The 72,089-nt window shown below is 33.9% G+C and overlaps 1 protein-coding gene across 1 annotated transcript; it reads left to right on the forward strand.

The window, feature by feature from the left end:
• The first annotated feature begins 23,396 nt into the window (after nt 1-23,396).
• LOC128557206 (C1q-related factor-like) lies at nt 23,397-27,878 on the forward strand. Its single transcript, XM_053544252.1, has 2 exons — nt 23,397-23,845; nt 25,435-27,878. The coding sequence occupies exons 1-2, from the start codon at nt 23,569-23,571 to the stop codon at nt 25,839-25,841; spliced, it is 684 nt and encodes a 227-aa protein (XP_053400227.1). The 5' UTR covers nt 23,397-23,568; the 3' UTR covers nt 25,842-27,878.
• The last annotated feature ends 44,211 nt before the right edge of the window (nt 27,879-72,089 follow it).

Consider the following 72,089-nt stretch of genomic DNA (forward strand, 5'->3'; position numbering starts at 1 on the left):
TCGGAAAATAGGCATAATTTTGTAAAAAGCAAAATATAGTTATGGAACCTGTGCAATGTGAGTCAGTTCATCGCAGTGAATAAGTTTCTGAAGTATCAATTCATTCCCATAAGTGGTTACTGAGATACTAGCTTACATACTAAAACTTAACCAAAGTGGGTCGACGACGCCGACGAATGGGCGAATACAACAGTTTTTTCTATTCTTCGAATAGACGAGTTAAAAAGACATGCAGGCACTATAAACTGTCGGAATTATCTTTTTATTTGCATATGACAAAAGCATTCTGAAAAAGAAGTAACTTGTATAATTGCAGTGTTTGTAGGTCTGTGTGTTGAAATCGCTACCGCTGATTGATAGATGGGATCAGCTCCCCAGATTGTGCTACTGGCCGACCTATAGTGAAGTGAAGCTATTCCGGTCTAAAGATGAACTTTTGAAATTATCTTCTCCTCACTGTTCGCTTGCTCAGAAAAAAAAGAAGCAAAAGAAGATACAGTTTATATATTATAACCAAAGCTAGGTTGGGGAAATTATGGCAATAATGCATTTACCGAATCCATTGCTAAAATATATTTTCAGAACATTTTAAGGAAATTGTGTTTTTATCTTATTTTATTTGTTATACGTATACCCACTCAATAGTTTATTTCTCGTAAAATATTGCTCGAGGAAATTACCTATACATTTTTGATAAAACGTTTTCGAGATAACATAATTTGACATTTTTATAAGCGGCGGCAGTAAAGTTCAAGGATTGGTTATTATCAAGTTCATATTGTTGAATAACTGAGTATTTTGATACATTAAAAATATCTAACGGTTATAATCAGTCTGCTTAACGGCTTTAAACGGATTACAGCTATAAGTATGAATAAAAAGTTTAGCTGATTCCTTTTGATCCAGTACCGTGAATCTTAGATTGTGTCAGTGATCATTGTTAATACTTATTGTGTGGGTGTGGTGGGACATGTGGCAAATTTATGCAATCGACTGGGACTTCGCTGTTTTGATATTTGCCTTTTATCTTGTTTCACCGGGTATTCACTACATGCACAGTAGTATATGGTTCATTGGATTAAATATTGCAAGAACTTTAAGATATGTCCCAAGGGTATTTTGCATCAATGATTCCATCAATAACTAATCTCAATTGAAAAAATAAATAGTTTATACTAATTATATTCATGTAATAGCGCACGGTTATGGTCATGTTTTAACTTTCCATCTTTAATAAAAAGTATAAACGTTCGCTGTCACACCATGCATCTCTCAGACACGATGTACAGCCGAGTAGCACCACTGATCTTTACGGGCGAGCTTGTTGATCACGCCAAAACGTTTTCCAATCCTAAGAGAGTTCTGATTCCACAGAAGTGCGAGGTGTCTGATTCAAAGTCATCAAACCAGTTAGGCGCAGAGGACCGCCTCCACCCCTGTCCCCAACTCGACCTTTATGATGTCTAACGATAGAAGTGCTTTTTAGATTAGATAAAACATTCAGAACGCATATTCTATTCTTGCTGTCCTTAGATTTATAAGGTGAACGTGAAAAGTAAAAGTGTGTGTATCTTAGTTAATTATAATCGCTACTGTTTACTGTTCCAATTCCAGAAGATTTCGCTGACATGCAAAGTATATTACTGTCGCAAACGAGTTCACTTCCATCGGGGGGGGGCGGGGGGGGGTAGGTGGTCTACGAATGTGCACATCGCAAACTATATATCAAAATGTTTGTAAGAGTCTTAAGTTTCCAAAACCAGTTGATGCCAGAATGCAAGTGGTTGGCAAAGTGCTCAAATTCAAGATGGCCGCCAATATGGCCGCCGAAAATTAAAAATCATTCTGTACATATTGACTGGACAATATATTTCAAATTAAAGCCATCGTCCTAGTCTTATACTAGTTTCCGTTGCAGAATAGATTAAAACATAGTATATTTCACCTTAAACTAAATTGAAATAAATTCTTACAAAATATGATGGATTTTGCGTGCAAAATGATCAGAAAAATTGTTGTTTTACACATTCTTTTAATAATTCTACCACTTTTAATTACTTGATTACTTGATTATATTTTACAAGTTTTATGCTTTATAATGTTCAGAATTTCATAAACTATATCATAAGTATTTGACATGACAACTTTTAATTAAATTATTATCTGTTAATCCAGCAATCAAGGGCTAAGTAAACAGCTTAGTAGGTGGGGTAAATCTATGTACACTTACATAAAATATGTGTAATACTTTAAGATTCATATTAAGTAATGGTGCAGGTTTTTATGCCCCCGGCTTCTACTGATGCGGGAGACATATAGTGATTGTCCTGTCCGTCCGTCCGTTTGTTCGTCCGTCAGTCCGTACGAGGTTAACCAGATGGGACCGTTTCGTCTAGCATCAGTACCCTAACTAGAATGACTTGATACTAATGCAGATAGAACCTGTGACCATTCCTCATCTTCAGACCTCACCTGACCTCAGTTTGACCTTGACCTTGAACTTGACCTCGTTTTGGTTTTAGGTTGCTTTGTATCGACAAGGATGCCACCGGGGGCATCAAGCGTTTATCGAACGCAGCTCCTAGTTTAATGTGCAAATTGTTTTTTTTCTTGACGGAACAAATACGTGAAAAAGAACTATTACATGAATAAAACGTGTCCTATATACCAACATTAGTAAAACTAAGTTACCTAATTGGTGTGGGTAATCAGTAAATGATGAAAATATATCATTTTCACATTATGACACGGTTCGATCTTTAAGTAAACGTATGTTTGCTAAAAGTAACTAAAACAGGCTGAAATGTAAATTCGAAGATTAAAACAGCATTTATTAGAATATTTCTTTAGCAAATACATAAGATACTGATTTAAACTCATTAACTGTTTGCTAGTCGTTTTCTTGTAAAAAGAGAGTGTAAAAATGATTAATATACAACATACGTAATAATGTCTTCACATTTTATGTTCAGTTGTAAGCTTGTGAGATATGATAATATCAGTAAAATATGGAATACTGCTCTGCAATGACATCTTTTTAATATTTGAATAAATAACCTTTAGAATGTTATTAAATTCTAAAAAAAAAACCAACATACATTGAAGACATATTGATTGATACAAACTGACACAATATGATTTAAGTAATCTACATGTAAGTCATGGTTTTGAAACAGCAACATTTTAATTTTATTTAGTTGTTATTTAAGAAAGCATATGTTTTCTCATACTTTGTAGTATGAGGTAATTATAGCAGAATAAAATGTAAAAAAGCCTTAAACTGAATAAGGTCTTTGAGAACATATGCAGGAAGCTATCTAGGCACTTTTTAATGGGGTATCTTTGTATACGTTAAATACGCACAACTCATACATAAACTGTATTTGCGATTTAAAGTTTACTTGTAAGACGTAAATAGTTTCTGTAAAAATAAAATGCTTACTTATATCTATAGAAATGAGTTCATCTTTGGGATCGCATCACGCGAATATTCAGAGGGGCCAAGCCCCCGTCTCCCGTATGTCTGATCCAGCAATGCATACATCTTCGAACCTTATGGGTGGCACGAGGGATCATACCCCTTACCGGAATACAAATGAAATTAATTCATCTTTGATATCGCATCACGCGAATATTCAGAGGGGCCGAGGCCCCGCCTCCCGTATATCTGAACCGACGGGTCAAGCAGCATCGAACCTCTATGCTGGCAAAGTGTGCCAGACTCCTGCTGCATATAGACCAGTTCTGACTATGGCATCAAGAGGTACTGGGAGACAAGTACCTCCGCTGGTACAAATGCGCCCACATCGGTTTCCGTGCCAAGTATTATTAGTAGTGGCACCGGAGGACAAGTACCTCAACATAGTACAAATACGCCCGCATCCGTGTCTTAATAGTGGTACAGGGGAGGGGGGGGGGCAAGTACCTCCGCTTGGTACGAATACGCCCTCATCAGCTTTTGTGTCAAATTATCTTTTGGGTGGTTCCGGGGAATGTGCCCAGCAGCAGGGTACAATTCGAGGGCTCGGCGCAAGACTATTCTAACTTGATATTTTACAGAAAATGGTTATTTCACATTTTCTCTTGTAAAATCTGGAATTACATAATTTTGTGAATTATTGCAGTTATATTCCAAGATTTTTTCATTTTTTTTCAAATTTCAAAAATATATTCCATCTCCAGTTATAAATTACTTTGTGCAAAACTATTCTAACTCAAGTTAGATTAGTTTTGCAATACAGTTTTATATTATTACTGACTACACATTAATGCAAAACTATTCTAACTCGAGTTAGAATAGTTTTGCAAACAAAGATAATGTAACTTAACTGTGATATGTTTCATGTAAGACTATTCTAACTAAACTTGATGATGTCATTACATGAGTTTATGATGTCATAGCTCTTTTGGCACTTGTGATTCCATTGTATTGTCTGAAAATGTCTGCCAGATTATGATTTTTTTGGGTTACCAATCTTTTATAAAAAGCAGAATAGAAGACTATTTTCTAAGACTTTAAGTTTTGTAAGTATCACAGTTTTCTTTTTAAAAAGGTCATAGTGTATATGAATCATGAAATTTTATATTATTCATTGGCACTTTATAAGAGGCGTAATTATTTTAGAAACAATATCACTCCTAGAGCGACACTAGTGATGGACAGCTTTTTATAGCTTACTTTGTATTGTGTCGTCTCAACATTTTCGCACAGTTCTCGTAACTGACCATAATTTGAATCTGAACTCACTCATCACATTCTTTTTTTTGTGACCTGTTTCAATGACAATTGTGTTTTATGCTTAGTTTGATGTTGTTTGATGAAGTACCTTGACAATGTGACAAATTCAATATATCGTAAATGAAATCATGTGCAAACAAACATTATGCAGTGGGACCAATCATGAAAGTCGGAGTGAGTACAATTGTTACAGGCCCATAGGACTTTGCTCTTGGTACAGATTTATAATAAGTTCCAAGATAGGCATCAGTGTTTGATTTTGCATTCCCCTTGTCACTTAATTGTGCATATATTTGAAATCCAGATGAGTGCTAAATAACTTTATTGGACTTGACGACCTGATTGTAGCTCAAAATCATTCATCAACTGTGCAGCTGATCAGAGTCTGTAGTGTTTGCTACATGGACATTTTAATCAAACCTAATGGTTTGAACAGCAAACCATGATACAGCATTGATAGTGATGTCTGATCTGGGTTTGCACTTAGACTTGATACTATATAAGTGGTTACCATTAAGTTACAATGGTACTGGAAACGTCCATATTTTTTTCAATAAACTGACGCCTGTAATTCATATCGGGTGCATAACATAATTTAATGTGTCATTGCATTAATACTTTTATTTATATCAGTATTTTCAATCTTATTCAGGCTACTGAACAAATTCATAATATTAAAATATTACCTTTATACGTGTAGATAGGTATGTAATACAAGGGTCATTATCTTTGCATTGGGAAAATATGCACTTGTTCTTCAGCAGAGAATATTACGCTTCTATCGCCGCGCAGTATTTCCATTGCAGAACTTGTGCATATGTCCAGATACAAAGCTAATTACATATATATACAGTGTATCTTTAATATATTAGCAGGTTGGACTACAACACCAGCGGACCGGGTTCGATTCCTGGTCACGGCTGATATCCCAACTAGTGTTCAGGGCTGGGTGATTTACTTAAATTGGTACTGTTTCCAGCAGTATCGGCCTAGACTGGATGCTGGGGAGGTAAATATGACACCTGCCGTGGGCTCGGCTGGAAACAAGGTGTTCCATCCATTCCAGGTGGGGACTTTCGTCGACTACCCACATTAAACAAGAAACTTTACCTTTACTTTTATCTCGTTTCGTCACTTTAGAAGTTAATAAACATAAAACTGTGTCACTACTGTTAGAATTGAAAAATGGTATGACACTGTTTCACTTACTTTACTTCAAAGAGCTTAAATAAATAACATTTTCAGGTTATTATGTTGTCTGTACAAGGTTCATATCATCAAGGACATACAAGGTACCATGGGGCTGGATGCAAGGGCATAGCCAAAAGGGTTACAGCAGTTATGCTTCTTGCAACTGCACAGTCTCCTATGTTATGGAAATCAGATGACTTAGACCACATTCTTGAAGCTGGCGATATATACAGTAAAATAGTCCTAGACAAATATCTACTAACATCTGACTCATCAAAAGTATTGATAGAAAGTTGTATACTCTATCAAAGTAGTCAATACATTATATAATATATATGCGTTATATTTTTTAAGATGTTTGCAACACAAATTTAAGACCTTTATGTGAATTTTTCACTTAGTGAAGGGCCAAAACTCTGGCCTAGCCAAGTAAAATCCCAAAATGAACACCTGATGCAATGTTTCATAGGCTATAAAACAATCCTCTAATGTTTTATGACTCTAGGTAAAGTACATTTTGACAAACATGTAGAAAAAAACTTTTATTTTTTTACTTAGTCAAGGACCATAACTCTGGCCAAACAAAGCGGAAAAAAAAAATAATAATTCAGGTGCACAAATTCACATACCAGATAATATTCCTGAATGATTTCATGAATCTAGGAGAATTTTTTAAGATAAAAATATATGCAACACATTTAGCACTTTATTTGTATCACTAAGTCAAGGACCATAAATCCAGTCTGGCTGAGTAAAATCCCAAACAGAACTCCAGGTGTGCAACTTCAGATGCTATTTAACAATCCCCAAATGTTTTACTACTCTTAAGTCAAATACTCTTTGAGATTCAAGTGACACAAACTTGTATCCCACTTATGCATATTTTTGACAATCAAGGGCCATAACACTAGTCTGACTGACAAAAATCCAGAACAAAATCCCATGTGCATAACTTCACATGCCAAACAATATTCCGATGATGTTTCATGACCCTATGATATATATACTTTTTAGACATATGCAACACAACTTTGCATGATAAATTATCTTTTTACTAAGTCAAGGGCCATAACTTTAGTCTGACTGAGTGATGTCACTAACAAAACCCCAAATGAGCAACTTTATATGCTAAATAATATTCCTGTTTTTTTCCATAATACTGGGTCAGATACTTTCTGAGATACATGCGACTTGGGCCCTTTTTATGCCTATTTTAGACTAGAAGTCAAGGGCCATAAATCTTGTCTGTGTGAGATCCAAATTAAAACCCCTGGTGCTCTGCTTCCCTTGCTGAATAACAATCTTGTGAGGTTTGATGATTTTGGCTGAAATACTTTTTTAGATAATTTATGAATGATACACATTGGGACGGACAGATGGAGGGACAAGGGTAACTCCTAAGACCAGAGCTTGTGAAATGCTTTTATGGGTTTTCATGTTTTGACTTTGAGTGCAATTAGCACTGGGAGCTTGATTTCTGTTTTGCTGATCAATATGGAATTGACTTTTTTAAATTGTTTTCATATTTAAAGGGTTTTTTTGGTTTGGGCAATTATTAGACAAGAGTGAAACAAAAATACCTTAATTTGCAATTTAATCATATTAGATTCACAAAGATAAGAGGTTGGATTTACATGGATAAGAAAACAGAATCACTGATATTTTCAGTGAAGTTGTTATTTACTTTACAAAGACAGGAAATCATATAAAAACAGATATAAGTATATTTATTCCTTTTTCAACTTGCATGTCATGCAGACTTCTGGAAATTCATCGGTCCGACGGACATGACCGGACAATTTTGAACAGGTCTGTGGTTTCTCAATCCGGATTTGGTCTGACTGACTGGCATTTATCGTACCCCGAGAACTGCAATATCTCGGACAACATATCAAAATGGCATCACTTACATATTATGCCGGGGCAGGATCGGGAAAGAAACATAAATTAACGCCCAACATAAGTGAAAGGAAACAAATGTATGAAAATAAAAGGGTTGACCAACATATTTAACGACTAAAAATGATCACACCTGGCTTGAATATGAATTATAATAAAGAAAAGCAACATATACGTGGTACACTGACATTTTCTTCGGTCCGGCATATTTTTTTTGGTCCGGCAGATTTTTAGGCATTGCTGGACCAAATGTCCGGCCATTTTTTCCAACTTTCCTTAAGTCTGGTCATGGTGCTAAAATGTTTCCACATTTCCCTAAAATCTCACTCTCCCTAATCCTAGCCGAGGGAGAAGTGACTTCTCCCTAAAATCTTAGCCTAGCTTAATCCCTGCTTAAAACAACATAAACATAGCTTCAGACAGGTTGAATGCAGATCAGCCAAATATTTCTTAGCAGAAATTTCAAGATCCGCTACTCCTTTGCTGGAGTGGTATTATATCAAAAGTCCATCATTTGTTTTATCTGCTTCTTCCGCATGACAAAACTGTTCAAACTGTTTCTAGACAGTGTTTTTGATAGATCTCTGCAATGAATGTTACTTTTCAGTGCACTTAACATTTCAGAGGGTCTTTTTCCTCTTAACACGCTTAACAGTTATTGTTACAGTTTTAAAGTTTCATTTGAAAAGGTCAATACATGATGTATTTGTATTAAAGGACACCCAGTTTTCTGTGTCTTAGATATTTTTGTGGAATCTCTTTATCATGCTTGATTTTACCAGCTGCTGAATGAAATGCAATGTAAGTCTAAATTATGCTAAAAAATGTAAGAAAATCCACATTTTGCTAGTAATTATAGTACAACTTTTACTGTAATAGCTTGGTACTTCAATTTCTATTGTACATGGGGATATATTTGCAAGAATTTCATTTTAATGATTTCAGTTATTTATGAAATCTTAACACTTGTGAATAACATTCTGTTGTATTTATTGCTAGAATGCTCTAAGAGAAAAAACTTGATTAGAAGTAAGAAATAAGCATAATTTGTTACTAAAGTCATTTATTTATAAAGATTTTTTATTTTATTGAAAAATATTGGGGTAGGGGCTTCAGGTTCCATTTTTCCTATGGGACTACTCATATATACCATTTTTCTTCATACAACATGAGTCTGCATGACTTAAGATATATTGCAGAAGTATTCAAACTGGAGTTAGAATTATTCTGCACTAAAAAATAATTTGGATTCAACATCTTTTTTTATGCAAAACTATTCCAACTTGAGATAGAATAGTCTTGCATAAAAAAATAGTTTTAAGTAGTGTGTGTTTCTGGTGCAAAACTATGCTAAGTTTAAAGATGTGTATAAAATCAAAATAAATGATTTTATTGAAAAACTGAAAGTGTTTAGTATCAGTTTAGCCTTTTAAGATGTACTGATGATGAGAAACAATTTATAAGGCCATATCCAAAACTACAACGCAATTTTTTTCACTTCCTGACTAATTTCTGAAAATCAAGTTAGAATAGTCTTGCGCTGAGCCCTCGAATTGTACCAGCATCCAAGTATATGCCGCTTTATCCTATGAGTGGGAGTGGGGTACTTGACCTTTATCATGTCAGTTGTACCAGTTTTGGGTACGGTACAACAATCTAAGGCTGAAATATGGAACAGGTTGTGTCCGCCCGACATAAAACAGTCCACTTTGGTACAACCACCCAATTATAGGGGAGGAGCAGGGCTGCAGGGCCCTACAACTGGTTCAAATGTGCCAGAAACTGTGCCCGCAATACATCCTACAGGTGGCACTTGGGATCAATCCCGTTCACTTGACGGGGGCCAGAATGCTATTGCTAGACCACCCTACCATATGGATAGCACAGGCGATCACCTCCTTCCTATTGACACAGATGTACTCGCAACAGTTTCTGCACCAAAACCCACAAGTTGCATTTGGAATAATATCCGTCCACCTGATCAAAACGCTGTGGTTTGACCAGCCTACCCTATGATTGACACCGGAGTTCAGGCCCCTAGAATTAGTACAAATGTACCTGCTATGGCTCCTGTACCACATCTCACCGGTGGAACAAACGGTGGTTCGATCCTTTCCACATGGAGCTAGTGACCATGTTGTTGCACAAACACCCTACTGTATGAGTGGCACACTTAGTACAAATATACAAGCTCCCTCTCGTGTAGCGCAACCCAGGGGTAGTCATTTGTGTCAACCCCTGGCACCCGGAATGTGTATCGTTGGGGTTCAATCCATTCCAACCAGTGTAGCTGGGTCCGGTCTGGCCTCAATCCCAAATACTACAGTTGCTGCACTGCCATCTTACCATACGACTGCGGACTTTGCGCAAATGCCCGCTAATGTATCTTTAGTGGCCTCGACACCATAAACTATGGTTGCTTCAATGCCACCTGATGCCGTGGCTAATCCTATGATCCACACCCCAGATTATGCAAATATGCATGCTAGGGCACCGTTCCAAGTGCCTGTCACAAGGGCACATATCTTACCTAGGATAAATGAGTCGATTGCGGCTCAGATCTTGTACCCTTGGGGAGGTTCAATTTATGTCATGCGTCCGAAATATTTCAGCGCACGAGATTATAAGTCGATGGCTCGAGATAAAATTCGAGCGCTTGAGATACTATATCATGCGTTTGAGATGATATGTTGAATGTTCGAGATACTTTGAGACTAAAACAAGGTACCTATGGTGGCTTTAGATCGGTCACATCGGGTTTTAAGGCTAAACGATGTTAAAAAAAAACATACGAAAGGAAGGACGACCACTAGCGACTTTGTTGTATACAAACAAAAGAAGTTGTACTTTCCCCAGTGATAACATGATTCCCGCCGAAACGCGAGGACGAGTCCATTTTATGATAACTGATGAAATAACGATTCATTATGCTTGCACATTTCTTGACAAGTTAATATTAGTATTGGTTTCAGTTAGTATACTGCAACATAGCTCAGTAGGTTTCTATTTAAAAGAGTGATTAAGGTGCACTACCTAATATATTCTACATTATCATATACCTTGCTAAGAATATAACATATACAAGAGAGAATATAAAGTTATACAGGAATATTGATTATGCAATCCTTTCTGTCGCTTAAGAAAAGATAATTGTATAAACTGAAAACAAAAGTTGGCAATATGAATGCTCACCAAAGCATACAGTTTCAGTATATTGCGATTTTCTCCATATTGTGTAAATTATCCGCTTAAACCGGTTATTTATTTCTTGTCAGATATTGATATGATAACCCAGGCAAGGGCAATGAGCAATACATGTAATATAATATACATTGAAGTGTAACACATTTATACCATGCACACAATAAACTAGGTAGTAAATATCAGCGATTAGTAACAATACATTTCCTTTTATTAAATAATTAATAGCATTGATATATTAAGAATCATTAAATGACAACTGCCAACCATACTTAGCAATTAGAGTAATTAAAATCCATAAGGAGGAATTTGACATCATGTGTTTGGCCTATTTTTACTTCAAATTAATATAGTGAGTCGCAAGTTGTGTATTGGTGTCCATAGTAATGTTCTGTACTAATTAAGTTTGTTTGATGTAATATGGGGTTAACACTATGATAAGCAGTTCTGAAAACTCACTGGGGGCTGTCCTTTCTCCTGTGTTATAAGACCTTTGTGTTTCGGTGTTTGCTTGGTAAGTAAAACTAGTTTCCACCGTGTGAATGCTTTGCATTCGCATTTTGCAATGTTAACCTAATATTGTTTTTAAAATATATTCCACTGCAAGACTTCTTAATAGGAATGTAATTCAGGGCTAACATAAGCAGTGAATCAAAACATTACAGCGGGAAGAATGACATATTATTTAAAGACGGGTCCATATTTTCATTATACGCCTATTTTTCGTTAATAGTTTTTCCAAGACATTTTCAATACCGTAAGTTATTTTCAAGATCAACGACCATGTTCTCCTCGAGGGTGTAGCTCGAATATTCGAATCCATGTTCAGCAAACCCAGCGACTTATACTTTGTTTGTATTGCATACCCTCAACTCCATTTCAAATACATTGATGTTATATTATATTTAATTTCGTCTTTGAATGGCAAGCTAAAAGCAGTATAATTAAGCAATAAATATTAGAGACGATTGCAAAATGGAATTAAAACGTTACATTAAGTTTTGCACAAATGCAGATTAAGGTATTGGAGCTGTAATGACAATCGGTAATTTCCGTGTGATTCCGTGCGATTACGAATTCTTGTATAGTGTTTCGGGATTCTTCGGGCAATAATGTAGCCCATACGAGCACCTGCTTTTCCATTTATACAGGAGAATTCCGATATCGCTAGAAACAATACGTAAACGCACGGATATTATCGATTTTTATTTCGTGTCCACTTAATTAAACCACAAATCAATATCAGTTTATTATATATCAAATCATTCACACAATACATTTACACGTAGTAGATAAAAACATATGCATTACATCATAATATGAATTTAGGTGTTACCTAAAAGGCAGAGCTCCCTTGAAAAACCACCAGTGCCCTTTATAAATTTAAAGGAGTGGTGTTATTGCAGTGGCTGCAAATATCTGGAATTATGGATCCGTTTTAGGACGTTTATGTTCTATTAGATCTATTACAATTATTTCTATTATTGACAATTCATGATTTCTGAATGCATATAAGTTTGTTATGTCTTAGACTGCATTAAGATTAAATCTCGACATGTGAAAAGTCGACAAATATTCTAAACAAAATAAAGTTCGGTATAGATTTACATCTGCACCAATTGCAAGATGAAGAGAAAAACTTATTTGAATAATTTCTGTTATTCATATTAAAACGTGCTGCATCAACAATATTACATAAAATATTATCATAGAAACCAGTCACAAATGATAATTGCTTCACATTGAAAAGCTTGGACTGTGAAATTTTTAAACCTAACAGAATTTCATTAGGCCTATAGCCTTAAAACTTGTGTCTCTTTTCATGTGAATGTTTGGAAATGAGGACTTAATGTCCAATTCTAAAGTTTATAGAGATCAGAATTTACGTAATCCTGGGATCGTAGACAGTGACTATTGTAATTCTTTTTAATGTCATTATTGTCAAATTACGGGGGGTTTTTTTGGATTGAAGAATGGGTCCAACTTTCGGGCAAAAATACTGCTATGATAGACGTCTGGTATGGGAGAATGACGAACAATCATTTACATGTACAAAGCTTGCTTAAATTCAAAAGAGATAAGCCATTTTTAAAAGTTAATGATCAGAATTTTACTCAGAGAAAAACACTACCGAATTTCTCGACAACCCCTGTTTAATTTACTGAACTGCTAAGTTAACAGTCTTTTGGGTTTTTTTTAAGGTTTATCTTTTAGCTCTATAGAGTAGGGATGGTAGTAGGAACCTTTTTGATGTTTATTGATAATTCTCATCATTTTGTATTAGCCAATAGTTTATTTCCTAGTGATTTTAAAGATATTGGATGAAATATATGTGAAAGTAGAGAAGAGCAATATGTGCTTTTCAGAGCACAACGCCTGTTAATTTTGACCCCAAAACATTTTTAAGTTATATCTACTGTACAGGCAACCTGACATCAAAACAAAACGCTTGTTAAATTTTCACATGAATTACTTTTGTTACAATATTTTCAAAATTCATGATAAATACAAAAAAAATAGTGAAATAAAAAAAAAGAGAAATTAAAAAAAAAGAATGTCTTTTTCTGGTGGGGAACAAGCACCCGACCTCTGGATTTCAAAGCGAACGCGCCAGTGGAACTATGACGTCATACCTCACAAACATATGTATTTATAATAAATTTAAGCAGCGTGAGGAAAATCATTCCACATTAAAAATATTGTTGTTGTTTTTTTCTACGTAGGAAATATATTTAGTGCTTATTTCTTATTATCAAACGCTCTTTTACATTTTTTATTCAATGCTCAAAGCAGTAAACGAGACGCTTTTGACATCCGTAAACAGCAAGCGTCTACTGACTCCGATAATTACTATGCGCATACTTTACTGGAAGAAACCCGAACAGCACCGCTTCCAAAAAGTAGAATCTACCACGAGTTTTCAACTCAATAGTATAAACGATATTCATTTTCCTTTTCACACGTCTAACCGTAATGCGACGCTGTCGGCGCCTTTTCGCCGGTAGCTCTGCTAATAAGTGTCCAGTAAGTACAATGAAGATCAGAGATCAAAGCTTGTTCAAGGCTTTTCTTTTATGAAGAAATAACATCAAGAAAAGATAAAAGGTAAGGGTAGATTTTCCGGAAGCATAGAGCACCCAAAACAAAGCCATAGAGCAAATATATTTCAGGGCTGAGGATTTTGTTTATACTTCAATAGTTTGCATTTGAATGGGTTATATTCATTACAAATGTAACATTTCTACGAATGCGAACATAGAAACCATGTATAAATGAATAGTTTTCCATTGCTGACCATTCAACCTGATAGTAAACCTAAATCGTCAATATTTTCCATATAGACGTTTTAATTTTCATATCTGATGCGTGATGTCATCTGTAAAGTCATGTTCATGTTTGTTGTTAAAAACGACGATATTTTCAAATTTACTCAGATTTAAGAACAAAATATATATTACATGATATTAATAGGAATAGATGCGTATGTAATAAAAATATTATCAACATCGAGAAGTATACGGAACTCGTGCATAGTTCTTGATACATAACTAATTACCTAAAAATAGTGGTTAAATTCAAAAACGACCCAAAGTTATAGATGTTCTAGTGATTTGGAACAGCGGGTAGTATTACTATCATATATATCTTTAGCCGGATAAATCTAAAAATCACACAATTTTCCACACCAATTAAGGATGTTCGGTAAGTGAAGCGTGTAGATAATTGTCACAATCGTGAATAAATATGTTAAGATATAAATTAGTGTATGTAAAAATGCCGCGACGAGGTCTTTAATAACAGGATGTGAAGGTTAGGATTGGCGGTGCAGCATACAACACCTTTATTTGAAAATTATTTTCTGAAAAGCAATCATAATGCATGTTCATATGTCCATTGCCGTGTATATCCGAACGTAATTATATTAGGGGAACCTTTGAGGCCAACGTCTTTCGTTATAATAATTATTCATGAAAAATTGCCAAATATTGTGATTGGTTTGGCTACAACTAGCATTTCTCATAAACGGAGAGAGCGACGCGTGCAACCTTTAAAATCGGACAAAGACATGAAGATAATGCATTTCAGAACAGTTTTCACACATGAAGTGTTTAAAGACAGGGTACGTGCTGCAGATGGCATATATATATATATATATAATAATGTTTTGCTCATACCAAGGCCACCGCACGCTGATTGCTCAATATCCGTGTGATTTTACGTGTACTGCGCGGGCAACCTTGCGGCAGCTATGCGATGGCCGCGCGAAGGTCCCACGTCTCTACAATCTCCGTACGATGCCCGTGCGGAGATTGTGCAATGCCGCCTACGACAAGTCTACGGGCTACGGGCTTACGATTTTTTTTAACATTTCGCTAAACAAAATCGTAGAGGCTGTGTAGTCCATGAATCCGTACGAAAATCGAACTACCTCTTCCTGCCTTCGCATGGAGGCTGCCACTCGGAAAGGAGGATACGGGCAGTCTACGGGCTCCGCAGATGCATCGCAGGCCAAATTTGCATTAGGTATAGTATTGTATACATACATAGTGAGTAAATGCGATATTTAAATTGTCGTCATTACGAACATTCAAGGGAATTTTCATCGATTACCAGAAACGTCATTGAACAGGATATTGTGTTAACTAGACAGTTTTGAAAGGTGAATGGGTTTTATGTTTCGCCGAGCACTTAATGGTGTTGTTTACGCTGTTTCTTTTGCAAAAGTATATAAATAAATGTTAACGTTATTTAGAGTTGCTTTTTATGTTAATTTACATGTCTTTGGGTAGTTTTGAGTTTTACATGTGACGGCTTCTCTTACCATTGCGTTTGTTAGGGTTACTTTAATTTATACTGTGCTGTGACTCTGGAACAAGTAGGAGGATCATGAAGATTGTGTTTTGGTGCGCACAATAAACTGGTTTAAGCTCCGTGGTGGTGTTTTTGCCACGGTTCCAGAACGGTTTCCCCATTGCGCTCCTTTAATTGTTCGTTTCGTCTCCGCTGTCTGTGTTTTGTTTTGCTCATGTCTTTGCGTGCACGTATACCTACGTGTGTGCGTGATGGTCGTGCGTGTGTATATGCCTGCAATGCCGTTGATTGCACTTTAAAGAAGCTGCGGTATAGGGACGTATTTTTTCCTTTTGAAAAATTTTAGTTGTTTTCTAACGCAACACTGCGTGTCACGCCGATATCTTGTTGCGTTCTGAAATTTGGAATTCGTTTACTAATTGACAAATATAATTTTGACATGCTATTGTCTGTGGATCAAGTATTTAAAGCTATATAGACAAAATCTCAGTGTTGCGTAATAGGTGTAAATTCACTGAATACCTGAATTATTGATGACTGAGGGAAGATATATACTGTACATATGACTAATCTAATATTTTTACAGACGTTGTGTTTTAATGATGTCAGTGTGCAATAAAGCAAATACATATTAAAACATTTTATTGGCGAGCATGATACATGTACAAGTCCAACATCTAAATACAGGGTTTGCACAGTTGTCATTGCGTAATCGGAGAACGTTTATTACGTAAGCTTTTCTCATTACATTTTTATTTATTATACAAAAGTTTTACGAAGACCAACATATTCTGAAGTCCCTGCTCAATTATTTTTAAAATCTTTATGTCATTTCAGTAAATATTTTTAAATACTTCTACAATCAGAGTTATTTCTAAATATAACAAGAGCTGCCGGAGGATAGCAACACTCGATTATTCAACAGCCTTTTCAACTGAATGAAAATAAAAGTTGAAAAAGGGGCATAATGTTGTAAAAATGTAAATCAGAGTTATGTAACCTGTACAATGCATGTATGATCGTCACGTTGAACAAGTGTTGGTAGTTTCAATACATTTCCATTTCCATTTAGTCGGTAACGAGCTACCAACTTACATACAACACCTTAACCAAAAATTACTGAGTCGGAAAATTGGCATAATTTTGTAAAAAGCAAAATATAGTTATTGAACCTGTGCAGTGTGAGTCAGTTCATCACAGTGAATAAGTTTGTGAAGTGTCAATTCATTCCCATAAGTGGTTATTGAGATACCAGCTTACATATTAAAACTTAACCAAAGTGGGTCGACGACGCCGACGAATGGGCGAATACAACAGTTCTGTCTATTCTTCGAATAGTCGAGTTAAAAAGACAAGCAGGGACTATAAACTGTCGGAATTATCTTTTTATTTGCATGTGACAAAAGCATTCTGAAAAAGTAGTAACTTGTATTATTGTAGTGTTTGTAGGTCTGTGTGTTGAAATCGCTATCGCTGATTGATAGATGGGATCAGCTCCGTAGATTGTGCTACTGGCCGACCTATAGTGAAGTGAAGCTATTCCGGTCTAAAGATGAACTTTTGAAATTATTGTCTCCTCACTGTTCGCTTGCTCAATAGTTTATTTCTTGTAAAATATTGCTCGAGGAAATTAGCTATACATATTTGATAAAACGTTTTCGAGATAACATAATTTGACATTTTTATAAGCGGAGGCTGTAAAGTTCAGGGATTGGTTATTTATCAAGTTCATATTGTTGAATAATTGACTATTTTGATACATTAAGAAATATCTAACGGTTATAATCAGCCTGTTTAACGACTTTAAACGGAATACAGAAATAAGTATGAATAAAAATATTAGCTGATTCCTTTTTGCTCCAGTACCGTGAATCTTAGACTGTGTCAGTGATCATTGTCAATACTTATTGTGTGGGTCTGGTGGGACAAGTGGCAAATTTATGCAATCGACTGGGACTTCGCTGTTTTGATATTTGCCTTTTATTTTGTTTCACCGGGTATTCACTACATGCACAGTAGTATATGGTTCATTGGATTAAATATTGCAAGAACTTTTAGATATGTCCTAAGGGTATTTTACATCAGTGATTCCATCAATAACTAATCTCAGTTGAAAAAAAAAGTTGATACTAATTATATTCATGTAATACCGCACGGTTATGGTCATATTTTAACTTTCCATTTTTAATAAAAAGTATAAACGTTCACTGTCACCCCGTGCATCTCTCAGACACGATGTACAGCCGAGTAGCACCACTGATCTTTACGGGCCAGCTTTTTGATCACGCCAAAATGTTTTCCGATCCTAAGAGAGTTCTGATTCCACAGCAGTGCGAGGTGTCTGATTCAAAGTCATCAGACCAGTTAGGCGCAGAGGACCGTCCCCACCCCCTGTCCCCAACTCGACCTTTATGATGTCTAACGATAGAAGTGCTTTTTAGATTAGATAAAACATTCAGAACGCATATTCTATCCTTGCTGTCCTTAGACTTATTAGGTGAAAGTGAAAAGTAAAAGTGTGCGTATCTAAGTTACTTATAATCGCTACTGTTTACTGTTCCAATTCCAGAAGATTTCGCTGACATGCAAAGTATATATAGTCCCCGACGACATCGATTTAAAGTCTGAAAGACAGTTGGAGAAACGTGATAAAACTCAGGGCTCCCAATGTATTTACAGTTATTGACAGGACATTCTATTCATCCTCCCGATGAATTCCTCAATTTCAAAGTTGATCCAAGCATTGCGTTGTAACCTGCATGTTCTCTATTATTTTCATTACAAAATATAAAAAGAAAATAAAACTTTTCCAGTTACACTTTAGTGTTGTTAAAAATAAAAAAAAAAACACTGGGAGGGGTATAATTTTATTTGGAAGGTAACATATTTCTGATCCTTTTGGATCATACAGTTCATTCAATGTTCTTTTATAAAAAAATGTTCCGCTTAAGCTGGTGTGAAAGGTGATGCACTTTTCATTACCTCACACTACAACTCAGTTCAACCGAGCCTGCTTTTATTTTGCTTTGTTGAGTACTGTGGTTAATGTTATACATGCTTACCCTCAAATAAAGAAGAGTCACATGCACAAATCTGTAAATAGATCCTTTGGAAGCATAGAATGCAACCAAGCAGAATTATAGCAGACTCGGTTTGAGTGAGTCTGTTCATGCCACTTATTCAACAGAATCTTAAGTTTTACATAAAGTTTTACTCTAATGGAAAGGTAAATTGCAATAAAAAGATTGCAGTAGAATATGTGCAAGTTTACAAGCAAAGTAACATTGTTTGGACATATTCACACCACTCTGACATGATAACATACCTTTAAACATAAGGAGACACTACATGTATTTGGACAAGTAAACACCATAATTTGACATGATAACATACCTTTAAACATAATGAGACACTACATGTATTTGGACAAGTTAACACCATAATTTGACATGAAAACATAGCTTTTTAACATAATGAGACACTAGTCTACATGTATTTGGACAAGTTAACACCATAGTTTGACATGATAACATAGCTTTTTAACATAATGAGACACTACGTGTATATGGACAAATGTACGCCATAATTTTACATGATAATATGGCGAGTTAACACTTTGACATATAGCGTAGCTGTCTGGGAGAATAAGAGTTCATACCGCATTTTGAGATAACAACATAGCTCTTCAACAAAGTAAGATATATACATAATATGACACTTATTAAAAAGTCCTTAACATTGAAGACATGGTTATCGCTGCCACACGTAGCGCAGAGGATGTTGAATTTCGGACGGTCACATATGCTTCCCTTGACAGCATTGTAAGTTCCTCGGTAGTCAGGACGTTTTGTGTTTCTTTGCAACAAATTTTCTCTGTCCCTGTTCTCATTATAATACAGTAATTACAAATGCACATATTTAAATATTCATCTTCGAAAGGAGAATTTGTATCAGAAATGTCAAGAGATTGTCAATGATATTGTGTTATTGTTGTAAAAGTGAAAGCTGCTTGTACAGATCAATATGTCCGGGGCCTACTGACGTCATCGTCCGATTTTCTGAACAAATACGCTATGGTAAGGAGAATTTAGTGATTTTTTTCAGACAACTGTATTACATATTTTTATTTATTTTCGTTTGTAATAAAGTTACAACTTTGATCGAATTTGATATGATAACATATATTTTTTACATAAGAATAAACTCTTTGGACATGTCCACATCAAATTTTGACATAATAGTGTAGCTATTTTACATAATACGACATCAGTTAATCAAAGTTAACATCTCATTTGGACATAATCACATAGCTGTTTGACATAATAAGAGACATTCTAGATATGTTCACACTGCTTTTCAACATAATAACATACCCTGCTTGACAGAAGGACACGCTTTATGAACACCACAACATGAAATATGAGATAGCTGCGGCGTTCCATATTAAACGATCATCAATGCAGCTTCAAATTGGACATGAAATGGGTCAATTCTATTTCTAGATATTATGGAAAGAAGTTATTTTCAAAAATATATCATTATAAAGGATTACACTTAAAGGCATTAATAAAATCTTTGAAACGATCCTTTGGAAGCATAAAGCGCAACCAAGCAACGTGATAGCAGTCTCGGTTTCATCGAGTCTGGAGGCAATGAATCTGCATCACCCCATGTACCCTAGCAATGGCTTAAGCGGAACTCTATTAGAGTAAAACGTAATGTAATACGTGGTTCTAAAAACTTATTTTATCGAGAAAAATGTGGGAATCTCCCTAGGTTATCTAGCTTTATCGAGGCAGACATATCAATAGGTCACGTTGAAGGGAAACAGCTCTGGTTGTTTATTCTATTTATTTATCAAGTTACGATGTGTAACAGGAATGTATGAGGGTTGTTAACACAGTTCAAGAAATGAATATACATGTGTAGAACCAAACCATAGTCTGTTTATGAGAAGTAATAAAATATTTACATTCGCCCTATTCTTTTCCATTGAAAATTGTGGCGTTAATTTCGTATGAACAGCAAAAGGAAAGGCGCGAAAGTTACGTCAACGCTGCTTAGAGATAACGTGCCGCTGTTTTGACGACGTCCGCGTATAGTCAGGGAGAACGTTCCTTAGATGACGTCGCAGTTGTTCCGTCTGGTGAACAGAATGGCCGGGAAGCTGATTTTAATGTTAAATGCAACAAAATGTGTGCAATTTATAATTTAATCTTGTTTACAAATGGAAAGGAAATATAACGTAAATATAAGAAATGAAACATTTTTCGGTGTTCATGCGAAATAAACGCTAGAATAGGATCGGCAAATTAAACATGTATCGTTAGCCCGATTCATGGATTTTCCGTTCCTATTCTGACGTTCATTTCGTATGAACACCAAAAAAAATTATTTCATTTCTTAAATGTATAACACCACTAACGTAGTAACATTTTCTTAAAGTCATTAAACAGACATAGAATAAGCAATAGTTTGTAAATTTGATATCTTCCACTCGTGAAAATATTGCATCTAGCACCTCCACTAGGACAAATATATTTTAATCTTACACTGAAACAAACAAAAAATATTTCCTATATCTACATTCAATTCACATTTTAAGGTTTTAGAATCTTTGAATGACCTCAACACGATCGGACTACTGGCTACAAATATTTCCGTTTTTAATACTTATGAAATAAGTACTTTATAGTGTAAACTATTTCATTATAGTGCCATATTATTATGATAAAGGGCGCCATGTTTGTAATAACTGAAGTATAAATATATGAACATCCCTTATTTGCCAAGCTGAACAATATTTTCCGCACCTGTTGCATAGAGCTGCCAAAAAATGTTTATCAATACCCTGGAACTTATATAAAGATATAGTATCTAAGATTTCCCGACAGGGCCAACTAAAATGAGTGGAGGTTAAAACATTAGACACAAGAGTTGTCGGAGGACAGCAACGCTCGACTATTCAACAGCCTTGTTAATGAATATTAAAGTCGAAAAAGGGGCATAATTTTGTAAAATTGCAAATCAGGGTTATGGAACCTGTACAATGCATATCAGCTCATGATAATGGACAATTATGTCAAGTTTCAATCCATTTCCATCAGTGGGTACTGAGATACCAGCTTACATACAAAAACTTAACCAAAAACTGCTAAGTCAGAAAAGGGGCATAATTTTGTAAATATGTAAAGTAGAGCTATGGAACTTGTGCACTCCATGTCAAATCATGACAGTGAACAAGTGTGTGAAGTTTCAATCCATTCCCATAAGTGGGTACTGAGATACCAGTTTACATATAAAACCTTAACCAAAAATTTCAAAATAGGGCCATAATTTTGTAAAAATTCAAAAAGAGTTATGGAACCTGTGCAATGTAAGTCAGTTTATCACAGTAAATAAGTGTGAGAAGTTTCAATCCATTCCCACAAGTGGTTACTGAGATACAAGCTTACATATAAAACCTTAACCAAATCGGGACGCCGACGCCGACGTATGGGTGAGTCCAATAGCACTACCTATTCTTTGAATAGTCAAGCTAAAAATGAATTTGGCAGTGGTGATAGCAAAACCGTAAATGTATACTACAGAAATAAAATAGTCAGTCACCGTAAAGGTTGTCGCTAATTCATTTCTTTCTTTGTTATACAATTGATCGAATTAAATCAAACTGTACCAGATATATAACTGCTCAGTGTAATAGCTGTTTTCAAGAAATGATCAGTTCCTTTATGCAGGTTTCTAAATACACTATTTATTTAGCTGAACAAATACTGAAAAAATATACATTTGACTGTAGGTTCTAAGATATTATTCAGCTCCCTTCTCACCTATAAATATCACGTTTCTTTGAGTGGGAAATATTGTCAACATGAAAAATACTGTCAACTGAGGGGGACGGGGCTGATAGTTCTTCTCCAAATGCAGACATTGAAAGAATATTTTACATATTAAGAAACCACTACGGAAAAAGTAGTCTAGTTACAGTCTATTTAAGACATGTGCATCAATAACTGAACCTCTCTGTATTAAAAACAAATTCTGCAAATCCTACAAAAACCCCGGTATACTACCAACGCGTTGACAGTAAAATAGACCAATATAAGGGCAGAATTTTTAAGAATATATATCATTTGTTATACGAGGTATTTGCATTGGCAATAAAAATGAGGTTTAATAAATATATAGTCAGCTCCAAAATGATTATGATATTATGTAAATGATTTTTGTTACTTGTTAATGTCTACAATTCAGCAGCGGACTGATAAGTTTTTCAGATAATAATCCTTACCTTGCTAAATTGTCCATCTTTCAATTTGGACAATACCATTAACTGTTATAACTTAAATGAGGTGCTAACCAAAAAGATACTGACTGAATTGCGAACAGTGCAGATCATGATATACACTGTTCGCAAAGGCAAAATCAATCGTGTCCAGCATGATAAGGGTTAAAATGCTATAACATATATGTGATAGCTGACAGTGACTCCACAAGCAAATATTGTCTCTTTTAATTCTGAACAGTGTAAGAATTGCAGATTCAAAGACTTTCTCAATGTTATATTACATTTGCTCGGGAGAACCTGACAGTGAAGATGCATTTCTTTCTCTTTCCAACAATGTTTATAGTTATAATGGCTACCATAGGGCAGTCATGTTGGATGGTAGCTGCAAATGAACCAGTATGTTCAAGATTTGACTATGAGGAAAAATTATTAGAAAAAAATGGTTAGATCGGAGATAAAAGTTGAACAAATGGTAGAAGAGATGAAGAAAACAAAAGAAAGAGTGGCGACCATAGCGACAGACATTCAGCAAAGAGTTGAAAACGTGGAAAGTAATTCCATTCGATTGCAAGGACTTATTAATGAGACTTTGACAAGGTTCGGCGAGGATATATCGGAAGAGAAGAACAAACTAACAGCACTTTTTAACAAGGCTTTGACAAGGTTCACTGAGGATATAGCAGAGGAAAAGAACAAACTGACATCACTAGCAGAGAGTAACTATATTATAGATTTATTACATACTCATTTAAAAACTCCGTAAACTTTCAATAGAACCTGAAACGTTAATAGTTTTCCATATTGACGTTCAAATTTCATATCGGGTGTGTGACGTCATTTGTGACGCCAGTTACATGTATGCCGTCGCCTTTTAAAGTTCTTTAATGGCGATATTTTAAATTTCACTCAGGCTTTATAACAAATTTGAATCATTTATGTAATAATTTTAAGTGTAAATGCGTATGTAATAAAACGATTATTAGGTTTGCATCGAGAAATATGCACTCGTTCTTTCGCGGAATAATATTGAACTCCTAAAGTCACGCAATATTTCCTCTGCAGAACTCATGCATATTTTTCGATACAAATCTAATAACCTATAAATATAGAACAGGTTTATTACCTTAAAAAAATACCTATATATTCCAATGTAACTTAATTTTATATTTGATACAAAATAAGAATATATTAATACTAATATAAGAAATAGGATAAAGAACATTTTTAAGAAAGTAAGTGAAGAGGATATGCTTTAGAAATAATGCATTCAAATGATATGGTTTTTCACTTATGACGTGGGCTGGCTCTACAACTGTCATGTTATATGGATTACACTGAACGGCTTTGAAAATGCACAGTTTTTGAGAGTGTGCCAAAGCTTATTGGGTGTATTTAAAATAAAATTTTTGATATCAATATATACAATTTCTAATGTTAAATTATAAAAACATTCATGTGTGAAGATAAATTGCCTGATTTACTGAGAAAGTCACGTTTCTCGATTTGCGGTGAATGCTTTGTGATACCTGAAGTAAACATTATGAAAACTACTTTTCATACAACTGCCGGATAAAAAAAATCATTTCACAGATAATTTTTAAACGGCGGCATTTCTCTAAATCAAGACACAATTAGAAAGAAATGACAAGGTGTTTCATTCAAATGGTCTGGTTATGTATACATTTTACATGTTTAAAACGGTACAATAAGTTATTTTTCTAGGAAATCGTTTAAACATTCCTGTAAATAAAGCCCCTTTCACAAAACGGTTATAACAAAACAGATTCCGTGACAGCTCTTTGATTCACATCTAAAATTCAAAGTTATAAATGATGTTCACTGAAGTATTTGTGTAACTGCTCCAATTAAAATAAATAATTCCCATGTTTACCTTCTTTTTCAGAATAATGGAAAATTAAAACAATAAAGGAATTAAGAACTGAAATGATAACTTAACTTTTAACAACTTCTTTATTTTCTGAAATGAAATGGTCAACTGTTGTATGTATTTTCAAAGAATACAAAGATTTTACAACGACCTTTGAACGACAGTTGAACAAACAACCGCAGAAAAATCATAAATGTCTTTTTTTCTGAACTAACAAGTTGCATATGCTATTTCAAACATACATTGAAAAAAATATATCGTATACACTTTGGAAGAATCAATTATTCTTAACTTATATATTCGTCTATATATAATCTTACAGCAAATTACAATTTCACAGTTTTACATATTATTAAATTGAATGCTATATATTAGATATATTTCATATTTATAATCCAGCGTTGTATTTATTTTTAGAAATGACACCAGTTCCTGTCGTGGCATTCAACGCTCGTAGCTCATTTACTGTCTCGGTGAGCAGTGGTGGAACTGTCGTTTTTGATACCGTCTTAATGAACGAAGGAGAAGGTTACGACAGGGCTACAGGTATATTCACCGCACCACATAACGGACTTTATTACTTCGCGGCTCATGTATGTAATGAAGGTAACAATGCAGTACGATACGCAATAGTAGTCGATAATAATCAGATAACATCTAGCACACAGTACGATATTAATAGTGTGTACAGCTGTAGCTCTGTAAACGCCGTCGTGATGATGAAGTCTGCAGACCGTGCGTGGATCAAATGTACGTCTGGTTCTAAATTTTACCACGACATTTACAGATGGAATTCATTCATTGGATCACTTTTAAACAGATAAATCGAAGATCTTTGGTCAAAGAAGTGTGGTTATGGTGCTTTCTTTGTATCAGATTGATTGAACTCCCGCTGAAATGGCATTGGCCTACCATAGTGTATTTTGAAAAGAATCAATCTTTTAAAGTATAGAAGCATGTACAGGTTGTGTTTATACTAGATGCTGAGCTTCTACAGACTTTTGAAGGATAGTTACAAATGCAATTTATTCATGGATGCTTTACTGAACAGACAAACGCTAAAGCCAAAGAACTATCCTTTGAGTCATGGGAATTTATATACGGGTTGTTAAAAATGATGTAGCATTCCTCATCCTTGTAGTTGAAGCAAAATAACGCCCTTATGTTTATCAAACGCTTTGACCAAATGTTACATTTCAGTAAATGAATATTGTTATTGTGCTAGGATTTATAAAAAGTGCAAATGGCGATTCGTTGTCACGTGATAGATCTAGTACATTAATTGCCATTAAGAGGTACGAATATACTGTTACATGAGCGAAAATATGAACACCAATATTGGATGAAAGTCCTTGCTTTTTTAGGGGATAAAACCTTTTGGTGAAAATGTTATGCAGCCCTGTTAAAAAGATATTTCTGATATATATATATATATATATCTCTCTCTCTCTCTCTCTCTCTCTCTCTCTCTCTCTCTCTCTCTCTCTCTCCAGGAAGTCTATCAACCGTAGTTTAAATGTTGAAAAGTTAGTCTTTATTTGTCATAGCGTATTTATTTATGTATAGACAAAGAAGATTTTTAAGAGTTTTGTTAATGGTAGGATCACTTATATTAAGAATGAAACTTTTTTATTTCATCTTTCGTAATAATTGATGCATGATGGAATTTGTGTATTTTAGATATTCCGCTTTTGCAATATAATGAAGCTGTTTCAGTTTTTAAAAGGCATACGTGAAACCTGTTTAAACATGTTTTACAATATTTGCTTTAGTTTTTGTAATTATGACAGTGTGCAGCATGAGTAAAAACTTTATGCACTAACTAGTTTGAATTTAATGTCACACTGAAAAAGTTGTAGAAATTAAAAGGTAAGGGTAAATTTCCCGGAAGTACAGAGCGCTCTGAATACAGCCATAGAGCCATCGGTCATGTGGTGACGTTCCAGCTTTTGATAGTGGAGCAAAACCCGGGTGCCCCTCCCTGCATTATTTCATCACTTGACCTTTTGTGATAGTATCACTACACTGAACTAGAAACTATTAAATACTTACCAATTCTGCATTTAAAACTGCTATAATATTCAATCTATTTAAAGTTAATTCTCTGAAAGACCAAAAAAGGAGGGGACGTAAACTAATAGTCACAGAATTACTTCATATTTACACCCTTTTTAGCATTCAAGCCATATATGAAGATATTAGGGCGAAAAGAAATGAATCAGATCTGGTTACCACGGTAATTGGAATATTCTCCTTTTTGCGAAAAATTGCCATTTCTGAGGGTAAAATTTTACTAAAATATGACAATTTTCTTCACATGGTCTTAACGTCTGAAATAGAGCATTGATTTTCGCATTGCCTGAGATATATACCTTTTGTAAATATTTTAAACAAATTTTTGTAGCTTTAGAAGCAACAATTTTATAAATGGCCCCTTCGAAATTTTACATAATCAATTAAATTTGATCTGTATGTATACTTTTGATATAATATCTTACAGAAAAATGTGCACGCATCTGAATATAATACTTGTATGGATTCAGCAGGGCAATGATATTCATTTTTATTTCATGGGGAAGATAATTTATACAGACGTTTCTGAACATTTATTTCAATCAGCCAACAATAGAACATTAAAATTTCACAACAGATTGCAGACATCATTACTGGTGATCATATTTGTACGTTTCCATTTTAACGTGTATTTTACTCATTTAGAAAAAACTATTGTATATGTTCATATGTGTTTATGTATATGTAAATGATAATGCTATTCTAAATATTAGGCTTAGGTCTAATTCATAACTGTTACCATTTATTTGTGCAGCAGCTTTTTTAATATAATAAATTACTGTAGCGCATTGTGTTAGTTCATGTCCTATTCAAATTGACAGAAAATGTGACAGAAATACCGTTAATTTATACATATGTCTGGATGTTTTATGTTATATTCATATACCTGCAGTTTACGCCCTCATGTACTGATGCAAACAAAACGAAATATCATGTTAATTATCAGACAAAAATTAAAAAACAGGCACCATATCCGAAAGGTGATTAAACAATACCCAAAGTTATAAAAGCGGGAGTATTGGAACCATCCAAGCCGAAATGTTCAGGCTGAAAAAAAATAAACAGTATACTAACACAACATTAATGTCGTACGGAACTATCTGAAGAGATCGAAATGTAACAGCTCTGATCGAAGGTACGGGGAGACTTTTTACGGCCGCCACACGACACAAACAACGCTGCTGTGATAGTAAAATAGAAAAAGTGGAAAAACACAGGTCACCCGACACGACATGAACGAAAATGTCGCAGGCTTGGTTTGATTGAATATGTTCATGGACCGTTAAGTAAATAACTACTTAATTTTTCATATAGGCCGAAGATTCACAATTGTCGGTCGGTAGAGCATTTGCTTTCCGATCAATAATTAGAGAATTCTCTGTCTCTCTGTAATCAAGCTTCAGAAAAATATTGTCAGTCAGTTAATGACCCCGTTTTAGTGTCAATATTTCATAGTCCAGATTATGGAACTCGAGACTGAAAACCGGCTATCCGTTCAAATGCTTAGGCCTAAAGTCGTCGAACTTCATAGGACGATCCCCTGTGGTCAGTAGTATGACTACGTTGTTTTGGGGGCCAGTATGTCAATGGTCAAGTTACAGTGATCTTAAGACTGGAAATGCTTACTGCTCAGTAACGATGGAATACTTTAGCCTATGTAAAAAGCTTTTTCTGACAAGTTTTCTGACTGGTAAGAGGAAGCTCCCTACTGTTTATGGGGTCTGTAGGTCAAAGTCGCACTGATATTCATACTGAAAATATTTCTTATTTATTGACTTGCGAACGCTCCGACACACAGAAAGCAAACTACAGAGTTCTGCTTAAACAGATACTAGGGGACATGAGGGGTGTACAATATCCATTTCCACTCACGAACAAACCCAGCAAAAACGAGTCTGCTTTATTTTACTTGGTTGCATTCTAAGCTTCCAAAGAATCTTGTTATAGATTATATTTCTAATGATAATTGTTGTTAGTAGACGAGCAGGTTACTCCTATTGTTTTGGAGTCACTATGTCGAAGGTCACGGTCATTCTTATTTCGGAACCGAAAATAGAGCAGATCATTTGGGCATACGTGTTTTAAAAGAATCTCTTGTTTTTATGTAAATGATCTCCTTCATAGACGATTCGCGAGCAGCATTCTGTATTGTAAGTATAAGATCATTTGGTTGCCAGAGATGACATAGGATCCCTATTTTGTTATTTGTTTAAATGACCTTTTGAACTCATAAAGGATCAGAACGAGGGATATTAGTTTTGTAAATACAGTTTTTACAAAAGAATTGTTTTCTGAAAAGCAATCCTAATGCATGTCCATTGCCGTGTATATCCGAAAGCAACTATATTTAAGGAACCTTTCGTGTCAACGTCTTTCGTTATAATAATTATTCATGGAAAAAAATGCCAACTATTGTGATTGGTTTTACTACAACTAGCTTTTCTCATAAGCGGAGAGGGCGAGGCGTTCAACCTTTAAAATCGGGCAAAGTCATGAAGATAATGATCTACAGCATTTCAGAACAGTTTTCACACATGAAGTGTTCAAAAACAGGGTGCACACTATCATCCCTTAAATGCCTTCATTTCTAAGTATCAGACAGTGTCATTATACAATACAAGTCAAATTGCCTAGAATGTTAAAGATACTGAACACTACTCGAGATAAATCTTATCAGCTATTGATTTTTTGTTGTTGAAAGTGTCAACTGACAACGCTGGGACAATTCGTTTCACTCTGCCCGGGACATGCGGGTCACATGAGCGGCAAGAAAAAAATTATCTTCGGTTTATTAACAAACGAACGCTTCGGTGTAAGTGAGCTGCATGTAAAAACAATAAATATCCAGTTTTTTTTATTGTTTTCTATTGTGGCCTGTTCCAAATAAGTAAATATTTCTTATGGTATGTTTCTACCTTTAGAGATATTAACTCCGAATTTCCAAATGTTTACCTGATTTTACATTGCGAAAACATGATTTGCTGCTTTGCCTATCTCACAAAACCGGCGCACATCCGCGTAGACCCGGGCAGTGCAGAAGCCTAGCCGGATGCCCATAGCAAAACGGCGTACGTCGCAAAAGTGAAACGAATTACCTAAGACGTTAAAGCTATATATAGAAACATTGACAAAGATCCAAGATAAAAAACCATATTCGAGGAAGGCAGCTTAGTCCTGACTTTATTTATTACTCACCAACAACGTTCAGTTTCAGAGTAATAATGAGCAGAAAATGTTTCGCTCAAAATTGTTTTGTAAAAAAAAAACAAATGTATTAGAACAATGTCAGCGGTTTTAGGTGCATTACTGAGCATAGTTTTTGCTAATTATGAATGGAATATGGGTCTATTGAACAAAACATTAAATTTCACTTGCATTAAATTGGTGTTTTATTCGCACTGAGTTATTTACTTAGCTGAATTTCATTTTGAATAATATGTCACAGATCAATCGCGATTCACAAGACAGTTTTCAGATTGCTTAACAAATTATGCTGCTGATCTAATTCGGATACAAATGTCTGTAAGAATTTACGCCAGGTTTACAGATCGTAGATACCAGGGTAACTTGGAGACATGCTGTGTTCCTGTGATTCGCACACCGACCGAATAAATTGTGGAACTCATTCTGCATAGTTGACCTTTGCCAACATTTAGAAATTAATACATCTTCGCATATTCTTATACACTGACCAATCTGTTTGCAAGAAATAATATCTTCTATATATTTAGAACATTCCACTGTCATTGACAGAGAAAACTGATTACAGCAGTATGTATAAAATGGGTGATCAAATATTCTTCACGTCTTAAAATGATACAAATCAATTTCATAGAAGAACGAGTATAAAAGTGAAATAAAAATTGTTGTTGTTTTTCCAGTATTATTGTAGATGTTCAATCCATCCTTACTCTCTGCAAGCTCCCAGAAGATAGGACGCATTGTGCATTGATCTGATTGTATGTGAAACCCATGCATTCATCCTTCTGACTGCATTCAACTGTACACTGCAAATCAGGCATCACTGTGAACCAGTACGGCAGTATTTTATTTGTGAAAAGTCTTTGGTATTTGTACGATTGTTCAATAGCTGTCGAAATATAGTTAATAAATGGAAAATATGCATTTAAAAGTAAGCAAAGAAATGCTATCATTTCAAACACTTCGAAATTAGGTTTGTAGCCTCACTGTTGGAAATATCAGATAAGAATTTTAATTTCTTAATATTGAAAGTAATATGAATAATTGATAACTGTGCTGATTTTAACATCTGCGTTTTATGTTAAGCTCCAGATGGATCAGCGCTTTCGTAACACCGTAAGGTATAGTTTTGTATAAATGCATAGTGAGAAAATGCGAAAAATTGCAGTCATTACGAATTTTTAATGGAATTTTCATCGATTATCAGAGGATATGGAGTTAAATAGACAGTTTTGCGATGTGAATGCATGACAAAGATACACTATCCGCCATAAGTTCAAGAAGGTACAACATTGTATTACTTTAATTTACACTGTACACTGTGCTGTGACTCTGGAACATGTAGGATGTTGAGAGTATGTTTGGATGCGCACCATAAACCGGTTTAAGTTCCAAGTGGTGTTTTAGTCACATTCCCAGAACGGTGCCCTCCTGTGCTCCTTTTATTGTTCGTTTCGTCGCCGTTGTCTGTGTATTGATTTGCTCATGTCTTTGCGTGCATGTGTGCCTACGTGTGTGCGTGATGGTCGTGCGCGTGTACATGCCTGAAATGCTGTTGATCGCACTCTAAAAAGTTGCGGTCTAGGAACTATCTTTTCCTATTGGATAAGTTTAGTTGTTTCCTAACGCAACACAGTGTGTCTCGCCGATATCTTGAGCTTTTCGTGAGGTACATTTCTGAAATTTGGCATTCGTTTACTACAATTATAATTTTGACATGTTATTCTCAGTGTTGCGTATGTGTAAATTCACTTAATACCTGAATTATTGATAACTATAAGTACATATAATTAATCTAATATTTTTACAGCCGTTGTTTTTTAATGATGGCAATGTGCAATAAAGCAAATACATATTAAAACATTTTATTGGCGGGTATGAATTATGTAAAAATCCAGCATCTAAATACAGGCTTTTAACAACTGTCATTGCACAGTCAGAGAGCGTTTATTACCTTAGCATTTCTCATTACTTTTAATTTAGTATACTCAAGTTTCATGAAGACCATCATATACTGAAGCTCTTATTCAATTATTTTTAAAATCTCCAGAAGGCTGGTACTGCATAAAAGTGTATGTCTTTTCAGTAGGCAGTGTTACAATCAGAGTTATTTCTAAATATAACAAGAGCCTTTGGAGGGCAGCAACGCTCGACTATTCAACAACCTTGTCAATTGAATGAAAATAGAAGTGAGAAAGGGGCATAATTTTGTCAAAATGCAAAATAGAGTTGTGGAACCTGTACAACGCATATATGATGATCACTTTGAACAAGTGTGTGAAGTTTTAATCTATTCCCATTAAGTTAGTAACGAGATACCATCTTACATACAAAAACTTAACCAAAATTGCTAAGTCGGAAAAGGGACATTATTTTGTAAAAAGCAAACTAGAGTTATGGAATTAGTGTATTGAAAGTCAATTCATCACAGTTAATAAGTTTGTGAAGTGTCAATCTATTCCCATAAGTGGTTACTGAGATACTAGCCTTCACATAAAACGTATCCAAATCGGGACGCCAACGACGGCGAGAGGGCGTTGGAAGTTTTTTTTTTTATTTGCATATGACAAAATCATTCTCTAAAAGTAGCCACTTTTATAATTGCAGTGTGTGTAGGTTTGTGTGTTGAAATCACTACCCCTGATGCTTGATAGGGTCAGATCCGTAGATTGTGCTATTGGCCGACCTATAGTCAAGTGAAGCTATTCCGGTCTAAGAATGAACTTTTGAAACTGCTCAATGTAATTGTATACCTTGCTCAGAAAACAAGAGGAAAAAGAATAAATATCATAATGCTCCAAAGCTTGGAAAAATTTGCAACAAGCCGGAGCGCGGTTCTTTTATACACAGTCCTAAGCAATTCATTTACGTAATCACGGCATTTAAAACTAATCAAATCACGTGATTATACTAAAACGGAATGAATTGTCAAACCAAATTTGTCTATACCATAGAAACATAAAGTCCAATGAATCTTTAGGTTAATCAACTTATATTTCAGATATTTTCTGATACTATTAATAAAATGTATTTCCTACTAAAACTCAAACCAATATTTATAAAATTATTTTCCAGTGAATATTATTATTAAAAACTGCATTATTATACTAAATATAAAAACATCTACGCACGTATAACTAATTACGTGCGCGCGTATTAGTAGATCTATATCTAATTCTCTGCGCAAGTATTAATTGAATCATGCGCAGATGCTTGTTATACTAGTACATGCGCCCTTACTAATATGTGCGCTGAAGTTTTTATGCGCACGTATAAAACATCGTCATTAATTTTGATTGCATACTTTTTAACTAGTTTATTTTTCCAATACATGTAGTACATTAACAAGGGTCAATCTTTGTATGTCGCCGAAGGTGCCTATACTCATTATACTATTGTATGTACAGCAATGCATGCGTTTTATATTTTCACAATAATTCATCTCGACTTGCAGACAAAAATGCATTTTTGAGTTAAGTTTCCTGTCCTATGGTTAGCATGTCACATTATCAATGGTGGAGTCAGTATGTCACACAGTCTGTCATAGGGTTAGCATGCCACAAAGTCTATCGTTGGGGTTAGTATGCCACATTTAACATGTCACATAGTCTATCGTAGGGGGTTGGCATGTCACAAGGTCTATCGTAGGATTAGCATGTCACATAATATATCGTAGGGTTATCATGTCATATAGTCTATAATTTGATAAGCATGTCATGTTGGCTGCCGTAGAGTTAGCATGTCACATAGCCTATCGGAGGTTTAGCTTGTCACTTCTTATGAATCCTTGAGAAATCTTATTTACTTGTTTAGTGCAATATACAAAGCCCGTTGTACAATGGGTTTGTCAAGTGAAAATGATCTCAATAAAGAAAGGTAGACTACGGCTTCTGGCCACTTATTAGCATACTTGAATAAAAAGTTTGTACCAGATGATGAAACATTAGTTCTATACAAATGTATTCATAAGAATGTTTTGTGTTAGTGGATGTTCATAGTCAAGAGACATTTAAAAGTATACAATTTTCAAATCCTACATAACATGCTGCAATAAACAGTATGCGAAAAAGGAGTCAAATAAAAAGCGATAAGTGTACGTACTGTCCTTTATTTATTTTTATTTATTTTTGACTATTTATTTTTTGTTTATAGCCTATAATTATTCTACTATCGATAGCATAGCTGGACTAAAGTGTTTTGTGCACACTTGCATATGTATGAAAATATATATCACGAAAGTACAAAAAAATTAAATATATATATATAGCTATGGAATGGTGGTCTCTGTTGCATTTTTGGGTCTAGATTTTGAGAAATATTATTCCTTTGCAATAGTTGTGTGCAACCTCGATGTGTATAGGTCGCTTCTTAGCCCACTGTGTTCTAGCCATCCGGTCACCGGACGCTTAGTCTGTCCTATTAAATGGGGTTTTCTAAACGTCTGGTAATCAATTTATTTATCATTTAAAATATTGTATTAGATACTATTTCAAAGTTAATAAATTGCTAAGCTACACGTACATCTGATATTTTGTGTTAAATACGCTGCTACTCCTGAAGTTACAGCGTTCTGATGATGTTGTTGTTGTTGTTGTACTGACAAATAGAAGTTTCAAAGATAACGTAAAAACAAAATTTCGTTAGAAAATTAGTTACGAACACTGAAAGTAATGAGAAATGATAGAAATATCCTTTTAAATTGCTAATGTCAAGCCCTAAACATGATCACAAAAAATAAGACCTTCTGCAAATTACTATAATTTTTATTCAACTACGCATTTTCATAGAAGATATTATTTAAAAGATCGCGTATTTTGTCTATAAATATTTATTAAACAAAATATTTGTATAAATGTACTTTCAGTTTGTTAAAACATTCACCGTGACGGGACAAGTCAGATAATTTATTTATACATTTAAATTTTTTCACCAGTAGATCTATTAGATTTGTAACACTTCCGATTTTAGATCTAAAAAATAGCTTTTAAACTTATATTCTGAATCAGTTTTAGGTTTGTATTTGTGTGCAGGTTAATATTGCTACCTTGGCCAAATCAAATTAAATTCATAACACTATTCCTAAAAGCTACCGGACGCCTAGAAAAAACTTAGTCAGTTGGTGCGAAATAGCCTAGAATCGGATAATAAAATCTGTAGGAAAATATCATTTGGAAGCATAGACTGCAACCAAGCAAATTAAGAACAAACTAGGTTTGATTGAGTAGATTCTAGCTATCCTTATCAGAAATAATGGAAAATGCAACACTCCTTACGCCAACTAGCATCGACTTGATTAAGTCCTGTAACCGGACAGCTAGACACTTCTAAAGCTGCATCGCTGATTATATTGCAAACGACAAAACTGTAAGAGTAAAATCACTGGAACCATTAGCACAGCAAACACAAAAGCGGCTGTGTAATCATTTTATTTATAGAACGTGACGTCACTATTTTCGTCAGTGCGTCAATATGAACGCACTTCCCTAGTGTACACAATAATGTTGTCATAATTATGGTAGCATGTCTATCTTAACAGTTTTTAGTTAAAAAAGGCGTGCAGTTAACCTAACAAGTTTCCAGTAAAGATATATTCTCCGCAAGTCTAACTGTCAACTTCCCTACATGTATGAATAAGAGGCCTCGCCGCAGGATCGAAATTACAACCCCGCGATCCGTAGATCTGCGCTCTCCCTTTTGAACGAAGCAGGCGGGCTGCTAAAAAACTAATTCAGCAATTTTCGTGTTGTCCTTAAACTGTAATTCTAAAATTTTATTGGGCAATTCATCCCTAGGGAAAAATTTCCTACAGGAAATCTTTTCTATAGGAACGCATTCCCATGGGAAACTTTCCCTAGGGAAGAATTTCCTACAGGAAGTCTTTCCTATGGGAACGAATTCCCATGGGAGACTTTTACCTAGGAAACAATTTCCTTTGGAATTCCCAAAGGAATTATTTCCCATGGGAAAACTATATAATCTTCTTTTTAAACAAAAATCTAGCATGTACCACAAATGTAATTTTAAGACAGCTGTGATGTTTTCTGATAGTTTAAATGAAAATGAAAAAATAAGTATTTCCCGTGGGGAAAATACCGTTCCCATACGAAAGCCATTTTCCCATAGGAAATCGGCAATTTCCCATTGGAAACATAATGTTAGAATGGCAATATCTGCTAAAATAATAAAACTAGAATAGTGAAGTTGTTGGCTGGTATATGGTAAGTATAGGCTATCTTTCAGTACCATTTCTAAATTCAAAGACTTTGAAGAAGTACTAGGCGTTTTTGCCAAATATTGTCCGTGGCAAATTAAAATTGGCGGTCATTTGTAAAATAATTTACTTCCTACTCATGAACGATGCTGACCAACCCTCATCATACCGACACTTGGTTACGTCCATCATGTTAGTACAATAACAAGTTGCAGCACCATTCCAAATTTAGAATTACATTAGCAACTGTGAAACTTCGAATCATTGCCAGATTCCCTATGAATCATGAAATCTTGCTTACATAAGATTTAACCTTGAATCTTCATCTTTTATTTCTCTTTTGTATTTTAGGTAAACTTATTCATTAGTTTGGTTCCTAGATAAGAATTTTCTACGTTTGCTTCTTTTTGTTTTTATGATACCTTTTGTATTGTAATATTATTCTAACATTTCAAAGTAATGCATATTATTTCAATAAGTAGTCAGAATATATTTAACAAAATATCTATTAAATAGTAAACAAGCAGTTTTGTTCTGGGCAATGTATCAACTTTTTGAAATTCATGTTGAGAACTCTGACTACTAAAACATGACAAAGGAACGGAACAAAACAGTCGCAAAAACTTTGAGCATTTCAAATGAAGCTATGTTTCATTATGCTTTTTAAAATGTCTGCATGTCCACTCCCTATGTAAAATAATCTCCAAACACTTGAAAACATACTGACCGCACTCTGTCAATGCCCTGGCTAAACAAGTAATCTCTTAACCTGTCATTAGTGGTTTGCAACACACTGACAATGAATTTGCAATACACTGACAACACATCAACAATAAAATATCTGTTTTATATAGAAGTCAGACCGCTTCCAGTATGTTTTCAGTTAATGGTTTTATCATTTTAAAGTCAGCAGTATTTTTCTTGTCATTTTAAAACCATCTTTTTTTTCATAGTCATGTCAGATGTCAAATTTATTACCAGCAGTAGTACAGTGTGTTGCCAGTTTGAATCCAATGTGATGTCATAAGAATATGGCATAACTTCATTCGCTAGTTTGGTAATTCAAGACAATTTAGTGTATCTTTGTGACTTTTCAAAAATGGACTGAAGTCATACAATGACTAAATTTATATACTGATATAATTTGATTTTGTCGAAACTTTATTGTCAACAGATCTTCATAGAAAACGCTAAATTTCAGAAATGTTCTTTTAGTAATTTTTAAGATATGACCAATCTAACAAATGGCTGGTTAGCTGTTTCGTCCAGTATATATTGTTTGCAACATTACCAAGCAATTATTGCACCCACTGTGTCTTAAATATACAACAGCATATTATTATAAATTCCTTGATCTGTCAACTCACGGTACAGTATTAACCTTTATGAATACCCGTCTTACTTTAAGTATTAAGAATCGTATAAGTTCAAAACCCATGTAAATATAAGTTTCTCCTTACATTTTACTACAAAACTGTTCCCTGTACTCATCTGGGCGGCGGAATTATCTTTCATCAACAACAAAAACAGGCACGTCAAGAACGCAACAAGCATACGAAAAATTATCATGTTTAAGGGAAATTGCTCTGCTTGTTTTGTTTATTCATTTATCACAATGTCTAACAGAAATATATGAGGGTTGTTAACACAGTTCTAGAAGTGGAAATAATAAATGGTTGAAAGAAAACACACTTGTTTAGAGCCATAGTAACATTACCATACGAAATATCATCATGTTTAAGGGAAAGTGCTATGCTTGTTTATTCTATTCATTTATCAAGTCACAGTATCTAGAAGTGGAAATAATAAATGGTTGAAAGTAAACACACGTGTTTAGAACCATCCTGAAATAACAAATGTATAACACCATTTACGCCTCCCACAACAACTTACATGTAAGCGGGGAACTCTATTTTACAAAAACAATGAATGGAGTCTATTATGCCATTCTAAACATGAAGTGTTTAATAATTATTCTACTATGACTAACAATGCTTTAATCATCACAACGATATTATGTTGACGTCACGTCGACGTGATATTTAGCGCCATGTACGCATCGAGAAACAGCGCTTTCAAATTTCATGAAATATTTAACTTAATAATATGTTTTAAACGAATTGACACAATGCACAAAAGTGTTGATTAATTTATACACATATTGAGATAGTTATTCGCTTTGCTGAGTAATTTGCAATAATTTACGCCCCCGCAAGACGTATTGCCATTTCCGGTCCTTTCGTTTATAAACAAAAACCTACTATTGCCGCCGCCATGCTTGCGCGAAGAAACAGTTCCACCATATTTGATATAAATTTTACAATAAAGAACATATGAGAATCGAAATGATTTATAAATATGCAATGTTCTTTGTGTGGTGCTGTTTTGGCGTATTTTCTTTCTTTATTTCACTTTCTTTTCAGAGGCTTATCAGAATGTAGAAACATCATAATTGAAATTTAACTGTTTAAAACAGTGAAATAATTATAACATGATGCCACTGTATGAAACTACGCTTGAACATAGAAGAATATGAATTACAAACAACTGAAAATGCCTACCAAAAATATACTTAAATAAAAGGGGACAAACGGTACAATAGGAATCGGCGTCGATGTACCATTGAGAATATATAGAAGATATCACATGAGAGTCTTTTCATATTGAATTTATTAAACGAGTTGAATAAAATAATAAAATGCGAGGCTCTGCCGAGCATTTTATCAATTTTATTCAACGGGTTTAATAAATTCAATGAGGAAAGTCACAAATGTAATATTCTTTTTATCACATGTTAGCTATTCCTGTCGAAACATCAAAAATTCTACTTTCTTTTACTATATAAACAAGTCAATTTGACCAATGTCTCCTATACTATAAACGACACCGACGTCAAAGCTCTATTACACTAGTGTATTATCATTTTTATGTAATGGCTTTATTACATTGCCGCGACGTCAAACATGTGATAAGAAAGATATATAATTTTCTTAAATAAATTTCATAAAACATAACCATTTTGGCATCCAGACTTTGTGTATGATATTTAGCGGTTCGCTAGACGTTTCGTTGGTGTATTAAGTAACATTTTGTAAAAAAAATAAAACACATTCAGCAGACTTGGACTAAGCTGGATCAACTTCATTATCGTGCCATATTATTATCATAAGTGGAATCATAATACATGTTATTTACATGAGTACATTGCTTATTTGCCAACCATAGCTCTGCTTCTGTTGCATAGATTCGGCGAAGAACGTTTGTTTACCTATACCCTGGAACATATATTAAGACAGTTTCTAAGATTGATTGATGGCAGGACCAGCTAAAACAACAGAAGGTTAAAGCATTTGGCAGTGATGACTGAAAACTCTTTAAAACCGTGAATGTATACTTAGGAAATAAAATAGTTAGTCACCATTAAGGCTGTCGCTAATTCGTTTCCTTCTGTGTTGTATATATGAACGAATTAAAACAAAACTGTTCCATGTATATAAAAGATCAGTGTAATAGCTGTTTTCAAGGAATGATCAGTTTCCTTATCTGGGTTTTCTAAATACTGTACTTACTTAGCTGAAGAAATACTAAAAAGCAACATACATTTCACAGTAGGTTCTAAGATATTATTCAGCTCCGTTCTCACCTATAAATATCACGTTTCTTTGAGTGAGACATATTGTCAACAGGAAAAATACTGTCAACATGGGCAGCCGCTGCTTATATTTCTTCTCCAAATGCAGACATTGAAATGATATTTTACATATTAAGAAACCACTAGAAAATGTAGATTAGTTAAAGTCTATTTAAGACATGTGCATCAATAACTGAGCCTCTCTGTATTGAAACCAAATTCTGCGAATCCTACAAAACTCTGACAGTGAAAACTATCAAACGCGTTGACAGTATTACTTTTGCTTTAAACAGACCGATATAAGGGCAGAATTTTTAAAAATATCTAACATTTGTTATACGGGATATTTGCATTGGCAATAAAACTGAGATGTAATAAATATACAGTCAGCTCCAAAATGATTATGATACTATGTAAATGATTTTTGTCATTTGATAATGTTTTTCAGATAACAACCCCTACCTTGCTAAATTTCTATATTGAACTTGACCATCTTTCAATTTGGACAATACCATTAACTGTTAAAAGGGGTACTAACCAAAAAGATACTGATTGAATGGCGAACAGTGCAGATAATGATCAGACTGCACGGATGTGCAGGCTGATCATGATCTACACCGGTCGCACAGGTAGAATCTGTCGTGTCCAGCACGATAATGATTAAAATGCTATAGCATATGTGTGATAGCTGACAGTGACTCCACAAGCAAATATTGTCTCTATTAATTCTAAACAGTGTAAGAATTGCCGATTCGAAGACTTTCTCAATGCTACATTACATTTGTCGGGAGAACCTGACAGTGAAGATGCATTTATTTCTCTTTCCAACAATGTTTATAGTTATATTGGCTACCATTGGGCAGTCCTGTTGGATGGTAGCTGCAAAAGAACCAGTATGTTCAAGATTTGACTACGAGGAAAAATTATTAGAAAAAATGGTTAGATCGGAGATAAAAGTTGAACAAATGGTAGAAGAGATGAAGAAAACAAAAGAAAGTGTGGCGACCATAGCGACAGACATGTAGCAGAGAGCTAAAAACATGGAAAGTAATGTCATTCGATTGCAAGGACTTATTAACGAGACTTTGACCAGGTTCGCTGAGGATATAGCAGAGGAAAAGAACAAACTAACAACACTAGCAGAGAGTAAGTATATTATAGATATATAACATAGGTTTATTACCTTAAAAATTACCTATTTATCCCATTGTAACATAATCTTACATTTGATCCGAAATCCGAAATAAAAAATATATTAACATTAATACAACATGTATAAGAAATAGGAGGAATTTACAGCTCGGCTCAAAATCATTTAAATATTTTATATGGATAAAAACATTTTTATGAAAGTAATTGAAGAGAATGTGCTTTAGAAATAATGCATTCAAATGATATGGTTTTTCACTTACGACCGGAGTTCTAGTTACGTGGGCTGTCTCTATAACTGTGTCCTGTTATATGAAATACACTGAACGGCTTAGAATTTGCACAGTTTTTGAGACTGTGTCAAAGCTTATTGGGAATATCAAGGTATACAATTTCTAATGTTAAATTTTGAAAACATTCATGTGTGGAGATAAATTTCCTGATTTACTGAGAAAATTATGTTTCTCGATTTGCGGTGAATTATTTGTGATACTAGTATGTGAAGTATAAATTACGGAAGCTACTTTTCATACAACTGTCGGATTGAAAAAAAAAAACATTCCACAGATTTTTTTTCATGGCGGCATTTCTCAAAATCAAGGCACTATTAGAAAGAAATGACGTAGTATTCTTTCAAATGGGCTGATTATGTATACATTTCACATGTTAAAAACGATACAATAAGTTTGTTGTTTTTTTTTTCTAAGAAATTGTTTAAACATTCCTGTAATTAAAGCCTCTTTCACAAAACGGATTTAGGTTACTTGACAGCTCTTTGATTCACATCTAAACTTCAAAGTTAATATGCACGATATAGGCTGCAGTGACACTAACACAGGTATCAAATATTATAAGAAAAAACATTTTGACTATAGTCAAAGTAAAATCTATCTAAAGTTTTTGCTTCAAACTGGAGTTATACAGAGCTATGTTAGGTGTGCGTTTTCAAAGCTGTTCGGTTTATAATAAAAATGATACCATTATCATTAGGAACCATACCCGTCATTAGTTGTGCGTCACAATAATGTATGATAATTAAGAAATAATAAATCTGTTTGTATATTTTATCAGTTAATAAAATATGGCAGGAGTTAGGATACGTGATAATTAAATCACGAGTGCGTAGCACAAGTGATTTTTTTTTCGCATCCGAAGGACTGCTAATATTTTATTAACTGATAAAGTTATTGGAACATAGATTCTATTTATTATTTCGATTCTAACAACGCAAAAAATTCGCATTTCACAGTTACTGTACTACATTTTCAGCTTAATACGTCATTCGGGTTATATGCTGTTACAATCTACCCCCATAGTTAGAAAGTGTTGCATAGCCAATGGAACGTACAGATATTTGTTTCTTTTTATCAGAATCTAATAGCTCGCAAACTATTTATAAATAGAATCATCAAATTAGGTTAGATGACCCTGTGTTAGCTTAACTTTTGTATGACGTCACATCATTATTACGTCAAACTTTATGTCATACATTTATGACGTCACCGCTGAATCATAATTGAGCTAATATAATTCGCTCGTAGAGATCAAAACCTGTTTTACAGCCCTACATATAAGTCAGTATGACTTTTTATCATAATTGTGTTTTTGAAATGTTTTCAACCGTTTGGCCCTGAAATAATTCGTATGTAATGGAACAGAAGTAGAATCTCTCATGTTACAATTGTAGGGGGCAAAATGTATCAGCCGATCGTATTCTATCGAAGATTTATATATAGGCTGTTTGCTATATCTTTATGTAGCAATTAATGCGAGTAGTGTTAGAATTAAGAAATAATTTATAGCAAAAAGGTGCTTTAACACTATACACGATGGGCGGTTATACGCCGGGTGTAATAATTATTTCGAATGACGTATAACCGCCAGAGTGTATAAATAATGTTAAAACACCGTTTTGCTATAAATTATTTCGATTCTAATAGGAATTTTATTGTAAAATTTAGATCAAATATCGGCAAAGCCAAGATAAATGGGCACTTTCATATTCCCCTGTGTTATATGCTGATTTCTGGCAATATCTAAGGAATACAATATCATCTTATTCTTTTTTAAACAGATATTTATAAGGGCTTTCTGGTGATGTATGGTTTATCATACTTCCGTGCAGTATTTTTGTATTTACAAGGGTTGAAGAGTCGAAAAAAGCCTCTTTTTTAATCGTTATGCTGTTGCATGGAAAATTCATTACTTTTTGACCATTTATTTAATTACTGTTTTAGTTTTTTACAGTTTTTATTTCAAGTTTTCAAACTTCAAATGACATTCAGGTAAGACTTACAGATTTGAAATTGGTCCGAAAATATTCAAGATAATTATAAATAACTAAATCCATCACTTCGTTATGCGTTGATAGTTTTTACCTGCTCTGTTACTACAAAGGAAATACCAAAGTTATTCTTTAAACTGGCAGATATAATCATTATAATCATGAAAAAGAAACACATTTGCCAGCATCTAAAAGCAAGATATTGATCTGCACTACATTATTCTCTGTTAAATGATAGCTGAATCTTGACATTTTTATGTAGAGTCCGTAGCCCCATTTTCAACAGAGTACCGCTTGCAAAAACAATAAGAGCAATATAAAAATGTACCTTTCTTTATTTTCAAGTTATCCCACATACTAACTACAGAAAAGACATTTCTTCAGAGAAGAAGCAGAAAAAAGTTTTGAACAAAAAATGGTTGTCTGTTGCCCTGTAGATTCCGTAGCCCCACCATATTCATGCAACTAAATCAGAATTTTTTATGCAATAATCATTTCTAATACTAATAATTTTTCTCATTTTTGATATAACAAAAGAGCTTCATTCTTTCAAACATCTAAGATGTTTAGAGTAAACAGTATAATGGGAAAAAGGATATAATTGTAATAAATTGATTATATTGTTGCCAATTTCCAACAATAATCTTACAGGTCAAATGCATATTGAAGTTTGTTTAGTATCATAAAGTACTGTAAAGGATACACTGTATCAGACTTGTAATAAAAATTGTATTAACAAAGTATTTATATATTGATTATAAATACAAGTTAAAATGTTATATGAGGGGCCCACGGACTCTACACTTTCATAACGAGTACCGTTTCTGTTACATTTGCCAATCTATTTCCAGATAATGTAAATAAACAAACATATCAAACATGAGACCTGTAACAAGGAACCAAATAGCCCCAAAAAGGGGACAAAATACTGAAACAATTGACAAAAACGAAACAGTTAGTAAACAAGAGCTGTCCGTAAGACAGCTAATGCTTGACCATTCGAAATATTGTCCCAGGAGAGGAAAATATTACCCTAAATATTAAAATATCTATAGAGTTTCAATCCAGTATCTGCATTAGTTTTGGAGATAGTAACTTGCATGCAAAACTCTAACCAGAAGTTTTAAGTTCAAAAGGGGACATAATTTGACTAAAATGCATGTAAGAATTATGGTTGATGCAATCAACTAGTTTTATAACCTCGAAGGCACATGTGAAGTTTCAATTTAATATCTGCATTTGTTTTGCAGATAATCACTTGCACGCAAAACATTAACCAGAGTTTTCTAAGTCCAAAAAGGTGCATAATTTGCTCAAAATACATGTCATAGTTATGAGACTTAACCCAGTGAGGTTGGAAATTGATGTAAAAAAATAAAAAGTAAGTTTCAAATATATATGCCTTTACGTAATAGCTGTATGTACTTACACGCAAAACTTTAACCAGATTTTTCTAAGTCCAGTAAGGGGGCATTATTTGGCCAAAATGCAGATCAGAGTTATGGGACTTGATGCTATCAGCTAGTTTAATAACCTCGAAAACACATGTGAAGTTTCAATTCAAGATCTTCATTAGTTTTGAAGATAGTAACTTTGATCAGGATTTTCTATGTCCAAAAGGGGACATAAGTTGCCAAAAATACATGTAAGAGCTATGGGACTTAATCCAGTGAGGTTGGTAATTGATGTAGAAAAAGAAAAAATAAGTTTCAAATCTATATGCCTTTTAGTAATAGCTGTATGTACTTGCACGCAAAACTTTAACCAGGATTTTCTAAGTCCAAAAGGGGGCATAATTTGCTCAAAATACATGTCAGAGTTATGGAACTTGACCCAGTGAGGTTGGTAATTGAAATTTAGTCAGAATGATTGCCTTGATCAAGTCTAGGTCAATTTTTTCAAAGCTATATGACTTTAAATGATAGCTGTATGTACTTGCATGCAAAACTAACCAAGGTGTGACGCCGACGCCAGGCTGAGTAGAATAGCTAGACTATTCTTTGAATAGTCGAGTTAAAAATGTAAAAAAGTGAGGAGATACCGAGAAAACATGGGAAATGAAGGTTAGGAAAAATGAGGCAAAAAGACTGAGAGAGGAAAAGAAAGAAACGCGAAGAGCAGAGACAAGATATTTTAAATGGAAATAGACAATGAATGAAGAAAAAGCAAAGTGCTGCTAAAACATTATATGAAAAGATACCGACAGAAACAAAAAGAAAAGAAAGCCCAAACCTCAGGGAGAAACCAAGACAAAGGAGAAAAGGACTCGCCAAAGTCTTTGATAAGCATAAAAAGCAAAAAGCAAGAGGCTGTGCAGCAACTGTTTTACTAGTAACGATATATGTAGAGTCTGTAGCCTTGATATCAATTTGTATTGGGTTCTGTATTTGGGTTATTGTCAGAAAAGTGTTTAAAGTAATCACCTGAAAACTTTAGTTCTATTTAAATACATATTTCTTAATAGGTTTGCTTCATCATGCTTTACTCTTCTTAGTTTTGTGTTCAGAATGTAAATTGGAAGGCCGTGCATATTGTCTCATTTGATGGTACTTTGATATCCAGCTCTGGATATATTATGAAATTCATAAGATCGACTTTATAATGCAACTATTTAACTTATTTTCAAAACCATGAATAACTTTTTCTGTGTTATTTAGGTATGTTATGCTTTGGCATGTAGAGTCCGTAGGTCCTAAGAGGTGTGGTTCCTTAAGCATCCGTAACTTTTTTACTTCACATAATTGAAGAAAACCCTGATAGATTCTTGTGCTCAAAGGATGTACCTTGAAATCTCATGATAAGATATGAAATTTTGATTGAGTTTAAAATTCACCATATGTGCAACATCAGGGGTACCCTTTATCTTGGCTATGCCGATATGACAGAACTGTTTCTTCGCGCATGGATGGCGCCAACTGTTATGTCGTCACGCTCCTTTGTTTATGCACGCCAGGACCGGTAATGGTAATACGACTTGCGGAAGAGTTCAGCTTGCGCGCAAAAGATAGCGAAATATTCTGCAAAGCGAATAACCAACTTAATACATGATTGTGTAAATTAATCAAGACAATTGTTCAATGTGACTTTTCGTTTTAAACATGCTATTAAATAAAACATTTGATCAAATTAAAACCGCTATTTCTAGATGTATACATGGCACTAAATATAACGTCGACGTGGCATCAAAATTATGTCGTTGTGATGATTAAAGCATTGTTGTGATGATTAAAGCATTGTTAGTCATATTAGAATACGTATTCTAATATGGCTAACAATGCTTTAATCATCACAGCGATATTATGTTGACGTCACGTCGACGTGAAATTTGGCGCCATGTACACATCAAGAAATAGCGCTTTCAAATTTGATCAAATAATGTACTTAAAAGTATGTTTAAAACGAAATATCACATAGCATAACTATCTTAATTAATTCACACACTCAAGGAGTTTTGTTATTAGATGTGCAGAATAATTTGCCATCTTTAACGCCCTAATTGAACTATTCCACAAGATGTAATGTAATGATCTGTAACTGGTTTTAGATCCAGTTCAATGGTAACTGTTTTTCTTTTTGCGGTAACGAGGCTCTGACTTATTTTATGATTTATGCAACATTTGTAGCGGATATATTATTATTCGAATTATGATCGACGTCGAACAATCCTTGTATTTACGTATTTACTTAATATCAGCGTTAAACAACATTATAGGATTTTTGCCTTTTTGATGGACATACGCCAGGGTTATTCCTCTGTTAGAAATAATGTTGTTGACATACAATAAACTTTGTGACAAACTTTTGGAAGTTTAAAATGATGTTTACAGAAGTATTTGTGTAATCGCTCAGATTAAAATAAATAATTCCAATGTTCACTTTCTTTTTTCAATATAATAGAAAATTAAAACAATAACGGAATTAAGAACTGAAGTGATTGATTAATATTTAACAGCTTCCTTATTTTCTGTAATGAAATGGTCAACTCTTACATTTAAATGATTCAACAACGATCGTTGAAAGACAATTGAATAAACAAACCCAAGAAAAATCATAATCACCGTATGTTTACGAACTAACCCGATGAATATGCTATTTCAAACATACCTTTGAATGTTTCATGTAAATTTTGGAAAGATTCAATTTTTGAAGATGATAAAACTTGTTTTACATTTAGACCAATTTTTGATTTTAGAAATGACACCAGTTCCTGTCGTTGCATTCCACGCTCGTCGTTCGTCTGCTGTCACGGTGAGGATTGGTGGAACTCTCGTTTTTGATACCGTCTTAATGAATGAAGGAGAAGGTTACGACAGGGCTACAGGTGTATTCACTGCACCATACAACGGACTTTATTACTTCGCGGCTCATGTATGTAATCAAGGTAATAGTGCTGTACAATACGCAATAGTTGTCGATAATAATCAGATAACATCTAGCACACAGCGCGATAAGAATAACGTGTACAGCTGTAGCTCTGTAAACGCCGTCGTGATGATGAAGTCTGCAGACCGTGCATGGATCAAATGTTTGTCTAGTTCAAACTTTTACTGTGACAGTTACAGATGGAATTCATTTATTGGATCACTTTTAAACAAATAAATCGTAGATCTTTTGTTGAAGAAATGTGTTTATAATGCTTTCTTTGTATCAGAGTGCTTGACCTCAAGCTGAAATGGCATTGACCTATCAGAGTGCATTTTGAAAATAATCAATGTTTTAAATGTATAGAAGCATGTACAGTATGTTTTTACTAGATGCTGAGCTTCTCCAGACTTTTTGAAGGATAGTTACAAATGCAATTCGTTCATGGATGCTATACTGAACAGACAAACGCTAAAGCCAAAGAACTATCATTCGAGTCAATGAAATTTTTATACGGATTGTTTAAAAATGATGTAGCATTCAAACACCCATGTAACTGAAACAAAATAACGCTCTTATGTTTATAAAACGCTTTGACAAAACGTTCTACATTTGTAACTTTTTTACGTTTCAGTAAATGCATATTGTTTTTGTGCTAGGATTTATAAAAATAACGATTCTTTGTCACGTGATATTAGCTATATTATCCTACATTAAGTGGTACGAATATACTGTTACATGAGCGAAAATATGAACACCAATATTGGAGGAAAGTCCTTGCTTTTTTAGGAGATATAGTACTTTTGGTGAAAATGATATGCCGCCAAGTTAAAAAGAGATTTCTGATATGTTTACAGAAAATCTATCAACCGTAGTTTAAATGTTGAAAAATTAGTTTTTATTATTCATGCATAGGCAAAGAAGATTTTCAAGAACTTTGTAAATGATAGGATTACTTATATTAAAAATGACACTTCATCCCACGTAATTATTGATGCGGGACTGATTTTGTGTATTTCTGATAATCCGCTGTTGCAATATAATGAAGCTATTTCAGTTTTTAAAAGGTATACGTAAAACATGTTTAAACATATTTTACAATGTTTGCTTTAGTTCTGGTAAATATGTATGCACTAACTAGTTTGATTTTAATGACACACTGACACAGTTATAGAAGATAAAAGGTAAGGGCAGATTTCCCTGAAGCACAGAGCACCCCAAACACAGCCAGAGAGTCATAGGATATATGGTGACGTTCCAGCTTTTGATGGTGGAAGAAGACCCGTGCATTATTTCATCACTTGAGTTTTCTGATAGTATCACTAGATTGAACTAGAAACTATTAAACACTTATCAATTCTGCATTTAAAGCTGCTGTATTTGAAAATTGTTTAATTAATTCTCTGAAATGGCCTAAACATTAAGGAAATGGCCGGAAACTAATAGTCACAGTATCACCTCATATTTGCACCCTTTATAGTATTCAAGCCATATATGATGAATTTAGGGTAAAGAATTATGAGTCAGTTCTGGTTACCACGTTAACGGAAATATTCTGCTTATTTTGCGGAAAATGGCCATTTAAAATTTTACTAAAATGTGATAATTTTCGTCTGAAATTTAGCAGTAATTTTCATATTTGCCTGAAATACATACCTTTTGTACATACTGTAAAATCTGGTAAATAAGCGTATACGCTTATAATAATTTTAATGACACTTTTATGCGCCTATTTTTGATATGCGCTTATACTTAAGCCAAAACTATGCGCTTATATTTGATATGCGCTTATAGACAAGCCATGTGCGCCTATTTGTGATACATTAGAAAATTTGACAGTGCTTAACTTGGTTGAGAAAACGAAAATAAAACATGGTCATGGACGTGCGCAGTGAACTACTTCCTTTTATTGCATACAGTATTTATATAATGAAAGCATAATTGATCATACATAATTTGCAAATAATGTTCAATCTCCCGCACCATTCAATCATTGTTCAACACTAAGACTGTAAAATTTTATTCATATTGTTTTCACAGACTTACAAAAGAATGACAAACTGTTATGACACCGCAAACAACTTTCCTTGTATTCAAACTTACTTTCATTTACGGAAAACATTTTCTATTCAAAAAGCATGATTATCGTAAACAATTATCATTTTATCAGATAATAAAATCTTTTAACACCCATCGGCTATTCAACAGGTAAGAACATTAACTTGTCACCTGTATTGATGATAAAAAATTATCACGGTATAATACCGTAATTACGTCTTTTTGCTGCATCTGTTGTTTGTTTACCAATAATCGGATATGCGCCTACTTTCGAGACAAAACTATGGTAAGGGCATGACATGCGCTTATTATCCCATACGGAATAACGGTAAGGCCGTATGCGCTTACTTTTGATATGCGCTTATATTCGAATATGCGCTTATTTACCAGATTCTACAGTATTTTAAAAGAATATTGTCTTTCAGCATTTTCATAGTTTTAGAAGCAACAACTTTATAAATATCCCCCTTGAGAATTTTACATAATAAATAAAAATCGGTCTACATGTATATCTTTAACATCTTATAGAATAGACGTGCACGCATCTGAATATAATAATTGTATGGATTCAGCAAGGCAATAATATCCATTTTAATTTCAGGAGGAAATGATTTATACAGTCGTTTCTGATCTTTCATTTCTATCAAGTGTCAATAGCATAGCAAAATTTCACAAAAGAATGCAGACATCATAACTAGTGATCATATTTGTACTTTTCCATTTTAACGTGTATTTCATTCATTTGTTTCAAAACTTTTATATGAATTCATATGTGTTTATATGTATATAAATGATAATGCTATTCCAGATCTAATTCATAGCTTTTGCCATTTATTTGTTCAGCAGCTTTTTTAATATAATAAATTTCTGGAGTACATTGTGTCAGTGTCATTACCTATTCACATTGACAGGAATACCGCTATATGTTGTCTGGATGTTTTATGTTAAATTCATATTTGAGCAATGTACGCCCTCATGCATGTACTAATACAAACAAAACGCAAAATCGCCCCTGTATTTTCACGATAATATCTTGATTACTAGGATACAACATCAGTTTATTTTGGTGACTTTTTACGGCAGAACTGTTCAAAATAAAGCGTAAAACAATGCAACAGCCGGAGAATAGTGTACCATTTATGTGTTACACACGATAACTAACATAAAGTGGCAGGGACCAGCTTCATATTTTGGCCCGGGAACTGTTTTTTGTTTTTGTTTTTGTAGTTGAGTGATATGTATTTTAAATGCACTTATATTCAACTGGTTATCTCTGATGTCTATAGAACTAAGGACACCATGGACGAATAATTGTTGTGTAAAAAACAAATGTATAAATCAACCTTCCTAGCTCCATGTAGTAGGCATAGGAAATAGAGATCAATATAATTGCACCTTTACTAATCCTACCAGGTGTTCTGTATTACAAAAGTGGATCTATTGTGACATTTTGATACAAGCAAAACTGTATTATCTGCACTATTATTTACCTACTGGTACTTCGTTTTATTATTGGCTTGTTAAAAGTTAATTTTTTACCATATGTAAGTTGACAGAATCATAGGAACCATGTCTTGACGGGTAAATCAAACACAAATGAATAAATCTTTAATGATTTTGTTGTGCAAAAAAGTATGATATTGTGTCTTTCATTTTCCACTCAATTGTGTAATTGCAAGGGAAGTAAACTAATAGATCTCTACTTATAAGTACTAGCCCAAGGCAAGAGTTGTCATTCTTTGTGGATCACAACTTTAAATTAAAGAATAAAACTTCTGTTATTGATATTAACAAAACTATCATAAACTTCACATTTGTGAAATCATTTTTGGTTATTTCAAGGACTTGGAAATTAATTTCTAGACTTTATTTAATGTAATTCTATCACTGAAAATTTTAAGGCCTATCTCTACATGTAGCCAATTTTGCTTCAAATTTAGTGTCTTAAAGCTGGAGTTTCAATTGTTCTTTTCATACAAACAACGGAATCGGCAGGCTGAAAAATGTCACATGATGAATTTTTAGTATATTCAATACATTCTCTGCACACCTCCCTGACATTTCTCAGAATTATATTTTCATGGGGATTTTTTTTTGGAATGATATCAACGCAAATTCGTGGAATTTTGAGAATTACGGTCCCCTGTCCCCCATAAGTATACCGGGATTACCAATGGGTACTTTCGGTATACTCAGTACTTATACCTACTTTATGTAGGTGTCGTAAGTTCGGATAATGCATACATTGTTATTCTCTTGTTTTTCATTGACAATTAGACCTTAAAATGCAAATTTGTATGCAAGTGTTGATGACAAACACAATGCTGATAAAATTATTCTAAAAAAAACATGCGACATTGTTTCATGGTCGTTTCTGTTTATTGTATTGAATGTATGTTAATATCAGGTTATGCTAAAACTCTAACAAACTAAACAGAATAAATATCTAAGAAATCCAGGGAAGTAAGTGTTGGTTGAAGATGGCACGCACTTTCTATTGACAATTAAGCTACGGTGGGATCGATTCATACAGCATCGGAGTATACCGATTAAACTGAATTTGGTGTACCGGGCAAAAACGGGATACACAATCGAGCCCACATTATAAATATTGAAGAGGTAATTACATGATAAACATTGTCTTGACCTTGAATACATCCCCTGCTCTTGCGATAAATTTAGAGATTGTTTTTGTTATTTGGTGTCCGACAACAGAAATCTCTATAAATGATCTCATCCAAAGACAGTCTTTCATGACAAGGTAAATTTTACCGTATGTAACTTTTAACATGAACATATCATGAAAAAAAATATGTAGTCAAAATTGGAAGTAGATTAAGTATTATACATAATCAGATGAAAGGGTGTGAGGTGTGTTGCGCATTTCATTATCATCATGAACATACTAGTCTTTTGTTTTGTTTTTAATGCGTTCTATAAGCATCCAAATGATCTTCTCACAAAAATGTTAATAAAACACTAGTGTAGTCTGAAGAGAATAAACATCCGTTAACCGGTTGCGAGAGGATACGTTCGTGGCGAAGAAACAGTTAGTGGATATTTTTGCCGGTTAGTATTTTGAAGCTTAAAATCATTTGGGCAAATGATTTAATAGATACTTGTTTCCTTCGTGTCATGTGATCCTAATTTAAAACTGACGTATATCTAGGAAACTATCGTAAGCTAAAAGTGTCAATTTGTTGAAAAAAGATGTGAAAGCAAACATTTAACGCGATATATTTCATCAACATTTCGACTGAACCGTATTCTATGTATATAACCCTGAAATTTAACGTTTGCTCTGATCATTGTTAAATTTTTACCGGGCGAAAACACTATTCGAAGAGTCACACAATAAAATTCGCAATGTTAAATTAATGCCGGTGTAGCGTGATAATCACACGGTCGTGACCAGGTCCACGGTTTATATACGTTTTTCAAAACCTGCCCACATGCTTATTCTTTGTCCAATATTTGCAAAATTTTGCATATTAAATTTCCAAAGATAGCTTTTGTAATTTGTAACATAATTTGATTTTGATTTTATATTCCTGAAATTTAAATATATTGATTTGAATATGCCCAATTTGACGTATTTTACCGGCTTTTATGGTGCTTCTGAAAAAACCTGCAGAACACAGTCACTTATCTTTTTCACGAATCAGATTGTCTTAAAACTTGCTAGAGGTGTTAAATATTGTGCCTGGGACTGTTGTTTGTGAATAGCTACTCAAAATAATAAGATTTACACGCTCTGAAAATGACCTTTTTGTCTAAAAATCTACGAAAAACATGGCCGCGATGTTCAAATAATGAGTTGCTTATTTCAAAACTGCCCTATTATTCTTCAGTAAAACTTCTTGTTAATTTAAGACTCTAATAACTTGCTTGACATACCCATGGGCAAATATCTGTTATCGGTGTAATTGCACCTTTGGAAAAAAGCGTGATTCGCACGTTTTAATTTCATCATTCGCCGCCTGAAGAGACAAGATGGCGGAGCTTGCGAAATCGAAAGTAAGTAGCTGCACTTTTGAAATAAAATATTGTAGATTCTAGATCTTTCTGATTGACAGTCACTTGTTTATCTTATTTATCTGTTTCCACATATAATATGGATCTAGTAGATTACATACAACCAGTTTAATAACACCTAGTGTGGATGCTCTTAAGACTTCTTCAGCCAAAGCCTGGCAGAGTGACATAATTTTACAATATAGATCTAGGTCTACTAAGCAGCTGTAATTGTGATTTATTAGCTGTGTTCAACTACTGAAATTCGAAAAAATTGATCCGTAATTAGATGTTCAGTTGGAATGTAATCCAAAAATTTAAAACGGAATCCATATGGAACAGAGGAGATACCGAGATTTTTTATATAATATACGGGCAATGTCCCCACTTGTGTTAAATCTCGAAAGACCAAAATATTGGAAGCCGTTTCTGATAAAATTTTCATCGCTGCTGACCCTTTAAATTCTATAGGTTTAAATGCCGATTGTGTCATAATTTCGAAATTAAATTAAAAAAAAACTTACATTTATCAAAAGGGGATTCGGTTAAAGGTAAATTTTATCTAATGTCGCTTTGTGAAACAATGAACATAAGCTCTGTAGAGCTTTTGAGAGACCATTTTTAAAGAAAAGTTAAAACCAATTATACCTTACCCCCAGCAATTTGCGAGTACTCGTTTACAGCTGGGTCGACTGAGGCAATTGTGATAAAGTGCCTTCCCCAAGGTCACACCGCAATGGGAGTAGCCAGGAATCGAACCTGGGGCCTTCACCTCCGTAGGACAGAGTATTAGCCCTATCGACCAATGCGTCCGCACGGGTTCCTCATTGATTTATGTTAAATTATGTAGTATGTAAGGGGAGTGGTGGTCTAGTGGATAAGTTGTTGGCTCAGCTCAATCCAAGGGTCGTGGGTTCGAGCCCCAGTGGGGTCAGGACTTCTCATATGACACTAGTACTGGTTATTCCAGGAAGCGGACTCGGTAGCTTAAACTCTGCACATTTAAAACAAAATACTTTTTTTTCATTACCAACATCTTACTCTCACCAATATTTCACATCTTGTGATGGAACCCTCTTCACAAAAATATAGTGAAAAAGTACAAAATTTAAATGTGGAACACTACAATTTCATAACCCCATTAGTTTTCTAAAGTCCTAATGTTTTTCTAAGATCTTTATCCTTTCAGCTGTGAAGACACAGTATGAATTTTTTGTTTAATAGATCAACTTTCTCAGACATTTGATGAATGTCTATACACACAAAAATGTCCCCTTTGCAACTTTTAAGTTAAGTGTCAGATTTCTTTTGTTTTTTAAATAAAATGAGATTATACTTTATTTTTCAGAAGTAATCAGTTTTCAAGTTAAAAAGTGGAAACTTCAATATTTTAGCTTCTCAAGCTCTTAAGTTTACCCACATATGTAAATGTTCACAAGTCAGGTGAATACTGTGTAGTTGAAAAAAATTACTTACTATGAACATATTCTATGAATATATATTTTGCTGCAGTTTGTCCCCTGTGCATATTAGTAACATAATAAAGTATGTATGAATTTTACTGTTCCATTTTACCATGCATGGCATTTTGTCATTTTCTACTCTCAATAAGCAGTGCATGTAGAATAAATGATTTCAATGTGTTAGTTATGTTTAAAGTCACTTATTTTTCATTTAAAGCAGCACATGCTGTTGAATTAGCATGTGTTTGTTGTGAAAATTTTCAGTTTTTTACTTATTTTGCAGAATAAACAAATTGTTTGCAGGATTTGTCCTAATTTAAGTTGATCACCATTTGTCTTTTTATGAACAGTAAACTAATAATGAATGAATATTATACTGATTTTCAGTATGTGTCCCCTGTGCATCTGCAATATAACTCAATTTTGATGTGAATTCATGTAGTGGTACACATTTGATTTGCGTATTGACAGTAGTGTTCCACACTCGGCAATTGCCGTATTATTACGTATTTGTGTTTCTTTCCCATCCGTCAGAGATTCGTCAAAATTCCAATACAACTAGGGAATGATGGTAACCCTCTTATTTGCGAGAATGTTCTGTTTAGGCAAATTGGCATTCTTAAGACGTAAAACAGCTCAATTAGGACATAACTTTCCGTTATAATAGAAAATGCCAAAGTCGCAATCAGAGAAAACGTTAATTGTCGTTTATCCTGACAGGTCCATTACCTTATTCTTAAGTATTCATATTTGTGGTTCTTGCTGTATATACACATTTGAGGGTACGATTGTTGGTGAAACAAAGATGGAAGATAAACAAGTATTGAATATGCATAGTAACAATTTGGCAAACAGTGCGTTTAATGTGAGAAATGCGCGGTTGAAATGGAGTAGTATATTTTCCCCTTGTAACCTTATCAAATCAATAATTGAGATAAGTACAAAGATACAATCTATTCTATTCCCATACTGCTTATCTTAAGTGTACTGTTTACTTCAGACAACTGACGTAACCTATTATCAAGATGGAAGGCCAGGGTAACGAGCTATACATCTTTGATATTTTATATTCGAGATAAAACAGTATGCCACGTATATCTCTGCACACAATATGACGGAAATTTCATATTATGAAATAATACAGCGGTTTGATGATGGTTTGGATAACGATGATAATCATACATTCTTAACAGCTTTATATGAATTACATTAATATAAATAAATGGATATAATTCATTGAATGTTATCCATCTATTACTTTATATTGCTTTTCATCCAGTACCATTAAATCATAACAGTGCTTAGTAACGAATTGCATGTGTCAGAGGGTACAAGTTGCAAATATTTAAAATCTAAAGTCCACAATGACTTGACTGCTTTGTTTGTTCTGCTTCATCTGGCCCAAAATAGTGTTGTTGGGTACATGTGTAGTTGCATATGGTTCATTAAATTATAATTTTTGATAATATTCCAGTAAATAATTTACATTAAAAGATATCATACATTTACATGAGCAATTTTACATATCGTGTCTCAAGTTACAATTACTTTGTTTGGAGATCCGCCTGCCTGGTATACCTGTGCCACTGGAACTGTTAGGTAATTATAGTAGTGGGTATTAAGAAAGAGGACGTAGGCACAGTTAAACAATTTGAATTCCCTAATTTTTTTTTTTGCCATTTTCTGATATATTATTTACTTGATCCTTTGATGGGGCGCATTCTTAGCTCTTGACTATTCCGTTTGGGTCACGGTCGTTGTTTTTTCTATTTACGTTATCTTTTAAAAGGACACCTTGATTAAGACAAAGCCATCACGCAAACTTTCGAGAGACATTTCATATCATTGACTTCAAGAGGATACCTACGAAGACGGCTAACCAACTGATACGGTGGACCTACCGGTCATTTACCAGACGTGGCGATAGTGCTGACAGAAGAGGGATCATTGTCCGAATTAAGTATCAGAAGATTTAAAAGTCTTTACACATACACACGCATGCACATAAACACGCACGTATACATTCATACATGCACACATACATAGATGTCGGGTTTCGGTGCGAGATGTCTACGTTCTTAGAACAGGGTCTTTCCATTGGACGTTTGTCAATGAAAACCGACAAGATATGAATCGCTGTTTTATAGTTGTTTATATTAGTATGAAATACGAAAGGCCTAGGTGTCAGGCCATTTATCATAGCTAGGAGGCGAATCGTGTCTTGCACTAACTGTCGATTCAGGGGTAGTTCGTTCAATTTATCAAGGGTACGTTTTAAGTTACATTTATGTGCCCTTAAAAATCAAAAACACTGCAAAACTTAGTTCGATAAATCTATTTAGAAGATAGCTTACGAAAACCTGTACATGATATTGATTAATACAATGATAATATGTAAGAAATAATATATCCCAAACAGTGATTTGTCGTTGAATAAAATCATAAAATCAGGAATTATATCACGACGGCGCAGCTCGAGTAATATAATAATACGCATCAGATCGACAAACGATGATTTTATGAAAAAGCAAATCACTGTATGAGATATATCTTTGTTATTCTAACACTTTATCAAAGATTGTAAAGTACATCTTTGACGACATCCACCAAATATTTCCTGTTTTGTGTGGGTTTCTTTTCCAGCAATGATGTTTCACACTATGACGTAATAAATGTAACGTACCAACGGCGAGTTGTTGCATTATGACACACAATTTTCAGTCTTCTTTGTTTAAGCTTGTTGGAAAGTACTATTTCAATGCACATACCTTCAGTACCATTAATTTCAAGGACATGACGTCTTTTGTAATGCATATATTCTTTAACATAAAGTACTACTCTACCAGAAATTCTTTTCTCACAACTACAGGATATAAATGAATGGTTATGTCATTGCTAATCTCTTTCATATTGGTAATAGGATGAACCCTTCAAAACGTTTCTGGTCTATGTATGTCTTAGTACTTCATTTGGCCGGGGTTGTCGTTGTGTCGCTGCAACAGACCGAAATATGGAAATGTCAGAATTCAGCCACCATAATAGCATTCTCTTCATGAAAGTACAATATAGAATGTTTGACAGTGTTCTGAGTGCGGATTACACTCTGTATAGTTTGTGTGTTATTTGATATAAAAAGAACTAACATCTATATTCTTAAATAATGCGAAACTCTACGGAGAAACCCGCGTGATTCACGTTCCCTATGTTGTCAGAATGTGTGAAAAAGTAAACAAGAACGTGGAGAGTTTTGGATGCGGGAAAAGTGTAAGCACTGGTTGCGCCACACACTCTGTTTTTCACGGATTCCTCACTCGGACAGTACCCTTAAACAAAAATACAATTGCACGTTAATTTTTGTATCTCATGTACAAAACAAAATACATAAAATGTATTCAATACAATCTATGTTACATCCAGTTTAGACTTTAGGATATACGAGGTTATTTCATTGTTAGGTTTACTTGTGCGAGATTTATAGACACTGTGAAACTGACGAACATAAGCCATCAAAGTGAACAATTGTAAATATATAAATGTCTTATAAAACATATGTATGACAAAAAAACACTGTTCCCGTATAACTTAGAAAATCAATTCTTTTTGTCTGATATTTTTCTGTCGTAGCGTACATTGTTACAAAAGGTTGTCTTAAAATTCAGCTTGAACTTACTGTTTTGGATGTCTCTATTTTAACTACCAACTATCAAGCTTTTCAACCCTTGTCGTTCCAAAGATTGGTTTGGGAAATTCTTTCTACATGCAGTTACCGAATCCAGAGCTAATCTATATTTTCAGAACATTTAAAGCGATTTTTATCACATTTTATTTCTTATACACATAACCACTCAGTACTTTATTTCTTGTTAAAATATTGCTCTGAAACTGTACGCAGGGGAAATTAGCTATATATTTTTGATAAAATATTTTCAAGATAAAATAATTTGACACTTTTATAAGCGGCAGTAAAGTGCAGGGATCAGTTATTATTAAGTTCATATTCTTAAATAATTTAGTATCTGATACATTAAGAAAGATCGAACGCTTATAATCGACCTGCTTATTAAGTTTAAACGGATTACAGAAATAAGTATGAATAAACAGATTACATGTTAATTTTTATTTATTTATTTATTTTTTTATTTATTTATTTTTTTTTTTTTTTGATCAAGTAACCGTGATATCTCAAAGTGTGTCAGTGATCTTTGTTAAAACTAATTGTGTAGGTCTGATTGGACAAGTGGCAAATTGAAACAACCCGCTGTTTAGATATTTGTCTTCTACCGCATTTTATCGGACTACGCAAGAATCATCCACTTTGCAGATATGTCCGAAATGTATTTTTCATAAATGATTTCGTTCAGTGTTAATCTCAGTTGAAAATTTAATAAAACGTCAATACTATTTCTATAACTGCCTGGGTATGGTCATATTTCAATTTTCCAACTTTAATAATAAGTGAAAACCCCAAATGTCCTTCCGTGCATTATTCAGATCAGAGATGAAGCTGAGAAGAATACTGGGTCTTTATAAGCCAGCTTGTTGGACTCGCAAAATAGACCACAGTAGTGCGAGGTAACAGATTTAAAATTATCAAACAAATCAGACATAGAGAACACCGCCCCGGCCCCCTAGATATACTTCCTCGCTACTTGATCACTTATGGGGCCCAGCGATAGACTTTAGACGTACAATGTGAAACTGCGTGTATCTAAATACATTTCAGTAGACACTGTTTACAGTTATGAGCGACTTATCCAGAGGAGTGTTGGTCAGTCGAGGATGTTTGAGACAATGTACGATACTGAAGATGTTCCAGCACCAGAAGCATTCTCTCTGATTCTTGAAGTGCGCCCTACTTCTTCTCTTCGATTTTAAGACCCACCACAGACAGAATAACTGCATGTTTTGTGTTTTCTTGTTGATACTTATAAATGATATGAATAAAATAGTACATTGTACAAATGTATCTACTTACGCATTGACATATAATAGGCCAAAACATTGTGTTTCATGTCCAAAGTTAACATTTTATTGAATTATTGAAGGAGTATGCACAATTATTGGTGTATCAAATTAAGTTTCGACCACACTTTGTTTCTATTACTACAGTGTATGATAGTTATTATTCCATGTTCTAAAAACTGTAATGAAAAGAAAGTGACTGAATACGTTTGCAGAAATTAATTAAGAAAGGGCCTAAATTTTCCAGATGTCATCTTGAAGTTTAGCTGTATTATACCTGTAGTATCAGAATGATTTTCGGTGATGTTTCCGGGATTGCAGAGGAATGGCGATCGACATAGGCCAATAGATTGTGGTGGTGGGTCTATAAAATCACATCCGAAATTCAGATGAAGGAGCGTTAGAACAAACTCACGACTCCCAATGCACATACATTTATTGCCTGAATAGTCCGATCATTTCTTTCGATGTATTCCTCACGTTCAAAGATGGTCCAAGCGTTGCGTTTTAATCTACATGTTCTCCATTGTTTTCACGATATAAAGACACATAAACAGTTACCTTTTAGAGTCGTTAACATTAAAGACAACTGGGAGGTTCATAATTTTATTTGGAAGGTAAAATACGAAAAGAATTATTATATTGGTTATGATTCATACAATAATAAAGTACAATATCAATATTACTTAAGAACAAATCATGCATACCTTTCAAAAGGAGATTATTCTAAACACTTTTCAAAGGAATGCATATGATTTTAATAAGCAGTCAGAATATATGTAACAAAATATATTTAATGTACAACAAGCAGTTTTGTTATGGACATCAAAGTCATTTTAAAACCTTATCTTAGTCAAAGTTATTTCCAGCAGAAGTACAATGTGTTGTTAGTATGAAGTCTGATGTCATAAAAATATGGCTACTTTGGTAATTCAAGACGATTTAGTGTATCTTGTGACTTTTCAAAAATGGACTGAAGTCACACAATGACTAAATTTATATACTGGCAGAGTTTGATTTTGTCGAAACTTTATTGTCAACAGATCTTCATAGAATACGCTAAATTTCAGAAATGTTCTTATAGTAAATTTTAAGATATGACCAACATAATAAATGGCTGGTTAACTGTAACTGTTTCGTTCAATGTATATTGTTTGCAACATTACCAAGCGCCCACGCTGTGTCTTAAATATACACCAGCATATTATTATAACTTGCTTCAAATGTCAACTCACGGTACAGTATTAAACTTTATGAATACCCGTCTTACTTTAAGTATTAAGTATCGTGTTAGTTCAAACTCCATGTAAATATAAGTTTCTCCTTACCTGTTCCCTGCACTCATCTGGGCGCAATCATCTTTCATCAACAACAAAAACAGGCACGTCAAGAACGCAACAAGCATACGAAAAATTATCATGTTTAAGAGAAATTGCTCTGCTTGTTTTGTTTATTCATTTATTACAATGTCTAACATAAATGTATGAGGGTTGTTAACACAGTTCTAGAAGTGGAAATAATAAATGGTTAAAAGTAAACACACGTGTTTCGAGCCATAGTAACGCTACAATCCTAGTCTGTTTATTTAAAATAATAAATGTATATCACAATTTACGCCTCCCACAACAATTTAAGCGGAACTCGATTTTATAGAAACGCTGAACGAAGTCCATTATGCCACTCTAAACATGAAGTTCATAAAGAATTTTAGTGTGTTTAGAAATTAATATGCAATGTTTTTGTTTGCTACTGTTAGGGTATTTTCTTTCTTCATTTCATGTTTTTCAGAGGCTTATTAGAATGTAAAAACATCATAATTGAGTTTAAACTGTTTCAAACAGTGAAATTATCATACCAAAATACCACTGGGTATGGAACTAGACTTAAGTTGGGTGCCCACCATAAACCGGTTTAAGCTCCCCAGTGGTGTTTTTGCCACTGACCGTTCCAAGGCGATGCCCCACTGTGTTCCTTTGTTTGTTCGTTTTGTCCTCTTGTGTAGGCTTTGTGTGTGTGCGCGTGTATGTGTGTGTGTTCCTTTGTTTGTTCGTTTTGTCCTCATGTGTTGACTTTGTGTGTGTGCACGTGTATGTGTATGTGTGTGTGTTTGTGGTGTGCACGTCTGCGTGCTGTGGGTTTCGTTTTGGGGAGGCTGCGATTTTGGTGCGTGGCGTTACCTGTTTGATATTTGTCTTTGTTTTTAAACGCGGAAGAATATGAATGACAAATAACTGAAAATTCCTATCAAAAATATACTTCTATAAAAACGGGACACATGATACAATAGGAAAAGACTTCGATGTACCATTGAGAATATAAAAAGATACATCAATTATATTTTTATAAATCTCATAAAATACAATCATTTTGGCATCCAGACGTTGTGTGTGACGTTTAGTGGTTCGCTAGACATTGCGTTGATGTATTGAGAGACATTTTGTAAAAATCATTAAACAGGCTTAGAATAAAGAAAACTTTGTATACATTACAATCTTTTATTCGTCTCGTGAAATTATTCCATTAAGTGTCCACGCAGAGAAAGATATTCCGTTCATACAATTCACACAAATAATATGTAGTTCTAACTTCGTGTCACATTTTGTCCTATTTAAAACATTTTTGTGACTTGGCAAGCATATCTGACCTTAAAGTTATTTTGTTTTATCGTGCCATATTATTATGATAAAAGGCATCATAATACATTTACATGATTATGATAACTGAAATATAAATGTATAGAACATCCCTTATTTGCTAATACTTTTTCTGCTCCTGTTACATAGATTGTTTTTTCTGCAGCTGCGAACATATATCAAGATACTATCAAGCGTTCTTGACAGGACCAACTAAAACGACAGGAGGTAAAAACATGTACTTAAAATGAACTTGACAGTAACGATAGGAAGACTGATTAAAAACCGTAAATGTATACTACAGAAATAAAATAGTCCGTCATCGTTAAGGTTGCTAATTCATTTCTGTCTTTGTTATTGAATTCAATAAATCAAACAAGTTCTGTGCCAGATTTGTAACGGATCAGTGTAACAGCTAAACGAACTTTCATTTATAGTATTATGATTCAAAGTTTTTTTACTTAGGTTTTCTAAATAGTGTCAGTCTTTATTTCGCTTACCAAATGCTGAAAATATATATTTTTGACAGTAGTGTCTTGGACAGCTTATTTTGATATCCACTGAATGCTTTCAATTAAGGCGGGACCGAGGCTGACAAGTATATTTCCGAATGTTAATAATGGTGTATTGTCCCACGAAAATCTATTTGATATTTGTTTTTAAATTAACATACCAAATTTCAAACATAAATTGAGAAACCACCAAAGAAAAAGTAGACTAGTTCCAGTCTATTAGAGACATGTACACCGATGAGCCGTTCTGTATTAAAGAAAACATCTACAAATCGTACAGAACTCTCGGTATTTCTAACAGGAGTTAATAGTATCAGTTTTGCTTATTGATAAATATACCAATGAAAATAAAGACTTATTTTGATAGAAATAGATAGTATATCTAAAATTTGTTATAAGGGAGAATTGCATTGGCAATAGAGCGGTATGATAAACCAAATATTTAGTCGGCCTTGCTGTGTCAGATATAACGCAATATGATTAAAATATACGTAAATTATTTACTTGATTCTGTCTAAAAGTCTGCTTTACGATCAGTTTCTCTAATAAGATACGATAAGATAAGATAAAGACAAGACAAGACAAGACAAGACAAGACAAGATAAGATAAGAGAAGATAAGATAAGATAAGATAAAAAAATAAGATAAGAAAATGTTTATCATAGTGACATGTGCATTCGTAATATAACTATATCAATAAACTTAAATACCAAAAAATCAGCTAGCCCAATGGTACTATAATCCATCTCATTTATTAACAATGTAAGATGTAATTTATTGATATATTTATATGTATTCAATGTATATTCAATGTATGTTAAAACAATGCTATTAAGGCATGAATAGTAGTACAATTGCATATAAAATTAATTGATCTATGAAAATTTAAATATCAAAATGTTATTACATATATGCGATAATTGACTTCACAAGCAAATATTGTCGTTCTTAATTCTAAACAGTGTGAGTTTTTCACTTACGACCCGAGTTCAACTTACGTGGGCTGGCTCTACAACTGTGTTCATGTTATATGAAATATACTGAACGGCTTTGAAAATGCATAGTTTTTGAGAGTGCTAAAACGTATTGGGAATATCAAGATATACAATTTCTAATGTTAAATTTTTAAAACATCCATGCGTGGAGATAAATTGCCTGATTTACTGCGAAAATTACGTTTCTCGAATTTGTGGTAAACTATTTGTGATACTAGTATGTGAAGTAAAAAATACGAAAGCTACATTTTATACAACTGCCGAATTGAAAAAGAAACATTTCACAGATATTTTTTTAATGGCGGTATTTATCAAAATCAATGTACTATTAGAAAGAAATGACGTAGTATTCATTCAAATGGCCTGATTATGTATACATTTCACATGTTTAAAACGATACAATAAGCGTTTTTTTTCTAGGAAATTTGTTTAAACATTCCTGTGATTAATTAGATAGAGAAAGGTGGAAACTTCTCAGGTCACTCAATGCCTCTTTTACAAAACGGATATAACAAAATAGGTTCCGTGACAGCTCTTTGATTCACATCTAAACTTCAAAATTTGTATGCGCGATATAGGCTGCAGTGACACTAACACTGGTATCAAATATTATAAGAAAAAACATTTTGACTATAGTCAAAGTAAAATCTAACTAAAATGTTTGCTTCAAACTGGAATTATACAGAGAAATGTTAGGTGTGCATTTTCAAAGCTGTTCGGTTTATGATAAAAACGATACCATTATCACTAGTAACCATACCCATCATTAGTTGTGCGTCAAAATATTTATGATATTATGTTGACGTCACGTCGACGTGAAATTTGGCGAAATGTACACATCGAGAAATAGCGCTTTCAAATTTGATCAAATATTTTACTTAAAAGCATGTTTAAAACGAAATATCACATAGCATAATTATCTTAATCAATTCACACACTCACGGAGTTTATTATTAGCTGTGCAGAATAATTCGCCACCTTTAACGCCCAAATGAAACTATTCAGCAAGATCTAATAAAATGAACGTATTGAACAGTCACTGGTTTTAGATACAGGTGGGAATATCTGGTTCAAGGGTGACTGTTTTTCTTTTGGCGATAACAAGGCTCTAATTATTTTGTGATTTATGGAACATTTGTAGCGGATATATTATTATTCAAGTTATGATCGACGTCGAACAGCCCTCATATTGAAGTATTTACTTTATATCAGCCTTAAACTACATTATAGGTTTTAGCCTTTTTGATGGACATAAGACAGTGTTATTCTTCTGTTATAAATAGCATTTTGTTGTTTACATACCATAAGCTTTGTGACAAACTTTTGGAAGTTTAAAATGATGTTCATTAAAGTACATCTGTTACCGCTGCGATTAAAATAAATAATTCCAATGTTAACCTTCTTTTTTCAAAATAATACAAAATTAGAATAATAATGGAATTAAGAACTGAAATGAAAGATTAATATTTAACAACGTTCTTATTTTCTGAAATGAAATAGTCAACTCTTGCATTAACTTCAAAGAATAGAATGATTCAACAACGATCATTGAAAGACTATTAAATAAACAAACCCAAGAAAAATCATAATCACCTTATTTTTACGAACTAACCTGATGAATATGCCATTTCAATGTAAATTTTGGAATGATTAAATAACTGAAGACGATAAAACATGCTTTACATTTAGACTAACTTTTTATTTTAGAAATGTCAGCAGTTCCTGTCGTGGCATTCCACGCTCGTCGCTCGTCTACTGTCACGGTGAGCACTGGTGGAACTGTCGTTTTTGATACCGTCTTAATGAATGAAGGTGAAGGTTACGACAGGGCTACAGGTATATTCACTGCACCATACAATGGACTTTATTACTTCGCGGCTCATGTATGTAATGAAGGTAATAAAGATGTACAATACGCAATAGTTGTCAATAGTTATCAGTTAGCATCAAGCACACAGTACGATAAGAATGGTGTCTACAGCTGTAGCTCGGTAAACGCTGTCGTGATGATGAAGTCTGCAGAACGTGCCTGGATCAAATGTACGGATTCTTCAACCTTTTACAACAACATTTACAGATGGAATTCATTTATTGGATCACTTTTAAACAGATAAAAACAATTTTGTATGATCTTTATATCAGAGTGCATGAACTCCAACTGAAATGTCATTGACCTACCAGAGTTCATTTTGCAAGAAACAAGCTTTTAAATTTTTATAAGTATGTAAAGTATATATATATATATATAAAGCTAAACGTTTAGCTTCTACAAACGTTTGGAAGGATAGTTACAAATGCAATTCGTTCATTGATGTGATATTGAACAGACAAACACTTAAGCCCAAGAACTATCCTTTGACTCAAGGAAATTTTATACTGAGTGTTTAAAACTGACGTAGCATTCAAATTCACCCTTGTAATTGAAACAAAATAACGGTCTTATGTTTATAAAACGCTTTGAGCAATTGTTTCAACATTTGTTTTTAGTTTTTTACACTTCAGTAAATGAATATTGTTATTGTGCTATGCAAATGTCGATTATTTGTTACGTGATATTAGCTATATTATTAATGGAGGACAATCCTACAGTATACGAATATACTGTTACATGAGCGGAAATATGAACACCAACATTGGAGGAAAGTCTTTGCTTTCCTAGGAGATACAAGCCTTTGGTGAAAATAATATGCCGCCAAGTTAAAAAGAGATTTCTTATATGTATCCAGAAAATTTATCAACCCTAGTTTAAATGTTGTAAAATTAGTCTTTATTTGTCATAACCTAGACAGAGAAGACTTTTAAGAACTTTGTAAATGATAGGATTGATATTAAGAATGTCACTTTTTTATTTCATCTTTCGTAATAACTGATGCATTACTGAATTTGTTTATTTTAGATATTCCGCTGTTGCAATATAATGAAGCTATTTCAGTTTTTAAAAGGCATGCGTAAAACATGTTTAAATATATTGTACAATGTTCGCCTTAGTTCTGGTAATTATGACAAGGTGTAGCATGAGTAAAACCTTCATGCACAAACAAGCTTGATTTCAATGTCATACTGACACAGTTATGGAAGATAAAGGGTAAGCGTAGCAGAGCACCTCGAACACAGCCGTAGAGCCGTAGGTCATATGGCGACGTTCCAGCTTTTGGTGGTGGAGGAAGACCCAATGTGCCCATCCGTGCATTATTTCATCACTTTACCTTTTGTGATAGTATCACTACACTGAACTAGAAACTACTGAATACTTATCAAATCTGCATATAAAGCTGTATTAAACTTTTTTAAAGTTAAATCTTTGTAAGCACGAACACGTTAAAGAAGGGACCGGAAACTACTTACAGAATTACTTTATTTTTACACCTTTTTTAGTATTCAAGCCATATAAGAAGTATGAAGATATTAAGTAAAAAAATCAGCTCTGGTTATCACGGTAACGGGTTTTTTTTTTTGTTGTTGTTGTTGTTGTTTTAGAGAAATGGCCATTTATGAGAGTCAAATTTTACTGAAATGTGATAATTTTCTTCACAAACAGGAGTCTTTAAGTCTGAAATTTAGCACACATTTTATATATGTCTGAAATGTATACCTTTTGTAAGTATTCAAACAATTATTGTCTTTCAGCTTTATCATAGTTTTATAAATGTTCCTTTGAGAATTTAACATAATCAACAAAAATGGTCTGCATGTATATTTTTAACATCTTATAGAAAAAAAACTTGTATGGATTCAGCAGGGCAATGATATCTATTTTAATTTCGGGATGAAAAAATTTATACAGCTATGTCTGATCATTTATTTCTATGAAGTGACAATAGCATAGCAAAATTTCACAAAAGAATGCAGACATCATAACTGGTGATCATATTTGTACTTTTCCATTTTAAACTGTATTTCACTCATTTCTTAAATGTTTATATGTATTCATATGTGTGTGTATGTATGTAAATGATAATGCTATTCTAAATCTAATTCATAGCTTTTACCATTTATTTGTTAAGCCGCTTTTTTAATATAATAAATTTCTGTAGTATATAGTGTTAGTGTCATTTCGTATTCACATTGACAGGAATACCGTTTATATGTTGTCTGGATATTTTATGTTAAATTGATGTCCCTTATGCATGTACTGATCCAAACAAAACGCAAAATCGCTTTTGTATTTTGACAATACCAGGATACAACATCAGTTTCGGTATACTCAGTACTTATACCTACTTTATGTAGGTGTCGTATGTCCGGATAATGCATCCATTGTTGTTCTCTTATTTTTCATTGACAATATAGACCTTAAAATGCAAAGCTTCATGCCAGTGTTGATGACAAACACAATGCTGATAAAATTATTCTAAAAAACATGCGACATTGTTTCGGGGTCGTGTCTGTTTATTGTATTGAATGTATGTTAATATCAAGTTATGCTAACCCTCTAACCAACTAAACAGAATAAATATCTAAAAAATCCAGGGAAGTAAGTGTTGGTTGAAGTTGACACGCACTTTCTATTGACAACTAAGCTACGGTGGGATCGATTCATACAGCATCGGTCTATCCCGGAATGTACCGGGCTATTAGGCGAACTGATGCGCGCGAAACTAACCCGACTAAACTGAATTTTGTGTACCGGGCAAAAACGGGATAAATAATGGAGAGGTAATTACATGATAAACACTGTCTTGACCTTGAATACACCCCCTGCTCTTGCGATAAATTTAGAGTTTTTTTGTTGTTGTTATTTGGTGTCCGACAACAGAAATCTCCAAAAATGATCTCATCCAAAGACTGTCTTTCATGACAAGGTAAATTTTACCATATGTAAACTTTTAACATGAACGTATCATGAAACAATATGTAGTCAAAACTGAAAGTAGATTAAGTACTATACATAATCAGATGAAAGGGTGTGAGGTGTGTTGCACATTTTATTACCATCATGAACATACTCATTAAAACCGAGTCTTTTATTTTGTTTTTAATGCGTTCTATACGCATCCAAATGATCTTCTCACAAAAACGTAAATGAAACATAAGTGTAGTTTGAAGAGAATAAAATTCCGTTAACCGGTTGCGAGAGAATCAGTTCGTGGCGAAGAAACAATTAGTGGATATTTTTGCATATGGTTCATTAAATTATAATTTTTGATAATATTACAGTATATAATCAACATTAATAAATATCATATATTTACATGAGCAATTTTACATATTGTGTCTCATGTTACAATTACTTTGTTTGGAGATCCGCTTGCATGGTATACTTGTAGCCTTGGAACTGTTGGGTAATTATAGTAGTGGGTATTAAGAGAGAGGACGTAGGGATATAGAGATGGATCCTAAAATTTTCAATGATAGTAATACAATAAATAAAGTCTAGAAATTGATTTCCAAGTCCTTGAAATAACCAAAATTGATTTCACAAATGTGAAGTTTATGATAGTTTTGTTAATATCAATGACAGAAGTTTTAATTTTTAATTTAAAGTTGTGATCCACAAAGAATGACAACTTTTGCCTTGGGCTAGTACTTATAAGCAGAGATATCTATTAGTTTACTTCCCTTGCAACTACACAATTGAGTGGAAAATGAAAACTGTTTTAGACACAATATCATACCTTTTTACACAACAAAAACATTTAGGATTTATTCATTTGTGTTTGATGTACCCCTCAAAACATGGTTACTATAATTCTGTCCACTTACATATGGTAAAACTTTCACTTTTAACAAGCAATAATAAAATGAAGTACCAGTAAGTAAATAATAGTGCAGATAATACAGTTTTGCTTGTATCAAAATGTCACAATAGAAGCACTTTTGTAATACAGAACATCTGGTAGGATTAGTAAAGGTGCCATTATATTGATTTCTATTTCCTATGCCTACCTAATGGTGTTTTTGCCATTTTCTGTTATATTATTTACCTTGATATTGGAGGGGACAGCATTCTTAGCACTTGGCTATTCCTTTTGGGCCTGTGTCTTTCTTTTTTCTATTCATGTTATCTTTTAAAAGGACACCTTTATTAAGACAAAGCCAACAGGCAAAACTTAAAGAGAAATTTCACATCATTGACTTCAAGAGGATACCTAAGAAGGCGGCTAACCAACTGACACGGTGGACCCACCGGTCATTTATGAGACGTGGCGATAGCGTTGGCAGATGTGGGATCATTGTCTTAATGCATATTCTATCATCTGTATTAGGAAGATTTAGAATACTTTAAACATACGCACGAACACACGCATGAACGCATACACGCAGACAATCACGCACGCACACATTCAGACATACACACAAACAATGATGCAGGGTTTCGGTGCGAGATGGCTACGTTCTTTGAACGTGGCCTTTCTATTGGATCTTTGTCAATGAAAAACTACAAGGTATGATTCGCTGTTTTACAGTTGTTTATATTAGTATGAAATACGAAAGGTCTAGGTGTCAGGCCATTTATCATAGATAGGGGGCGATTCGTGTCTTGCACAAACTGCCGATTCAGGGGTTGTTCGTTCAATTTAGGGAAGGGTACTTTTTAAGTTACATTTATGTGCCCTTAAAAATCAAGAACACTGAAAGACTTAGTACAATAATTTCATTTAGAAGGTGGCTTACGAAAACCTATGCATGATGATACTGATTAATACAATGATAATATTAGAGTAATGATAAGGACTATGCTATTTTGAAATTATGAATTAGGTGGGTGGGGTACATGATATTATTTCTAAGGAATTTCGAAGTTACTGTAAAACAAACTTTATTCCAATGTGACGATACATTAAAACCATGAAGTGCTGAACTCTTACTTTAATTAAAAGACTCAAGTGGGAAAAGTTATCAGTATATTCGTGTCAAAATTTCGGTGCAAGTATTCTATGTCATCATGCGTAACTGCGAAAAACTATAACATACATAATAAAGGTGAACTATCCGTGTAAATGAGCTGAGAGCTATTTTTCTATTACCTTTTTGTAATAACATTATTTATTTACAAGGTATGTCTGACAAATGACATCGAGAATTCTGACTGACCTTTTAGAAAGCTGCATTTTCAATACCTGATATTTTACAATAGATAATGACTGACTACAGAAGGTAATAAAAATACTCTTGAGCTAGAGAATGCTACAACCTACTAAACTTCAAAGTTTAAGTTTAAAACTATATTGAACACGTTTGCTTTAATTTATGGTGAAAAAAATAAACTAGAACTCTATGATAAAAATCGAATAGATCATTTCGGACATGTTAGACAGTGAAAAAGCAAACATATCGTACGTATCATTTTAGCATGGATGATTTGCACTGTGAATACATACTGTACACTTAACATTTAATTCCACATACACATATACATATATATGGGGGTGTTTGGCATGGGACTCGATACGAAAAGGTCGGTTCTTGAGCCGCGAGCTAGTTAAATGAATGGTTACCGACTTCTATCCGCATGGCGCCTGGCATAGTGGTACGAGTTGGGAGGTAATTGGAAAGCACAATAACGGTGTCTCATAAGCCAAA

This window comes from Mercenaria mercenaria, chromosome 5 (genome assembly GCF_021730395.1).
Source record: "Mercenaria mercenaria strain notata chromosome 5, MADL_Memer_1, whole genome shotgun sequence".
Taxonomy (NCBI): Eukaryota; Metazoa; Mollusca; class Bivalvia; order Venerida; family Veneridae; genus Mercenaria; species Mercenaria mercenaria.

Coding starts and splice junctions, on each gene's coding strand:
- LOC128557206 (XM_053544252.1), top strand. CDS start 23,569: ATGGTTAGATCGGAGATAAAAGTTGAACAAATGGTAGAAGAGATGAAG. Junction 23,846..25,434: donor ACTGACATCACTAGCAGAGA/GTAACTATATTA, acceptor ATTTATTTTTAG/AAATGACACCAGTTCCTGTC.